At 41.1% G+C, this 72,089-nt stretch overlaps 2 protein-coding genes across 5 annotated transcripts; one reads left to right on the top strand and one right to left on the bottom strand.

Moving 5' to 3' along the window:
• Window positions 1-45,699: 45,699 nt before the first annotated feature.
• tac1 (tachykinin precursor 1) lies at window positions 45,700-49,464 on the top strand. 2 transcript variants are annotated; one of them, XM_047384119.1, is made up of 5 exons: window positions 45,700-46,089; window positions 47,118-47,220; window positions 47,312-47,335; window positions 48,764-48,820; window positions 48,921-49,464. In XM_047384119.1, exons 1-5 carry the CDS (start codon window positions 45,973-45,975, stop codon window positions 48,965-48,967), a joined length of 348 nt encoding a protein of 115 aa, XP_047240075.1. In that variant the 5' UTR covers window positions 45,700-45,972; the 3' UTR covers window positions 48,968-49,464. The 2 variants fall into 2 exon arrangements, with proteins under 2 accessions (XP_047240075.1, XP_047240076.1); XM_047384120.1 differs by lacking the exon at window positions 47,312-47,335.
• A 3,567-nt stretch (window positions 49,465-53,031) lies between these two features.
• On the bottom strand, window positions 53,032-71,684 carry asns (asparagine synthetase). 3 transcript variants are annotated; one of them, XM_047382864.1, is made up of 12 exons: window positions 71,567-71,684; window positions 67,455-67,710; window positions 66,030-66,267; window positions 65,753-65,938; window positions 65,573-65,674; window positions 62,261-62,388; window positions 61,920-62,046; window positions 59,958-60,064; window positions 59,378-59,478; window positions 55,458-55,539; window positions 55,222-55,377; window positions 53,032-53,695 (listed from the first exon to the last, which is right to left on the bottom strand). In XM_047382864.1, exons 2-12 carry the CDS (start codon window positions 67,701-67,703, stop codon window positions 53,486-53,488), a joined length of 1,686 nt encoding a protein of 561 aa, XP_047238820.1. In that variant the 5' UTR covers window positions 67,704-67,710; window positions 71,567-71,684; the 3' UTR covers window positions 53,032-53,485. The 3 variants fall into 3 exon arrangements, with proteins under 3 accessions (XP_047238820.1, XP_047238819.1, XP_047238821.1); XM_047382863.1 differs by lacking the exon at window positions 71,567-71,684 and adding an exon at window positions 71,255-71,539; XM_047382865.1 differs by lacking the exon at window positions 71,567-71,684 and adding an exon at window positions 70,870-70,890.
• Between the last annotated feature and the right edge of the window lie 405 nt (window positions 71,685-72,089).

Below are 72,089 nucleotides of genomic sequence, written 5' to 3'. Positions count from 1 at the left end.
CGAGCAACCTTTTTGGGTAAATGATCTTAACAGATTAGTTGTAAGCACACGTGTTCTTAGCTGTTAGCAGTTAAAGCTAACAAAAAAAGCTGATAGCTTAGCACCAGAATCAAACACACACCTTTAAAAATACCGTCAATAAAAGGGTTAAAATGCATAAGCGCGGACGGCACGTTATGATCAATCTTCTGTGTTTAAAATCACCCTTCAAGTAAAGTTTGTCTTAACTTTAAAAACACACAAACACAGAATACAAAACTGAGCACTTGCTGAATAGATAGCCTGCTAGCACTAAGATAGCTGAGTTCAACACAAACAAAACCAAACTTCATAAAATGAAAAACGTTTAGATTATTTCATTCTAAAGTACTTCTACCACTCTGCCCAAACCTAACCTCGTATGTGAACTGTGCTGAGGAGAAATTGTCCGGGCAATGAAGTTTGAAGAAAGCTTCTACAGTGAACAAAAGGGTTAGCTTCCAGTTAACCTCCGTAGCTGTTGGGTGGGGCGGCTCGCTCTGTCCGCTGACCAAACTGCACAGTTACTGCCGTAACCACAGTGATGCGTCCCGTTGTCCTTCCTTTGGGAAACTGCTTCACTCGGCTTGCGGGGAACTCTCTGGAAACAGTTCGCTTCTGTAGATCTCAGAGTGAAAGTCAAGCAACGCTTGTACCTTAATTACCCCTTTTCATGAATGAATACCGGATACACAAACAGCAATTTATTCGTACTTAACTTAGTGCATATGACCGCATGATCTTTTGACACTCTTGGATCCAGTTTGAAGAGTTATGTCTGTTTGCCTGCAAAGAGACATTAGCGTGCTGTGTCTCTCCTGTCCCAATCCTCTAGAGACCGGCGTGGAAGAGATCGATTCATTGGAAAGGGGGTGTTTTTATACAGCCAGTGAAATCACGGGAAGTCCGCTGTTATCCCCTTTCTTGGCTGGCTGAAAGTAGGTTAATGCGCTTTATTTTGAAAGTTCCAGAAAAGTTTGTACCGCATGTTGTAATCCATGGCTGTGGGTCTCAACAACACATTACATTTGAACTGGTTGTTTGTCTCCAAAAACCTCCTCTTTCTGCCGGTTTTGCTGTTTACCCAACAAATAGCCAAGACTGTAACTGTTTTTTGCATGCTTGTTATGCTGTTAATGGGGTTCATTACATAAAAAAATAGATTTGAACGAGAAACAACTAACAGTGTAAAGTATTGTCTTATTCCAAATATACATTTGTTATTACACTAAAGGGAAATGTACTTGCAGTCAGGGTATATTAAATTGAAAAGAGGCAAGGTATTTAGTATTTTCAAAAAGAAATAATATGTATTTGAAACTGCTGAGAAATGTATGATTAAAGTGCTTATTTAATGCACAGTTAAGTTTCAAGAAAAGATCTCTAGTTCTAGGTGTGCATTGACTGCTTAATCTTACTGAAAACTGGCAAAACACTTAGACCTGTGTTCAACAACATTATGAAAACATCTGTAAATGATTATGCATTACTATCTTAAATATTATTTTAGAAGTATTCAAATGTTCCAGTGAATAAGCCACTGAGATATGTTCCGCAAATCAAAGAAAAAGTAAATGGTGGGCTGGAATCTTTGGAGTTCACAGCATTGCTTTGTTCTTCTGTAAATTGAATTTTTTCGTTTGATTTTATTATGAGGCCTTCATGGGAAGTGTCTAAAGAAGAAGAATTTAGGAAAATTTAAAAAGAATCCTTCTGTTTACAGAATATCTTCCAAAAATCTCAGTCAATGCCATGCTGAAGATTCACCATTGAAAGGCAAGGTTGTGATCTTTGTTTTCATCTTTGCTTTTGTTGACCTTGTTTTTGGGTTGCAATTCGACTACTCATCTGCCATCATCTGTTAACTGGTCCAGGTGAAGCCAGGAGATATCTGGAATGTTTCAGTTTGTTTATTTTTGTTTTCGTGTTTGCTCACGTTTTAGTCAGTGATTAGTTGATTCAGCCCACCTGGGCTTGATATTCCTCTGCTGCCTCTCAGCTGTGTTCTGCTCTATTTAGGCTCCCTCCAGCCACAGACACCTTGCAAGATTATTGATAGCAGTTCTGTGTATAGATGTCAAACATTACTTTCTTGCCAGTTTTTGATCTACCAGTTATGACCTTGTTTCTGCCCTCTGGATTTTCTTGTTCTGTCTCATCCCTAATGGACTCTACACTTATCTGCTTCTGGACACACACCATGGACACGGATTTTGACCCTCAACATCAGCTTGCCCCCTGCCTGATTATCTCAACACTTGCCTCTGTGTTTCTGACCCCTACCTGCCTTCATATCAGATCAGATTCAGATTGTAGTGCATCTGACTTGAACAAGGAAACATCTTTCAGGACTCCTGCTTCTTGGTGTGACGTCACACACACAGGGACCTTCACCTTCAACTCACCCTCTGCCCGATCATCTCACTACGTATCTGCATACTGGACTTGTCATCAGATTCAGATTATAGTACATTTGACTTAGACCAGACAGGTTTGTGCTTGGTTGAATGATTTGATCCTCTCTTGACTTTCCAGTATAATCTGGCCAGAATGGACCTGTCACCAGCGCATGAACAGCCTTTTCGTTTGGAAGAATTCAATAGTTAAACTAAAAAATATCGCCTCAGAAAAGATTAATAGACTACGTGCTATGTCTGTCTTTCCTTATCCTCAACCAGCAGCCTCTACCACACAGTTCAAGTTTGTCTGGTCCTCACGTAACCACACCTGAAGTCTTCAAGGGAGATTGTAGGCAGTGCAGACCTTTCCTAATGCACTGTCAGAACCATTTTGAATTACAGCCTTCCTCTTTTTCCACTAAAAGGTCCAAGGTGGCCTATGCTGTTTTTAAATATATAATTGAGATTCTGAGATCTGCTATTCAGTTTAAACATTTTCCAAAGAATTTACTCCTGTTTTTGACCCTTTGCTACCTGATGGGAAGGTGCAAGAGTGCTACAATCTTGAAAGAAAAGCAGGAGAAGGGCGAAAGTGTCAATCAGACGTTCACACTGTTGAGGATGATAGCCATTCTACCAAGCTCTGGCTGAAGAGATGAAGGATGAAATTGAACCAGATATGCTCCATAGACACTAAAGGAGTTGGGAGCTTTAGTGACAAGAACTGATCTCAGACTGATGGAGAGAAGGGGAGAGAAAGTCAGGACCAGACCCGAACCAGATTCACATGCTTTGGAGAAACAGCAACCTAACATTGAACCACCTCTGGGCCCTGAAGAGCCCATGCTGGAAAGAGTGAGATGAATGCTTTTCCTGGGTAGCAAAGGATCATGCTACTAATACATGTCCGTTTAAAAGGCGAGCTCAACAGGAGATTACTAAGTCAATCTATTGTTGCTAAATCCTCCACCCTTGTGTCTGTTCTGCCAAAATTTTATATAATGGTCAAATCCATGTAATATAATTTTTATTGATCCTGAGGCCAAGATTGACTCTCTCAAGAGTTTAGTCTTTTCTTACTTTAAAAGTTCCAAGGTGCTAGCTATTGATGACCACAAGACTCAGTACGTTCACTCAAGAAACTGAGTTGCTAGAAATGAAACTAAGTGGTAACCATAAGGAGGGCCTCATGTTTTAACTCATTAAGTCACCAGATCTACCAGTTATTTGTGGGAATTCTTGGTTAAAGACTCACAACCCACATTTTGTCTGGTGTAACGGTGAGATTCTGAGTTGGTCTCAACAATCTTTATCTGCATGTCCATGTAACACCTCCATTCCTGTCCTGGGAGCAGAAGTGTTTTTACATTTTGTAAGTGTGTATGAGCTACATGTGTATCTTTTGAGCCGGGTCTCAGCTAAATTTCATTATGGTGACATAATGACAATAAAGAATCTTGAATCTTATGTCAACAAATCCATTTCACATCTCCAGTCCAATTCATTCTAACATAATCCAATAACAAAACAGTCCAGTAAGGTCAGATTCAGTCGGTCAGTAAATAAAAGGTAATGTATGTAGTGGACTGCATCAATTGTCCTCCCAGTAGTTTCATGTACATCTACACAGAAAGCAAGAAGCTAGCTTTAATATGATTTGATTAAAAGCTTTCTACAGCCAAAGAGCTTTTCTAAAAGATCCCTATTCCCTCCAGGAGTGATTGGAGATGCTGTTGGTCTTACATTATAAAATAAGCTGATATGATGCATTAGATTATTACTGAATTTTCTTATGTCCTAATTTCGTTGTCCAATGAGCTAATCCCTCCCTCCTACTTCCCTATGTCTAAGGGGAATGCTCAATCCAGCTCTCCATCCAATGGGTCCGGACTTCCCTAAACCTGAAAGGTCTTACTAAGCAGGTTTAATGAAAGTTCTGTTTAAGATGGTGTCGGGAAATAACTCGCCTAGCCTCTGACAGCCTTCATACAAAAGTCTTGCCCTTCTTCAACTGGAGGTCTGGATGACTGAGTAGCCTATCGCAGTCATTTACATGTCAACAATCACTTTTGTTCATGGCTGCTCATTCCCTAATATTACAACTGGCTCTTGGTATATGGGCTAGGTTAATTTTAGTGGCTCGGCACGAGCCCCAGGGCGCTGTTTTAACAAACTTGGCAAAGGCAACCTATAAAAACCTCCTACAATTTCTTAGAAACAGGCAACAAGACTTTTTACCACCAATGAAAAACCAAAAACAAGGTGACTCAATTAATTGAATGTCCACAATTTTACTAGAATTTTATATGCTTTCTTTAATTAGTGAGTGGTTTCTTGAAGGGAATACAATTTAATCTTCAGTTTTCTTCCTTTAAGTGGCAGGCACTGATGCTCCAGGCTTCGATGGTTAAACAGGAAATTGTTGTCATATGTCTCCAAAGACAGTAGTTTCCAGAGGCTGAAGAGTTGAAGGAAACCCGGAGACATAAATGAGGTTGATTCAGGACTTCCAGAAGCCTGAAACTTAGAGCAATCAGCTGTTCACCAATCAAGTTCCCTTCTGTTGTCTGGATAAAAAGGCTTTAGATGAAATCAGATTCTTAATCTTGAGGCACAGTCCTTCTAAGGCAAACGGGTTGATCCTCTTTTTGATGCAGTCGATCAGCTGGGCTGTGTCTCTGGTCCTCTGATTCATCTGTAACGTCTCTCCGATCTTGTTCGCTGGTCTTCTGCGAGGAAACAACCAACTAGTTCCTCTATTCTTTCCCATTTTATAGAGCATTTCCACCAAACTCTTTGTGCTCATTGGACAGTGGTTGTTGCCATGGCTGTCCCATTGGTCACCCGTGACATAAGGTGATCTTTTTCTGGAATTTCCTGAGTCGTGTCCATATCAGACATGCCATCATCACCTCAGTCCTGAGCTGTCTGCTGGCCTCTTCTTTGACCTGACCGGATATTTATTGTAATTTTTATGGATTTAACTGTGAGCAGGTAATGAATGTTGCATGGATTACATGGAAAGATGTCACCTTATTTTGACACTAAATCAATACCATTAAAATTGATACAAGTGTATTTTTTTAATCCTCCAGCAAAAACAGGCAAAACAGAACCAAAGGTGAGTAAATAACAGTGTTAAAGCTGGATTGTAAGTGATAAAAGCATCACTGGGCAAATGTCTGTGAGGAGGAAAGAAAAGCCTAATGTACTGATTTATTTATGGACCTCATCCCCCAATCTGAAACTCCAAGGCCATTTGAGGTCTCATGTCATTCCCTCCACCACCCACATAACTATTCTTACACCACTTAAGCACATTGAACTTCCTGCATGAGTAATGTAACCTAATGACCTGCTTTAAACATAATGGCCCTTTGGGCACATATCAGATAGTGTTTCTACACATTTTAAGTTTTTTTTTTTAACAAACTGCATCCAAGAATTAAGAGAAAAGAGTTTGAAATAAAAAGCAAATGTTCGGCGCAGAATGTCCTTCTTGAAAGCAGCATGCCCACAAACAAACAAAATACCCAGAAATGATGCAACATTATTTGCACTGTTGCTAATATGCTATTCCATCACACCGGACTGAAAATAACATATTATTATTTTTAACGAGACAGAAACCAGATGCTGTTCTGACTTGGTTCTACTACTCTCTCGACAAACAATCTAACATTTTGCTCATGTTGTAACTGTTATCAATGACATTGATATTTTACCCATGTATTGTATTTCTAATACCTGCTCTTTGCAGTCTTAAACACTTAGTATTGCCTATGTTTTCTTCAAAAATTGCTCCTGTTTAAACTCTTGCGGTTTGTACATATTAAAGCCTGGGAGGTAGAATGTTCTAGTACCTTTGCATGATGAGCATGTTTAATTCATACCTATTATTCACTACTGTGAACTGAAGCTGCAATCTTCTTCATTACAAGAAGTACAGGTCCTTCTCAAAATATTAGCATATTGTGATAAAGTTAATTATTTTCCATAATGTCATGATGAAAATTTAACATTCATATATTTTAGATTCATTGCACACTAACTGAAATATTTCAGGTCTTTTATTGTCTTAATACGGATGATTTTGGCATACAAAATTCCTATCTCACAAAATTAGCATATCATTAAAAGGGTCTCTAAACGAGCTATGAACCTAATCATCTGAATCAACGAGTTAACTCTAAACACCTGCAAAAGATTCCTGAGGCCTTTCAAACTCCCAGCCTGGTTCATCACTCAAAACCCCAATCATGGGTAAGACTGCCGACCTGACTGCTGTCCAGAAGGCCACTATTGACACCCTCAAGCAAGAGGGTAAGACACAGAAAGAAATTTCTGAACGAATAGGCTGTTCCCAGAGCGCCGTATCAAGGCACCTCAGTGGGAAGTCTGTGGGAAGGAAAAAGTGTGGCAGAAAACGCTGCACAACGAGAAGAGGTGACCGGACCCTGAGGAAGATTGTGGAGAAGGGCCGATTCCAGACTTTGGGGGACCTGCGGAAGCAGTGGACTGAGTCTGGAGTAGAAACATCCAGAGCCACCGTGCACAGGCGTGTGCAGGAAATGGGCTACAGGTTGCTGCATTCCCCAGGTCAAGCCACTTTTGAACCAGAAACAGCCGCAGAAGCGCCTGACCCGGGCTACAGAGAAGCAGCACTGGACTGTTGCTCAGTGGTCCAAAGTACTTTTTTCGGATGAAAGCAAATTCTGCATGTCATTCGGAAATCAAGGTGCCAGAGTCTGGAGGAAGACTGGGGAGAAGGAAATGCCAAAATGCCAGAAGTCCAGTGTCAAGTACCCACAGTCAGTGATGGTCTGGGGTGCCGTGTCAGCTGCTGGTGTTGGTCCACTGTGTTTTATCAAGGGCAGGGTCAATGCAGCTAGCTATCAGGAGATCTTGGAGCACTTCATGCTTCCATCTGCTGAAAAGCTTTATGGAGATGAAGATTTCATTTTTCAGCACGACCTGGCACCTGCTCACAGTGCCAAAACCACTGGTAAATGGTTTACTGACCATGGTATCACTGTGCTCAATTGGCCTGCCAACTCTCCATACCTGAACCCCATAGAGAATCTGTGGGATATTGTGAAGAGAACGTTGAGAGACTCAAGACCCAACACTCTGGATGAGCTAAAGGCCGCTATCGAAGCATCCTGGGCCTCCATAAGACCTCAGCAGTGCCACAGGCTGATTACCTCCATGCCACGCCGCATTGAAACAGTCATTTCTGCAAAAGGATTCCCGACCAAGTATTGAGTGCATAACTGTACATGATTATTTGAAGGTTGACGTTTTTTGTATTAAAAACACTTTTCTTTTATTGGTCGGATGAAATATGCTAATTTTGTGAGATAGGAATTTTGGGTTTTCATGAGGTGTATGCCACAATCATCCGTATTAAGACAATAAAAGACCTGAAATATTTCAGTTAGTGTGCAATGAATCTAAAATATATGAATGTTAAATTTTCATCATTACATTATGAAAAATAATGAACTTTATCACAATATGCTAATTCTTTGAGAAGGACCTGTACTTCGAAAACTACCCAGTAATAATAATAATAATAATCCTTCTTTTCTCTATTTAAATGTATACAAAAAATTATATTTTAAGAAATTGGAAATGCCACTCTTTCAAAATTCTAATTCAAAATACTTTATTAATCCCAAAGAGAAATTCAATGTTGTTGTAGCTCATATTATGCAGGTTTCTTCAAAGAGCCGTTGTAGATGCTGATGATTGTGGCAGGAAGGATCTCCTGTAGCCCTCCGTCTTACAGCAGATCTGAAGAAGACTCTGATTGAAGACACTCTGTTGTTGTAGGACAGTCTCATGAAGAGGATGCTCAGGATTGTCCGTAAAGTTCTTCATTTTATCAAGCGACCTTTGGAAAATGATTTCCAGAGGCTCCAGAGGAGTCCCCAGAACACAGCCAGCCTTCTTTATCAGCTTGTTGAGCTTTTGAAGTCAATGGCTGTGATGCTGCTTCCCCAGCAGATGATGACAGAAGAGATCACACTTTCCACAACAGACTTATAGAAGATATGCAGTGTCTTGCTGGAAACACTGAAGGAGCTAAGCTTCCTGAAGAAGTACATTCTGCTCCGTCACCTCCTTTGTTTTATTCACGTTCAAGATGAGATGATTGTTTCCACACCATGCCACAAAACAGTCCACCAGCTCCCTGCACTTAGCTTCTTGTCCATCTCTGATCCACCCCATGACTGCAGAATCATCTGAGTATTTCTGCAGATGACAGGAGTCTGACATGATCTGGACCTGCAGCCTTATTCTGGTTCAGTCTCTCCAGTTGCCTCTTCACCTGACTTCTTGAGACACACAGGTGGAAGGGAGAGGCAAAGGCAGCATCTGATTTGGTTGAAGACAAGCATGTAGAAGCAGAACGGTCCATGGCTGGGTGGAAGGTAAAATGTTTGAGGTGTGACAGGAAAGCTGTGGGTCAAAGGCAGGTAGGATGCTGCATTTACTCGAGCCTAAATGCAGCCAAGCATCTTTTAACTAACACCACCCGACGTGCGTATCTTACCCATGTTACCTATTCTTTCCACTGGCTTCCTTTTCATTTTAGAATTGATTTTAAGCTTTTGCTGCTTGTTTTTAAAGCTCTTAACAGCCTCACACTTACTTATCTATCTGAACCTTTAAGTGTTTGTGTGTATGGCAGGTCCTCGAGATCATCCAGTCAACCTTTATTGAATGTTCCAAGAACTAAGATTAAATACTGGCTTGACTGGACATTTTTGGTGGTGTCACCAATGCTCTGGAAAAAGCTTCATTTAGATCTTTGTGTCATCACCGAACCAGGCCTTTTAAAAGCCAACCGAAGAAGCATTTGTTCAGAAATTCTTCTAATGTTCCTTAGCACATTTCTTTTTAACAGAGTTATTTAGTTTTCTGTAATTGTGTGGGGGGGGGTTTAATGGTCTTGTTGTTATGCACTTTGCTCTCCTTTTTAAGATGTTTTAACGTGCTTTATGAATGAATGAATGAATGAATGAATGAATGAATGAGTGAATGAAATTAAGAATGAAAGGTAGTTTTGACTCCAATAAATACTGTCTCTAAGCAGAAGGTCTCTTTGTGTTATTTTGGCTTAAGTCATAAAAGTCAGCTGGACCAAATACGGAACAGAGCCAAGATAAAAACAATCACTTACTCCTTGTGCTGGGTGCCTTTTTTGAACAAATATCAGCACGTCTGTACTTAAAGATATTGGTTGCTCTTTGTTTTCCCCTACTATTCAGGACAGCTCAGATTGATTTGCCTTTGCTGCCAATCCATTTTGCATTTCATGTCCTCTAGGGGGTCAAGGCCAACCCTGCTCCGTTAACTACAGCTGCTGAGAGGGTTTTACTTTTCCTTCTGCTCCAGGTCCTGCTGTCAAGGGAGTCAGGCCTGATCAGCCTCTATCGGTCCATACTTGGAGTGCCCTTATAAGTGTCTACAGGTATATGCACCTTTTGTTGCATCAGTACAGCCTTCAGACCATCCATCTAAACCTTCTCACCTGCGTAGACATTTTATCATCCTTTCAAATTATATTTTGTTTGTGTTAGGGTGGGTTTCATCCCTAGGAGAGAGGATACTAGTTTGGCTGCACAGTTTAGGCAAATAAAAGCCTTTTGGTTCCACAACATCCAGTCTGCAATGTCCTACATTTGGCTCCACTCTCATACATCATCCTTCAGTTTGGGACAGTGTTGGACCCAACCATGGGAGGAAATAAGAAGTAAATAAAGTCTTAACTACACACAGAGAACAAATGAGACACGTAAAAATACCCAGAATCCCAGAATTTACAGCATTATTGTGACCATTTTTATGACAGCTCCCAGAAACAAGGAGTTCTACAGCTGGAATGCCCATCACGTCATAGAGCTACAAAATTCTCACAGCATTACTTTCTTTTTGCCTGCAGCTCTCCACAGGTTGCATTGGAGGGGACACGCACATGAACGTATTGATCCCAATGGTTGTGTAAAGACTGGATCTTCGAAGAAACCATGGATCCAGAGTAAAGTATGTTCTGCTGTCTGTGTAGCCGGTGACATTACCCCAGCCGAAGAAGAGACGGTGTCTCTGATTATGAAAAGGTTTTCCTTCCGCTGCCCTAAAGGAGACAGCATTTAAAATCACAGATCCTCACGATGCCCATGTGTGCTGGTGTTTTTCTTTATTCTTTTGATTTTACTTGTTAGTTTAGTTGAACAATACTAGCCTAGTTGGATATTGTTTCTTGACTAAAATATTTTGTTAATAAATTCCTGTATTTTGGAGAGAAGTTGTTTGTGTTAATTATATGTTGTATGGTGTTTGAGAACATCAGTGTGTGAATTCACTCCATCCATTGTGCTATGATACCATACCTCACCAGGCAGGTATTCATAAAACAATAACTGACGGAGACTGAGAAATATTTGGCTATTAATTGCTGATAATCGGGTGGTGCCTCGACTTTGTTAATAATTGTCTTTGACAGCTATTATGTTATTCATAAGCTAAACCAAACCTATTGTTGGTTTGGCTTATGAATTGCTGGAAACATTTTTAAGGTACTGTTAGAAAAGAGCTTTTCGAAACAAAGGTTGGTAAATGAAATTGTTGAAAAGCTTAAACGGAATGATTGTTAAAAGTCCAAGTTACCCCATGTAAAAATAACATCTGAAAAATTATTTAGACCTACAATACAAATTTGCTAATTAACACACTGTAATCCACTCTCTGTCCTCTCCCTACCCTCCATAGGTTCTGCCTCTAAACAGCCATGAGGGACAAGACGCACAAGAAAGTTTACAAACATGAATGAATGTTAAAACAAATACAATCTAATTAAGCTCTACCAGATATGTAAGCATACCGAAGGAGCGCTCTGAATAACAATTGTAGAAGACTCAGTGGCAACACAAAGGGAATCTATTTATCTCAGTAAAACTCCTGCCAAAAGCAGAAGTCCTACTGAATTCATTATCTGGATTGGTCACAGCCTCCTGCTGTATTTCATTCTGACTTGACAGGATAAAACCCTGGAGGCTCTCTTAAAAAGGGGCTTACACACAAAAAGTGCTTATCGAATACAGTTACAGGAACAGACACGCCCACCCCTCTCCCTACTGTGGTGCACGATGCCAGGAGAGCTCCTGCGTATTTCCCCGTCTCACTGTGATTGATTGTGTCTGGGATTTGTCCTTTACGTCATTGCTTTAAAAGAAAAGGAGTGATTTCACCCTGTTGTATATTCATTCAGACTGGCTTTGAATGAGGTGGAGGGGGTGGATTAAAATGCTAAATAAACTGAAGAACTGAACTGTCTAATAAGCTTGCATCAGAATGGTCAAAGAAGCCAATTTTTTGCTCAATGATTGTTTGGCAGCATCTTTGTCCCCTTTGCATGGCCATCATCTGGAATAGCTACAGTTATTAGGCAAACATAGATTAAGATTTGACATTTAACAGATTTGAACAAGCCACCTGTGAGATAACAGTGCTAACCACCGGACCCTGTCATTTTTTTGTGTTTATTCTTAAAATATGTTTTTCTTATGTTCAGAAGGGCTTTCGCTGCCTTGCAAAAGTATTTCTACTTTAACATAGTGGGAAGAAAACGATCTTCAGAAAGTTTGGCAAATAAAAATCTGAAAGGTTTGTGGAGCATATGAATTCATGTGTTGCATTTACAGAATCAAGAATCTTTATTGTCATTATTGACCCATAATGAAATTTTTGTCGAGACACTCGGCTCAGAATGCACATAGATAAAAGAAACACAAATATAAATTATAAGGCATGTCAGGAGGAGAATTGGAGCACTTATAGCAGCTGAAAACATCTCTAAAGAGAAGTATAAAATATGTACCCATGGGCATGTAGCATCTGCATATTTACATAAAGTGCAGCACGTGGAAGGGCAGCCTGTGAACTAACATTGGTCAACCCTCGCCGCACATTCTCAGTTGGATTTAAGTCTGTACTTTGACTAGGCCGTTCTAACAAATGAATACACTTTAATCCAGACCATCCCACTGTAGCTCTGTATGTATAGGGTTGATATCTTGCTGAAAGGTGAACTTCCATCCCAGTCTCAATCCAAGTTTTCTTCGACGGGAGTTCTGTATTTGGCTCCATTGTTCTTCCCATCAACCCATCCCTGAGAGAAGCGTCTTCACAGAATAATGCTGCCACCACCATGTCTCACAGTGGGGACTATTCAGGGGGCTCTGTAATGTTAGTTTTCTGCCACCCAGAACATTTTCCATGTAAGCTAAAACATTCATGGTCAGTCTCATCGGAGCAGAGCACCTTCCATGTTTGCTGTGTCTTCATGCCTTGTGGCTAGCCTGCAAAGCTTCTTATGGCTTTCTTTTAACAATGTTTTTTTTTTGCCACTATTCCATAATGGATACTGGATGTTTCAAATACACTGCCTGTTTAACAGTTATGTTGTTCTTTAAGTTATTTAAGTTGAAGCTGTTATTTAAGTTGAAGCTGTTATTTAAGTTTACAGTAAAAATGTTCCTGCCAACAAATATTGGAAAACACTGAAAACCAGATCCTGTAATACAGGTCCTACTCAAAATATTAGCATATTGTGATAAAGTTAATTATTTTCCATAATGTCATGATGAAAATTTAACATTCATATATTTTAGATTCATTGCACACTAACTGAAATATTTCAGGTCTTTTATTGTCTTAATACGGATGATTTTGGCATACAGCTCATGAAAACCCAAAATTCCTATCTCACAAAATTAGCATATCATTAAAAGGGTCTCTAAACGAGCTATGAACCTAATCATCTGAATCAACGAGTTAACTCTAAACACCTGCAAAAGATTCCTGAGGCCTTTAAAACTCCCAGCCTGGTTCATCACTCAAAACCCCAATCATGGGTAAGACTGCCGACCTGACTGCTGTCCAGAAGGCCACTATTGACGCCCTCAAGCAAGAGGGTAAGACACAGAAAGAAATTTCTGAATGAATAGGCTGTTCCCAGAGTGCCATATCAAGGCACCTCAGTGGGAAGTCTGTGGGAAGGAAAAAGTGTGGCAGAAAACGCTGCACAACGAGAAGAGGTGACCGGACCCTGAGGAAGATTGTGGAGAAGGGCCGATTCCAGACCTTGGGGGACCTGCGGAAGCAGTGGACTGAGTCTGGAGTAGAAACATCCAGAGCCACCGTGCAGAAGCGCCTGACCTGGGCTACAGAGAAGCAGCACTGGACTGTTGCTCAGTGGTCCAAAGTACTTTTTTCGGATGAAAGCAAATTCTGCATGTAGTTCGGAAATCAAGGTGCCAGAGTCTGGAGGAAGATTGGGTAGAAGGAAATGCCAAAATGCCAGAAGTCCAGTGTCAAGTACCCACAGTCAGTGATGGTCTGGGGTGCCGTGTCAGCTGCTGGTGTGGGTCCACTGTGTTTTATCAAGGGCAGGGTCAATGCAGCTAGCTATCAGGAGATTTTGGAGCACTTCATGCTTCCATCTGCTGAAAAGCTTTATGGAGATGAAGATTTCATTTTTCAGCACGACCTGGCACCTGCTCACAGTGCCAAAACCACTGGTAAATGGTTTACTGACCATGGTATCACTGTGCTCAATTGGCCTGCCAACTCTCCTGACCTGAACCCCATAGAGAATCTGTGGGATATTGTGAAGAGAACGTTGAGAGACTCAAGACCCAACACTCTGGATGAGCTAAAGGCCGCTATCGAAGCATCCTGGGCCTTGAAGGTTGACGTTTTTTGTATTAAAAACACTTTTCTTTTATTGGTCGGATGAAATATGCTAATTTTGTGAGAAAGGAATTTTGGGTTTTCATGAGCTGTATGCCAAAATCATCCGTATTAAGACAATAAAAGACCTGAAATATTTCAGTTAGTGTGCAATGAATCTAAAATATATGAATGTTAAATTTTCATCATGACATTATGGAAAATAATGAACTTTATCACAATATGCTAATATTTTGAGAAGGACCTGTACAATATTGCGGAGGTATCAGTACAAAACGTTTTTGAGTCATAGACTGATGATCCCAGGAAAGCGTTGCTTATACTATATTGGAAAACTGTGCAACAAAGCTTGAGGTCCTCCTCGTGTCGTATTGACTGGTCGAGGCGGTTACATAGTGGGGGAGGCACTGACTCGGAGAGTTTCATTCTCCCACACTTCTTACCCGCCCCAGCAGGTGAACAAAACAGACTGCTGGTCCCTTGTGCCATTAGTCTGTCTACAGAGGTACCTGCACTACACTGAGAATGTGGAGCTACAAACTAGTTTCTAAAGAGGCACCAGTTTTAGCTAGAAATAACAAAACATATGTTTTTCCTATGTAGTGTGAACCTCTGCTCTTTCAACATGAGTTTTGTTTTAAATTTCTTCCTTATATGCTTAGAGAAGCTTAATGTGAGGTGAGAACTGCAAATTAGTGCCAATAAGTGAGTATTCCATGGATTTGCCATTTACAGCTGACGTGTCCCATCTGGACTATCCTGATTAAAATTCCTGTAATTTGAGCTTCGTTATGAGTGAACACAGTCACTCCTAAGCTACTTGCCAAAGGTGATTCACTCTTTTGTTCTTGTTAGGGTGTTAAATGTGTGTGTGTGTGTGTGTGTGTGTGTGTGTGTGTGTGTGTGTGTGTGTGTGTGTGTGTGTGTGTGTGTGTGTGTGTGTTCTGTTGAAGGGCAGATAAGACATGCAACTTTTGTGAAAAACTGAATTCTTGTAGATGTCATTTTGTGTGATTCATTCTGACAGCAACAACTATCAACGGTGAAGTGATATCTCATCCTCTGTGTGTTTATGTGTGCGTTTGCATAAATAAAGTTATTGTTTCCCCCTCCACTGCTATTCTCGTGTGCCCTTTCCTCTGTGCTGCATTCAGCCGGCCACTCTATAGGTCCACTTGACTTTTAACAGATAACAATAGCTAACTGAAGTTGATGGTGTGAAGTACTGATGACAACTATGTACAGATTTATTTAAACACCTCTCACATTTGGAAATAAAACCCTACACCTGGTTGTTTTGGTTAAGCACAGCCACTTCACCGTGCACCGCCTCATTCTGCTGAAGTTGTGGTTTGTGGGTGTTGGAGGGCCACAGGAAAATAAAGGGGTAGAATTTTAATGGTATCGTTTATAAGCTTACTGTGTGATGTTTAGTGTTCTGTAAAGTCTCTTCTTGTCTCCAAGTTCTTGAAGGTCATATATTTATAAACAAAGTACTTTCTTTCAATAAGCAACCAGGGACTCTACCATTGTTTACTTACTGTGATAACTACATCCATCCAACCTGTTTTTAATGATCAGGTTACTGAAGAACAAATCCATTAGCGAAACCACAAGGAACAATACAAATCAAAAATTCTTTATAGAAAGAAAATCATTTTGTGTATTATAAAAGGATCCCAATACTGACACTTCAGTTAAAACTGAATGACTATAGTGGAACTAGTCACTTATAGAATTAGTAATAAGCTTGATGTTTTCGAATGATTAAATAAGAAAAAATAAAAACAAAAAATAATCAAACATAAAACTAAACTACTAAAAAAGACATGCTGATTGGGAATAGAAAAAAACGTTTGGAGCATCCATATTGCCACACTAGACATATACTTTATTGCCACGCACCATTACATTTGGTTTTTCCAATACCTTGAATGGCTGATCCATCCTTCGCCTATACCTGGTTAATCCAAACAGGGTCTGTAGAGGAACTAGTGCCAATCTCTAACGTAAAATAGACGACAGGTAGGGTACATGTGACCAGGGCACAAGTTCATCACAAAGAATGATGCTACAGATAATTTAGGTGGCCAGTTAACCTACGATTAATGTTTTGGACTGTGGATAAATGTTGGAGTACCTGGTGAGAATTCACAAATACAGAGGGAGAACAATAAAATTATATGCAGAAAGGGCCCAGATGGGATTTAAGCCCAGGAATTTAAATGCTGTGAGGCAAAAGTTATAACTGAACCACAGTGCAGACCAGAATAAAGATACGTTTCTGTGACTTATACTTGTGTCTTTGACAATAAAAGGATATTCCATTCTATTCTATTCTATTCTAATGACACAATAAAGACAAAATGTCTAATAAGACATGTTTTAATAAATAATCAATAGTGCTGCATGACAAAATCTCATACAGCACTATACAAAGGGTTGCAAACAAGAAAAATACAACCCCAATTCCTATGAAGTTGGGACATTGTGTAAAGTGTACAGAAAACAATGATTTAAATAAAACCCTGTTCAACCTATATGCAACTCAATACACTACAAAGCCAAGATATTTAATGTTCAAACTGATTAACGTTTTTGTTTTTTGCAAATATTCACTGATTTTGAAGGTAGAGGAATGCTTAAAAAACACATTGTTTAGAACATGTTACAGGTGAACAGGTTTTGGAGCAAAATATGCTGCCATTCAAGCAATGTCTTTTTTTTAGCAAGACAATGCTAAGCCACATTCTGCATGTGTTACAACAGCATGGTGCAGGTCCTAGTCTGGCCTGCCTGCAGTCCAGACCTGTCTCCCACTGAAAATGTGTGCAGCATTATGAAGCACAAAATACAACAGCGGAGACCCCGGACTGTTGAGTAACTGAAGTTGTACATCAAGCAAGAATGGGAAAGAATTTCACCAACAAAGCTTCAACAATTAGTGTCCTTAGTTCCCAAACGCTTATTGAGTGTCGTTAAAAGGAAAGTTTATGTAACAGTGATAAACATGATCCTGTCCCAGCTTTTTTGGTAACATGTTACAAGCATAAAATTCAAAATGAGTGAATATTTCTGAAAAACAAAACATTATGACTTTGAACATTAAATATCTTGTCTTTGGAGTGGATTCAATCGCATAGGTTGAAGATTTACATATCATTGTATTCTGTTTTTATTTGTGTTTTACATGTCATAAGTTCATTGGAATTAGAGTTGTACAACTGTACAAAATCTTTAGAAGAAAAAAATACACAGGCCCATGTGTTAGACTTAAATTGAGTCAGATTTGTATTTGGGGGTATTAGATTATTGTTAAAAGGTTTATTATTGGCTTAGCAAAATGTTAATATGGACTTTATAACCAAATGTTTGCACAAATTGTGAAGCTGAATATAGCTAGCCCTAGCTTGTGCTAACAACTAGCTTACATCTAAAAAGCTAATGTTAACGCTAATGAGTGAAAAAACTTGCTCTTCATAAAAAACTAAAGTCATTACATACACAACCTACTGACATTAACATTGTGTCACATAATAGCTTACCATATCTCATTTTATAGTGTGAAGGAGATTAAATTAGTTCAAAATGGAATAAAAAATTATCTAAAATCTCCATCAAACTGAAGTTAACAGGTAAGTTGCTGTATAAAGTAGGTCATGGAGAATGATGAGTTTCCTTCCAGTCTTTTCTCTAACCCAACACACTGGCTCACAATGTTTGGCCCAATGTTTGGTTAAAATAATAACCAGGTATGTCCCACAGCATAAACCTGGTATTTGGGTTAAAGATAAGATCAGACAGTTTTTACAGTTTAGCAGTTAGTAAGGTTTGTACAGTACAGACCAAAGGTTTGAACACACCTTCTCATTCAAAGAGTTTTCTTTATTTTCATGACTATGAATATTGTAGCTTCACACTGAAGGCATCAAAACCATGAATTAACACATGTGGAATTATATACTGAACAAAAAAGTGTGAAACAACTGAAAATATGTCTTATATTCAAGGTTCTTCAAAGTAGTCACCTTTTGCTTTGATTACTGCTACGCACACTCTTGGCATTCTGTTGATGAGCTTCAAGAGATAGTCACCTGAAATGGTTTTCCAACAGTCTTGAAGGAGTTCCCAGAGATGCTTACCACTTGTTGGCCCTTTTGCCTTCACTCTGCAGTCCAGCTCACCCCAAACCATCTTGATTGGGTTCAGGTCCGGTGACTGTGGAGGCCAGGTCATCTGGCGCAGCACCCCATCACTCTCCTTCTTGGTCAAATAGCCCTTACACAGCCTGGAGGTGTGTTTGGGGTCATTGTCCTGTTGAAAAATAAATGATGGTCCAACTAAACGCAAACCGGATGGAATAGCATGCCGCTGCAAGATGCTGTGGTAGCTATGCTGGTTCATTATGTCTTCAATTTTGAATAAATCCCCAACAGTGTCACCAGCAAAGCACCCCCGCACCATCACACCTCCTCCTCCATGCTTCACGGTGGGAACCAGGCATGTAGAGTCCAGTCCATCCATTCACCTCTTCTGCGCCACACAAAGACACGGTAGTTGGAACCAAAGATCTCAAACTTGGACTCATCAGACCAAAGCACAGATTTCCACTGGTCTAATGTCCATTCCTTGTGTTCTTTAGCCCAAACAAGTCTCTTCTGCTTGTTGCCTGTCCTCAGCAGTGGTTTCCAAGCAGCTATTTTACCCTGAAGGCCTGATTCACACAGTCTCCTCTTAACAGTTGTTCTAGAGATGTGTCTGCTGCTAGAACTCTGTGTGGCATTGACCTGTTCTCTAATCTGAGCTGTTGTTAACCTGCGATTTCTTAGGCTGGTGACTCAGATGAATTTATCCTCCGCAGCAGAGGTGACTCTTGGTCTTCCTTTCCTGGGGTGGACCTCATGTGAGATAGTTTCTTTATAGCGCTTGATGGTTTTTGCGACTGCACTTGGGGACACTTTCAAAGTTTTCCCAATTGTTCGGACTGACTGACCTTAATTTCTTAAAGTAATGATGTCCACTCGTTTTTCTTTACTTAGCTGCTTTTTTCTTGCCATAATACAAATTCTTACAGTCTATTCAGTAGGACTATCAGCTGTGTACTGTATCCACCTCCTGCACAACAAAACTGATGGTCCCAACCCCATTTATAAGGCTTGAAATCCCACTTATTAAACCTGACAGGGCACACCTGTGAAGTGAAAACCATTACAGGTGACTACCTCTTGAAGCTCATCAACAGAATGCGATATTACTCAAGTAACAGCAAAAAAAGAGCTAGATGAAAACTACCAGGGGTGAAAAGTGAGCCGGTACAGTCCGGTACTGCGTACCACTAAAAGATTCTGCGCCGGTACGCAGTACCGGGAAGAGGGAAGATCGGCTGTCTGCTATGAAGCCATCATCCAGAACCAGTTACCGCTGCAAAAATTCACGAGCACACAAAGAAGAACAGATCCGCTACAAATAGACAGTCTAAAACACAACTTAATCTGCTTAAAAATATAGCTTTTTCCCCTCATTCCAAATTGTTTCTGAACTGTTCTGCTATGATGGCGCCTCAGTGCTCTTGCTTTGCTTCCTCTCCCCTCGAGGGAAGCTTGAGGCTTTTGTGAACTGCCAGCCTTTAAAACGAGCACCGCTACGTTTAATGTCTGTCTGTTCGCTGCTTAATACCCGCGTTAAAAGCAAAGGGAGAGTGACTAGTTGCGTTTCATGCTATTTTGCTGAATTACAACAACACAATACAGCTCGAAAACAGCTCTTACGACCAGATATTTCACATATGATACACGAAAGCGCATATGCGCTTACCTCCAAAACATAACGGTTGCCAAGGAGATTGGTGCGTTCGATTTAATGGGCTGGGAGATTTTACACAGGTGGTGCACGGACATAAAAAACCGGCGCTTGCAGTAGGCCAGGACAAAAAATAAATCACTTTCCATCTACAAACTTTTAAATAAAAACCGCGAAAAACAACCAAAATGTCAAATTTTTAGTTTAAATGAAATCAAAACCACAATGCAGAGAACAATAACAGCATCAATAACTTATTTGTTCAAAAGAAAAGACGGAAACTGAAGATGAAAAGTTATGCATCAGAAAATGGTTTATCATTGTTTCATACATGGCAGTTCTTTAACAATTGAAATATATATATATAGATATAGATATATGTATATATCTATATATATATTGTACATTGTATATATATTGTACATTGTCAAGTGATTCTAATTTCTGCCTTATACAGACAGCCTAGAGTAAAGTAAAATATTGATACATTTTCATTAGATTGAGTTTGGACTTTGCTGAGAGAGAGAGAGATCTCGAGGTGGCCACAGATGAGAGTAACAATTAACATTAGTCAGTTTTCAGACCTTGTATCTGATTTAGTGTTAAATACAGATAAGGTTATTATAGTGGGGGATTTTAACATTCATGTTGACACTGAAAGTGATAGCTTAAATATAGCCTTTAATGCTATCTTAGACTCAATTGGCTTTGCTCAAAACATTAACAAACCTACCCACATTTGTCTTCATTCTCTGGACCTTGTGCTCACATGTGGCATTGAGTGTAAAGACATAGCAATATTTTCCCATAACCCACTCCTCTCTCACCATTTTTTAATAACCTTTGAGTTTGATTTAACCGAGTACTCCACACCTGAAAGAAAATTTCATTATAGTACATCATTATCAGACAATGCTGTAACAACCTTTAAATAATCTGTTCCACTTTTGATTTTCACATTATCACAGAAAAACACAGTGGAGGGCAATAATTTTGTTTTTGCCCCTTAACAAATTGATTCTCTTGTTCAGTGTTACTTCATCATTGCGTGATGCATTAGACAATGCAGCCCCCTTGAAAAAGAAGGTAATCATTCATAGGAGGCAGGCTCCTTGGTTTAATTCAGAGCTACGTACTTTAAAGCACAATGTTAGAAAATTGGAGAGAAAATGGTGCGCTACACACCTAGAGGATTTCTACTTAATCTGGAAAAATAGCCTACTGTTGTATAAAAAGACACTTCGCCAAGCCAGAACAGCCTATTTCTCATCATTAATAGAAGAGAACAAGAATAATCCTAGGTTTCTCTTTAGTACAGTTGTTAAACTTACACAGAGTCATAGCTCTGTTGAGCCATCCATTCCCTTAGCTCTCAGCAGTCATGACTTTATGGGATTCTTCTTAAATAAAATAGATTCTAATAAAAATAAAATATTTGACATACTCCCGAAGATGATTACTCCACTTGCCTGTGGAGCTTCCTGAGTTATCTGAAATATTTTATCTAAACTTTCAACTTGTATGTTAGACCCAATCCCAACTAAATTATTTAAGGAAGTGTTCCCTCTGATTACCAGCCCCATTTTAGTTATGATTAACCTATCCTTAGTAAATGGATATGTACCACAAGCTTTTAAGGTAGCTGTAATTAACCCTTTGCTTAAGAAACCTTCACTTGATCGAGATGACTTAATAAATTACAGACCTATATCCAATCTTCCATTCTTATCAAAAATTCTTGAGAAAATAGTTGCTAATCAAATGTGTGAGCATTTACACAGCAATGACCTGTTTGAAGAGTTTCAGTCAGGCTTCCGAACTCATCATAGCACTGAAACATCTCTGCTGAAAGTCACTAATGATATTCTTATGGCCTCAGATAATGGACTTGTGTCTGTACTTGTCCTCTTAGATCTCAGTGCTACATTTGATACAGTCAATCACAATATTCTCTTAGAAAGGCTGGAATATGCTGTGGGGATCAGGGGAACAGCGCTAGGCTGGTTTAAATCTTATTTGTCTGACAGATTCCAGTTTGCTCATGTAAATGATAAATCATCTTTTAACTCCAGGGTTAATTGTGGAGTACCACAGGGTTCAGTACAAGGGCCAATTCTCTTTACTATATATATGCTTCCAATAAGTACAATTATCAGGCAGCAGAGAATAAATTTTCACTGTTACGCTGATGACACTCAGCTTTACTTATCCATGAATCCTGATTAGCCCAACCAGTTAGATAGACTACAAGCATGCCTTGAAGACATAAAAACTTGGATGATTTAAAATTTTCTGCTTCTAAATTCAGACAAGACGGAAGTTGTCGTCTTTGGCCCGGAGTCTTTAAAAAAAAAACTGCTTAGTCAATCACTTAACCTGGAAGGCATTAAATTGACCTCCGGTAACAAAGTAAAAAACCTTCGTGTTATTTTTGACCAGGACATGTCATTTAAATCCCATATTAAACAGGTTTCTAGGATTTCCTTCTTTCATCTCCGGAACATTGCCAAAATTAGAAATATCCTGTTCAGGAGTGATGCTGAAAAACTAGTCCGTGCATTTGTTACTTCAAGGCTGGACTATTGTAATTCGGATGTCCACAAAATGCAGTTAAAAGCCTTCAGCTGATTCAAAATGCTGCAGCAAGAATTCTGATGAAAATTAAAAAGAGAGATCATATTTCCCCTACTTTAGCTTCCCTTCATTGGCTCCCTGTTAAATCCAGAATAGAATTTAAAATTCTCCTCCTCACATATAAAGCCCTTAATGATCTAGCTCCATCATACATCAGAGATCTGATTGTTCCATACGTTCCTAACAGAGCACTTCGTTCTCAGTCTGCAGGTTTACTGGTGGTTCCTAGAGTCTCTAGAAGTAGAATGGGAGTCAGATCTTTTAGTTATCAGGCTCCTCTCCTGTGGAACCAGCTCCCAGTTTTAGTCCATGAGGCAGACACCCTGTCTACTTTTAAGGCTAGGCTTAAAACTTTCCTTTTTGATAAAGCTTATAATTAGAGTGGCTTAGGTTATCCTGAGCTATCTTCCTTATTTTTTTACCTCTGTCTTCTTCCCTCCCTGTTGGATGGAGTAAGGGGGAGTCAGGTTTAGCCTAAACCAGCTTAGTTATGGTTGAGGTGCAAACACACCCTCCATTTCTGCTACCTGTATGACCCCCTCTCTTTTCCAATGGTTATGGTCAATCTGACAGAGAGTGGTATCCCAATCATTGTGGTTTTTAGTATAACAATGGTCATCAGTGGGCTCTAGATGGACAAACTGTCTACTTTTAAGGCTATGCTTAAAAGTTTCCTTTTAGATAAAGCTTATAGTTGCCTAGGTTATCCTGAGCTATCTCTGTAGTTATGCTGCTATAGGCTTAGGCTGCTGGAGGACATAACAACCACTTTCACCCTCTTCGCTACATTCTCACACTACTCTCCAATTTTGCATTATTTGCTGTTATTTCAGCTTTTAACTTTGTTCTCTCTTTTCTCTTCCTAGAAGCTACACCTTGCCTGGCTCTGTGTCTACCTGTGACACCTTTCTGGAGAGGGGCATCGTCCAAGCTTCTGCTGCCAACAGCTTGATGCTCACTCTCTACCGATGATCCACATGGCCCTGTCTTTCAGTGTTTAACACTTTCTCTCTCCTAGACATGGCAATTGACTGAGCTTTTACTGTAACTAACTCTATGTGCTCTCTTTCAGACTCTAACCTTGAAAACTGGCTCATAGTTTATCTGTTCTTTCTTTCTAGGTGAAACGACTAAAGGAGCTACATCCATTAACATTTACTTTTCCTTCCCTTAGAAAGGACTCCTGGATCAGTGCTTCTTTGTTCTCTTTGTGTCTCTGCTCTGTTCTCTCAAAGCCCCAGTCGGTCATGGCAGATGGCCGCTCACACTGAGCCTGGTTCTGCTGGAGGTTTCTTCCTGTTAAAAGGGAGTTTTTCCTCTCCACTGTTGCCACATGCATGCTCAGTATGAGGGATTGCTTCAAAGTCAACGCCAGTGACTGTCCACTGTCTCTACATGCTCATCTGGGAGGAGGGAATGCTGCAAGTCACTGACTGGATGCAATCTGGTGGGTTTCCTCAGATAGAAACACTTTTTATCCAATTTGAATAAATAACCGCATCTGATTGCACTGTTCAATGATTAGGATTAATTGGAATGTATGTACTTGACTTTTGTGAAGTGCCTTGAGACAACATGTGTTGTGAATTGGCGCTATATAAATAAACTGAATTTAATTGAATTGAATTGATTTGAAATCCACTGGTCCCCAAACCAGACCCCCTCCGGCCCTTGGCTGCACTTAGAAATCCTGTCCATAAAAGTTATGGACAGGACTAGTGACAAAGGCCAGCCCTGCCGAAGTACAACAAGCACCGGGAACAGGTCCAACTTAGTGCCGGCAATGCGGACCAAACTCCTGCGCCGCATGTACAAAGACCGGATGGCCCCTAATAAAGGGCCCCCAACTCCATACTCCTGGAGCACCCCCCACAGGGCACCACGAGGGAAGCAGTCAAATGCCTTGTCCATTCCACATGTGGATCAATTGGGCAAACTCCCATGAACCCTAGAATACCCTGCAGAGGGTGTAGAGCTGGTCCAGTGTTCCATAGCTGGGACGAAAACCACACTGCTCCTCCTGAAGCGGAGGTTCGACTATCGGCCGGACTCTCCTCTCCAATACCCTGGCATAGGCCTTACCAGGGAAGCTGAGGAGTGTGATTCCCTAGAATACACCCTCCCACCACCCCGGTCTGCCAGTCCAGAGGCACTGTTCCCACCACCACACAATTTTGAAGAGGCGTGTCAACCATTACAGCCCCACAACATCCAGAGACTTGAGGTACTCAGGGCGGATCTCATCCACCCCCGAAGCCCTGCCACTGTGGAGCTTTTTAACCACCTCGTTGACTTCAGCCTGGGTGATGAAAGAGACCAACCCAAAGTCCCCAGCCTCTGCTTCCACCAGGGAATGTGTGATGGCAGGATTGAGGAGATCCTATAAGTACTCCTTCCACTGCCCGATAATGTCCCCAGTCAAGGTCAGCAACCCCCCCACCCCCACTGTAGACAGTGTTGGCGAAGCACTGCTTCCCCCTCCTGAGGCACCGGATGGTTTGCCAGAATTGCTTCGAGGCCAAGCAGTGGTCCTTCTCCATGGCCTCACCGAACTCCTCCCAGGCCCTAGTTTTTGCCTCTGCCACAGCCCGGGCCGCGGCACGCTTGGCCTCACGGTACCCGTCAGCTGCCTCAGGAGTCACACAAGCCAACCACAGGCGATAGGACTCCTTCTTCAGCATGACAGCATCCCTTACTACCGGTGTCCCCCACTGGGTTCGGGGATTGCCACCGCAGATCTTACGGCCACAGCAATGGGCAGCCGCATCAACAATAGATGCGAAGAACATGGTCCACTCGGACTCTATGTCTCCAACCTCCCATAGAATCTGGTCCAAGCTCTCCCGGAGGTGGAAGTTGAATACACTCCTGGCCAAGGGCTCCGCCAGGCGTTCCCGGCAGACCCTCAATATCCGCTTGGGCCTGCCAAGTCTGTCCGGCTTTCTCCTCTTCCACTGGATCCAACTCACCACCAGGTGGTGATCAGTGGACAGCTCAGCCCATTTTACACCTGAGTGTCCAAAGCATGCGGCCGACGATCTGAAGACATGACAACAAAGTCGATCATCAACCTCCTGCCTAGGGTGTCCTGGTGCCAAGTGCACTGATGAACACCCTTATGCTTGAACATGAACATGTTCATTATGGACAATCTGTGACTAGCACAGAAGTCCAATAACAAAACATCACTCGGATTCAGATCGGGGAGGCCATTCCTCCCAATCACATCTCTCCAGGTATCACTGTCGTTTCCCACGTGGCCGTTGAAGTCTCCCAGCAGAATAATGGAGTCCCCGCGAGGGACACTATGCAGCACCCCCGACAGGGACGCCAAGAAGGTCGGGTACTCAGCACTACTGCTCTGCCCATAGGCCGAAACAACAGTCAGAGACCTGTCCCCAACCCGAAGGCACAGAGACGCGACCCTCTCATCTACTGGTGTAAACACCAACATGAGACGGCTGAGCTGGGGGGCAAAAAGCAAACCCACCCAGGCTCCTTCCCCCCCAGCGAGGTGACATTCCACGTTTTGATTTACGTGAAGGTGTTGGTGTATGTGATGGTGTTGCCGTGGGTGTACGTGATGGCGTTGGCGTGGGTGTACGTGATGATATTGGTGTGGCTGCTGCGTAACTGTTTATGTAAGATGAAGCTATTTGCAATGGCAATGTCAACAAAGATAGTCTTATACCACTTCATTGTTTTGTGATGTACAGAGTAATAGCCTATAATTGCATCAGGCAGGTCAACTCCACCCATGTTTTTATTGTAGTTCAGAACAGCAACAGGGACAAGTACTGCCCTGGTTTTCCACACCCCTGCCTCCTTCACTTTGTGCTGAAGTTTTTGCAGAGAACACCTTGTGCACTGTAGAGCATATAGTCACCTCCTGAGTGTCAATCCACTTCACCAAGAGTAAGTTATCTTTCCGAATCCAGCACACATCTCCCCTCTCAGCCTTCTTTTTTTCTGATGGTGCCGCAACATCCAATGTGCTTTGTGTAGAGATGTTCAAATAGACCAGGGGTGGTGTAAAAATTGTGCAAATACAATGTGAACCTGGAAAATAAGCGAGGACAAGACTGATAAGTCAAAACTTAGAACAAACATGGGTATCATAAACTTGGCCAGTTGAATGTACCACAGAGGCAAAACACTGTGGCGTCGAAGTGCTGGCACCATGCTCCTTATAAACCTCCCAGCTTGATCAAGGAGATGGAGAACACCTGTCCAAACCCAACAGCACACAAGCGACACCTAGAGGCGAAGCAAAGTAAATAGCAGGCACAAAAATACAAACAGAATCTCCCAGAGCCCGACATGTAGAGTGATTAAAGTTTGCATAGGCGATCGTAGTCTGGTGTGCCTTTTTACTTTTCATTCTCTTTATCGTCTTTTGGATTGCTGATGTGCAATGACCATAAAATAGTCTCAAACCTGTTCCTAGACATGCTCTCAGTGGGAAATTGGAAGTTGTACGGCCAATCTTGCTTCCAATAATCAGCCCTATGGTGTACAGATACAAGGCCAGTGAAAATAATTATTGCCAGGAACACATAAAAGTCTTTCTCTGTTAGAGCTGTCCATTGAAACCTCTGGCTAGCCTCTTTATTTGGCAGCAATGGCACTTGTATTGTCAATAAGTGTATGCATCATTGACACAAAAAAGATGAAAAAGAGAGAGTGGAGACCATAACGCTGTTCGGTCAAATGTGGGGCCCAGTTCCCTTGATGCGGTAAATCTGAGTCTGGATCACTGTCCTCCTCATCTTTGCTATGTAAAAACCATTGCCTCCTTATTAGGGGAACTACGCTGCTGAACCATGGAAGTTGCCTTTCGTTTCTTCTATGGTGTCTCCCTGAAAAAGCTGAAATGAAAAATAAATACTTATTCAAGTACCAAGACAACAATCAATCATAAGCAACTTTATATTACTATATATATATATATATATATACATACATATATATATATATATATATATATATATATATCTATATATATTTATATATATATATATATATATATCTATATATATATATATATATATATATATATATATATATATATCGTACTCGTACTCGTACTCGTACTCGTACTCGTCGTCTTCCGCTTTATCCGGGACCGGGTCGCGGGGGCAGCAGACTCAACAGAGACGCCCAGACATCCCTCTCTCCAGACACCTCCTCCAGTTCCTCCAGGGGGAGCCCAAGGCGTTCCCAGGCCAGCCGAGAGACATAGTCCCTCCAGCGTGTCCTGGGCCGTCCCCTGGGCCTCCTCCCGGTGGGACATGCCTGAAACACCTCCCAAGGAAGGCGTCCAGGAGGCATCCGGTATATATATATATATATATATATATATATATATATATATATATATACTATATTGTGTCTAGGTTAGTCTGGGTTAGTCCCACTTTATGCTTGCTTGTTCACCTCCAGTAATAGATTTTGTACTTGCGTTACATATTTTCTAATGTGGTACTTGTGTAAGAAAAAATATCTATGTATTTGATTATGGCTAGTTATTTTCTGTATTGTCTGTATTAAAGGTGTAGTCTTTAACTTTTCTAAAACGATGAGCGAAAGCGATTTAGCTCCCTCCCCTGCTGGAATGAGCTAACAGCCACGGCTGGCATAGAGAGCACACGCACAGCAGTAATTTCAGCTCTAATAGCATTAACAAGGTGGTAGTTGGATTTTAGATCGATCGACAGTCCCCCACGAGGCAAGATGCCTGAGAGAGTCTTTGCATTTCAGTGCCTCTCCATGCTCTCAGGTTAGCTGCATATCCCAGAGCGACCACATACTGTTGGGGGGGGGAGTATAGTCAAAAAGCTATAATGACAGATCAGATTACCTACTTTGTGTCAAAGAACAGGCTCAGATAGTCAAATTTAAGCATTTTTAAAATATTGTGAGCAATTAAAAGTTAGGGACTACACGAGAAGTAATAATGCTACCTTTTCTAGGGAAAGACTGATACTTTTCTCACTTTTGTGGCTGGGACTCCACTCACTGGACTCCACAGATATCTAATCAGCTGATGAACTCAAAACACCTGCAAAGGCTTTTAAACGGTCTCTCAGTCTAGTTCTGTAGGCTACACAATTATGGGAAACACTGCTGACTTGACAGTTGTCCAAATGACGACCATTGACACCTTGCACAAGGAGGGCAAATAAACAAATAGGTCATTGCTAAGGAGGCTGACTGTTCACAGAGCTCTGTGTCCAAGCAAATTAATAGAGAAGCGAAGGAAAAGATGTGGTGGAAAAAAGTGTACAAGCAATAGGGAAAACCACACCCTGAAGAGGATTGTGAAACAAAACCCATTAAAAAATGTAAGGAAGATTCACAGCTGGAGTCAGTGCTTCAAGAACCACCACGCACAGACGTATGTAAGACATGGGTTCCAGCTGTCGCATTCCTTGTGTCAAGCCACTCTTGAACAACCTGGGCTAAACACAAAAAGGACTGGGCTGCTGCTGAGTGATCAAAAGTTATGTTAAGTAAATTGTGCATTTCCTTTTGAAATCAAGGTCCCAGAGTCTGGAGGAAGAGAGGAGAGGCACAGAATCCACGTCGCTTGAGGTCCAGTGTAAAGTTTCCACAGTCAGTAATGGTTTGGGGTACCATGTCATCTGCTGGTCTTGGTCCAATGTGTTTTCTAAGGTCCAAGGTCAACACAGCTGTCAACCAAGAAGTTTTAGAGTTCTTCATGCTTCCTGCTGCTGACCAACTTTATGGAGATGCAGATTTCATTTTCCAACAGGACTTGACACCTGCACACAGTGCCAAAGCTACCAGTACCTGGTTCAAGGACCATGGTATCCCTGTTCTTAATTGGCCAACGAACTCGCCTGACCTTAATCCCATAGAAAATCTACGGGGTATTGTGAAGAGGAAGATGTAATACGCCAGACCCAACAATTTAGGAGACTTAAAGGCCACTATCAGAGCAACCTGGGCTCTCACAACACCTGAGCAGTGCCACGGATTGATCGACTTCATGCCACGTTCACGTGGTGAACGGAAGGAACCAGCGAAGAACAAACAAAACCAGAGAGCTTATGAACAGAGGGAAGTGGAGTATGGACCAATGAGAATGAGAGGTAGGAAATCAGGGGAGATGGAATTCAGGTGTGGACCAGGCTGTAGAGAACTGAGGGAATGTGAATAGTTGCTAAGGTGATCAAAACTAGAAAAGGGAACGAGAGAGGAACTAGACTTAGAAAACAAAACTAAAAGTAAACACTGCATAGAAAAAACTCAGGTAAACTAAGCGACTCTATGGACATAGATAGATAACTAAAGAAACATAGGAACCTAAAATAGTCATGAATGAAAGTAAACTGAGAACTAGAGGAAATAGAAGGAATACCACAAACTAATAAGTAACAAAGAACCCATAACGAAAACCTTGATCGTAAAATAAAAACTAAACCAACATTGACTGAGATAACTGGAAAGGAAACAGAGAACATGAGAACTAGCATATGTGCAAAGCAAAAGTAAACAATAACTAAAGTTAACCTATCAGGAGGGAGAACTAGAACTATAGAAATTAAACATAAGGAACATAAACTAGTAAACTAGAAGAGTGCAAAGTAAACAAAATACCAAACCATAAATAAACACAGAGATACTAAATGAGAAAACTAACTTAGAGAATACAAGGAGGACAAGGGAACTAGAAGAACAACAACAAATATAATAATAATCATAAGAAAACTATAACAAGTAATAGGAAAGCAACCACTAAAGAAACTAGACAAAAACCCAAACTAAATGAAAAGTCAAAAACACAAGACCACAACAAAGTCCAAAATGTCGTACCACAACACTTTCTGTGATTCTCCACTCAGTTTTCCCAATGTTTTTTTAGTATGGCCAGATCAGTTACGAAGGTGGACAAAAGAATGAAAGAAATTCAACCTCCATTTTTCATCTGATTTCCTCAATCTGTGTCCTCTCACTGTTCTTTAAGGCAACCACGTATTGGCCCATTTTGTTATTTTTGGGCCAGTTGTGTTCTGGGGAATTCTTGCAGACTACAACCATTATTTGCTATAACCATTTCCTTATGCTTAGTGATGCAGTCTTTATTCTTATAATGGAGTCAATAACGCCTGCACAAATAGACCACGCTGAAAAACTGTTGTGGAATTTGTGTTGCCAGTTCAGTGGCCGTTATGGTGAACGATATATGACGGAAAATTGTGGCCCTCTGTGGACACACACATGCTTTCACTTTGAAGACAAAAACGGTCACTTGAACTTATTTATGGAACATAGAATGTTCCGGTTCAAATGGTGAATGCGGTAAAAAAATACATCTTCTTTGTATCACACAAAAGATTAAGCTGAAGACTATAGCTGCCGATTTCCAGCACTTTCCAGCACTGTGAAAACTATGAAATAAACATAAATGGATGTTCTTACAGAATTTGATAAGCAAGGTTCTAAACATAACTGAATGCACTATCTGTAATGGTGATTTCTAAGATTAATGACCAGTTTACTATGCTGGTGACCATAGAGCGTGCACTCGTTATGCTTGTATGACCCCCAAGTCAAAAGACTAGGCCAGATGATACTGTAGTGTTTTTTTTTTTATAAGCAGATTCAAGTGTACATGTACAAAAGTGTCTGTGGTTGACTGCACTCATACTGCTATAAGGGCCCCATCTGTACGTAAATATACTTTTGTGAATAAAAGACAGTGTCATTCAATATATGTGCAACATATTTGTGATCCAAATGTTTTATTTCCAGTCAGGTTTGAGTCATTGATGTCATTCAAGTTGTTGGTTTGTAATTCACTACAAACATCCCTCATGGTGTGAAGACACAAGTCTTTCTTAGCGCTTTTCCACCAAAAGAAACTGGTTCGGACTGTCACAGAATTGTTGCCATGGTTATTTGGACACCCGGTGGGTGCTTTCTGGTTATTTATACTACTTTGTATATGTATTTAGGGCCAAGGACCGGGCAATCCAAGCGCCACGTGCAGCTACGAAGAATGTACCGCAAGTTGGGATGTATGAAGGCTACGTGTGAGGTGACATGGTTTGTACATCTGAATTTTGTTGTGCGGTGCAAGTTTCAGAATTTCTCCTGACTGCAAACTTTTAGTATGAAAGCTGTGCACTCTTTTGTACATGAGGCCCCATGTATGATATCAGGTATGTTTCCTGTAGTTCGGTCGGATCGAGACTGGTTCATATTCACACCCAAAGTAAACCTCACCAGAGTCCCTTTGGAAGTGGACCAAGACCACTCAAAAAAATGTGTCTCGATAGGGTTGTTTGATCCAGACCTGGCTTTGCTTGATTGTATTCACACATGCATAATAGGTCAGGACCAAGCAGAAAAAGAACTCTGGTCTATTTAAAGTGGACCAAACGTGGCAGGTGTGAATACAATTCAATTCAATTCAATTAAAAAATACTTTATTAATCCCAAAGGGAAATTAAATGTTGTTGTAGCCAGCTTTCTTTATCAGCTTGTTGAGATGATAGGAATACATCCTATAACTCAAACCAGTGCTGTACCAGAAAAGCTGACCCAGTTTTCCAAGCGTTCAATTGAATTCAATTCAATTTAGTTTTATTTATATTGCGCCATTCAACAACACGTCGTCTTAAGGCACTTTACAAAGTCAATTTAATCGAATCATGCAGATTTCAAGTCAAGTATATACTTTACATTCCAATTAATCCTAACTATCAAACAGTGCAGTCAGATTCGGTTTATTATTCAAATTATTTAAAATGTTTTTCTATCTAAGGAAACCCAACAGATTGCATCGAGTCAGTGACTTGCAGCATTCACTCCTCCTGGATGAGCATGTAGAGACAGTGGACAGTCACTGGCGTAGACTTTGCAGCAATCCCTCATACTGAGCATGCATGTAGCGACAGTGGAGAGGAAAAACTCCCTTTTAACAAGAAGAAACCTCCAGCAGAACCAGGCTCAGTGTGACCGGCCATCTGCCACGACCGACTGGGGGTTTGAGAGAACAGAGCAGAGACACAAAAAGAACACAGAAGCACTGATCCAGGAGTACTTACTATAGGAAGGAAAAGTAACACATTGTGGTAATAGCTCCTTTAGTGGCTTCATCTTGGAGAGAAAGGCAGCTAAGCAGGTGAACTCTGCGCCAGTTTTCATGTCTAGAGTATGAAAGAGAGCACATACAGTTAGTCACAGTAAAAGCTCAGTCAGTAGCTATGTCTAGGAGAGATAGGGTTAAACACTCAAAAACAGGGCCAAGTGTATCCTCTGTATAAGGTGAGCATTAAGTTGTTGGCAGCAGCTTGGACAATGTCCCCCTCCAGGAAGGTGCCACAGCTAACAAACCTAATTAACAAATTATTCTTATAGAACAGTATACACAACTCACCAGTCTTATGGACGCACACTCAAAGATACTACATAAATTTTATGTAAACCCTGTCCAAAACTTGACTTCTGGTGAAGATCACCTTTTACTTACACACCATTTTTTTACATCTGTTCTTAACATTACTCATAAACCGGCTCCACCCCTAGTGGTGAGCTGCCTGCTGCAAAATAAAGGTAAATAAACCAGATAATGTGTGTCATGGTTGCATTCCAAGACATAAAACTAAACTCTTTTCTAAAGAATAACATGAATTATTCCTCACTAGCAGGGGCGGAGCCAGGGTGTGGCCAGGGGTGGCCCTGGCACCTCGGAACAAGCAGTTCCCTTCCAAAACAGATGGTGGCAGCAATAATACTATCAAATAGAATGTCAACCCCTAACACACTTAATTAGTTTTGGTTCACAGTCACAAAATCAGTCAAGGCACCAACTACAGCAGGACTTCAATTTCCCTCTCATTTTCTCCGTACCTCAGGTTAGACAGACTGAGGTAAGTTGAAAAGGGAGTGACATTTATTTATTTTGTTTGAAAAGTTTCCTATCTTGGAGCACTTCGGTGATGTAATGCTGACAGGATTGTAAAATGTTGCTGCAGTTCTTAAATTTTTTGTAGTTTAAGTAGCTTTTTGTGATATAAGCTTAAATTATGTGTTGCTACCTACTGAGCACCAACTGTGAACTTTGGTATGGGAGCCTCAAGGAGTTGCGTATCAGTCTGGGGGGGATATTTTGAATTTAAGGTTGTTATGGCTTTAGTGCTCAATATTATAATGTGATTTGTAAAATTATTTAAAAAAAGGTTGTGCATCACAATTAAAAAGATACATTTTTAACTATTTTAACTATTTCAGATATTTTTTATTTTGTTTATGAATGTATTAAGAAGCTTATTATGCAGGTCTTTGGCAGTCTTTGCCTGTATAAAGGCTGTGCAGGTTTTGTCACACAAGCTGAGCATGCCAAAAGTTTTGTTATCAATTATAGGGGAGAAGGCAACATTAGTCATGTGTGCAAATCATCTATGAGTCTTCTATGTAATGAGAGAGCGACTGAGAACCACTGCTCAATCGACACAAAGAAACCTAAAATCAGTTTCAGCCACCCCTCAGTGAGCAATGGTTTTGTTCTGGCCACCCCTATGAAAGTTTTCTGGCTCCGCCGCCGCTCACTAGTAAAATTAAGGATAATATAAATCTATAAAATGAGATACAATAGTGGGTCTCTCACAGGTGGAATGCAGGTAGTCAACATGAGAGCTAAATTTCCACATGTATACAAGGTGTACAGGTCCTTCTCAAAATATTAGCATATTGTGATAAAGTTCATTATTTTCCATAATGTCATGATGGAAATTTGACATTCATATATTTTAGATTCATTGCACACTAACTGAAATATTTCAGGTCTTTTATTGTCTTAATACGGATGATTTTGGCATACAGCTCATGAAAACCCAAAATTTCTATCTCACAAAATTAGCATATTTCATCCGACCAATAAAAGAAAAGTGTTTTTAATACAAAAAACGTCAACCTTCAAATAATCATGTACAGTTATGCACTCAATACTTGGTCAGGAATCCTTTTGCAGAAATGACTGCTTCAATGCGGCGTGGCATGGAGGCAATCAGCCTGTGGCACTGCTGAGGTCTTATGGAGGCCCAGGATGCTTCGATAGCGGCCTTTAGCTCATCCAGAGTGTTGGGTCTTGAGTCTCTCAACGTTCTCTTCACAATATCCCACAGATTCTCTATGGGGTTCAGGTCAGGAGAGTTGGCAGGCCAATTGAGCACAGTGATACCATGGTCAGTAAACCATTTACCAGTGGTTTTGGCACTGTGAGCAGGTGCCAGGTCGTGCTGAAAAATGAAATCTTCATCTCCATAAAGCTTTTCAGCAGATGGAAGCATGAAGTGCTCCAAAATCTCCTGATAGCTAGCTGCATTGACCCTGCCCTTGATAAAACACAGTGGACCAACACCAGCAGCTGACACGGCACCCCAGACCATCACTGACTGTGGGTACTTGACACTGGACTTCTGGCATTTTGGCATTTCCTTCTCCCCAGTCTTCCTCCAGACTCTGGCACCTTGATTTCCAAATGACATGCAGAATTTGCTTTCATCCGAAAAAAGTACTTTGGACCACTGAGCAACAGTCCAGTGCTGCTTCTCTGTAGCCCAGGTCAGGCGCTTCTGCATGGTGGCTCTGGATGTTTCTACTCCAGACTCAGTCCACTGATTCCGCTGGTCCCCCAAGGTCTGGAAACGGCCCTTCTCCACAATCTTCCTCAGGGTCCGGTCACCTCTTCTCGTTGTGCAGCCTTTTCTGCCACACTTTTTCCTTCCCACAGACTTCCCACTGAGGTGCCTTGATATGGCACTCTGGGAACAGCCTATTCATTCAGAAATTTCTTTCTGTGTCTTACCCTCTTGCTTGAGGGCGTCAATAGTGGCCTTCTGAACAGCAGTCAGGTCGGCAGTCTTACCCATGATTGGGGTTTTGAGTGATGAACCAGGCTGGGAGTTTTAAAGGCCTCAGGAATCTTTTGCAGGTGTTTAGAGTTAACTCGTTGATTCAGATGATTAGCTTCATAGCTCGTTTAGATACCCTTTTAATGATATGCTAATTTTGTGAGATAGGAATTTTGGATTTTCATGAGCTGTATGCCAAAATCATCCATATTAAGACAATAAAAGAACTGAAATATTTCAGTTAGTGTGCAATGAATCTAAAATATATGAATGTTAAATTTTCATTATGACATTATGGAAAATAATGAACTTTATCACAATATGCTAATATTTTGAGAAGGACCTGTAAATATACATATAGACAGTCTGCATCTGTTTCAAAGCAAACATATTAGACCCAGAAACATAACAGACACTGTGTGGCCTTCAGAAAACCGAGTGGACAAAACACCAGCATATGACATGGGGCCCCAAATCATCACTGAATGTGTAACTTTTTTACTGGAATTTCAAGCATCGTGGCATCTGTGCCTCTGCACTCTTCCTCCAAACTCTGGGACCTTGATTTCCAAATCCAAATGAAATGCTAACTTCACTTTAATCTGAAAAGAAGACATTGGACCACTAGTCAACATCCAGTTATTTTTCCTCTTAGCCCAGGTAAGATGATTGTAGTCTATATATGTGCAACATATTTGTGATCCAAATGTTTTATTTCCAGTCAGGTTTGAGTCATTGATGTCATTCAAGTTGTTGGTTTGTAATTCACTACAAACATCCCTCATGGTGTAAAGACACAGTCTTTCTTAGCGCTTTTCCACCAAAAGAAACTGGTTCGGACTGTCACAGAATTGTTGCCATGGTTATTTGGACACCTGGTGGGTGCTTTCTGGTTATTTATATTACTTTGCATATGTATTTAGGGCCAAGGACCGGGCAATCCAAGCGATACGTGCAGCTACAAAGAATGTACCGCAAGTTGGGATGTATGAAGGCTACGTGTGAGGTGACATGGTTTGTACATCTGAATTTTGTTGTGCGGCGCAAGTTTCAGAATTTCTCCTGACCGCAAACTTTTAGTATGAAAGCTGGGCACTCTTTTGTACATGAGGCCCCATGTATGATATCAGGTATGTTTCCTGTAGTTCGGTCGGATCGAGACTGGTTCATATTCACACCCGAAGCAAACCTCACAAGAGTCCCTTTGGAAGCGGACCAAGACCACTCAAAAAAATTTGTCTCGATAGGGTTGTTTGGTCCAGACCTGACTTTGCTTGATTGTATTCACACATGCATAATAGGTCAGGACCAAGTAGAAAAAGAACTCTGATCCATTTAAAGTGGACCAAACGTGGCAGGTGTGAATACAATTCAATTCAATTCAATTAAAAAATACTTTATTAATCCCAAAGGGAAATTAAATGTTGTTGTAGCCAGCATTCTTTATCAGCTTGTTGAGATGATAGGAATACATCCTATAACTCAAACCAGTGCTGTACCAGAAAAGCCGACCCAGTTTTCCAAGCGTTCAATTGAATTCAATTCAATTTAGTTTTATTTATATTGCGCCATTCAACAACACGTCGTCTTAAGGCACTTTACAAAGTCAATTCAATCGAATCATGCAGATTTCAAGTCAAGTATATACTGTACATTCCAATTAATCCTAACTATCAAACAGTGCAGTCAGATTCGGTTTATTATTCAAATTATTTAAAATGTTTTTCTATCTAAGGAAACTCAACAGATTGCATCGAGTCAGTGACTTGCAGCATTCACTCCTCCTGGATGAGCATGTAGAGACAGTCGCTGACATTGACTTTGCAGCAATCCCTCATACTGAGCATGAATCTAGCGACAGTGGAGAGGAAAACTCCCTTTTAACAGGAAGAAACCTCCAGCAGAACCAGGCTCAGTGTGAGCGGCCATCTGCCACGACCGACTGGGGGTTTGAGAGAACAGAGCAGAGACAGAAAGAGAACAAAGAAGCACTGATCCAGTACTTTCTTTGTGAAAGAAAAGTGAAACATTAACGGTTGTAGCTCCTTTAGTGTCTTCATAAGTAATATACCCTGATCAACAGTGTTGAATGCTGTGCGGATTTCCAATAATACCAACACTGTGGTTCTTTCACAGTCCACATTTATGTGGATGTCATTGAGGACAGTCTGGGTACTGTGGCGAGCATGGGAACCTGACTGGAAGGCATCAAAGTGGCTGGTCTTTGTAAAAAGGTATTTACCTGATGAAACACTGCTTTTTCAATAACCTTACTGATAAATGGGAAATTTAAGATGGGCCTGTAATTTTTCAACAGCAGCCTATCCGGATTATTCTTTTTTAAGAGTGTTTTGATAGTTGCTGGTTTCAAGACCTAGGCATTACACCTGACAAAGGGGATGAGTTAATTATTTGAATCAAATCAGATGCAAATCAGACATTTTGTAGTTCATTGAACAGAATTGTGTCATTTTCACCAAATCTGACTGGACACAACATTGGTGCTGGACTCGATAGTGATGTACATACTACTCTTCTAATCTTCTGAATTTTCTCAGTAAAGAAGTTAGCAAATTCATTGTAGGCCCTGGTAGAGAGGAGTCCAGATGTTACAGACACAGGATGGTTTGTTAACCTGTCGATCATGGCATACGAGGCATGAGCATTATTAAAGTTTTTGTTGATGTTTTCAGAAACAAATCATTCTTCATTTTTAAGTTTAAGTCATCTGTAAAGTCTCTTTATAGATATCCCATTGAACCTGGAGTCCAGTTTTTCACCAGATCTGTTTGGCTTTTGACATTCCCCTTTTTCGTTCTTAAACTTTGTTCAGCACATGAATGAATGAATAAAATCCTCTTTCAAGAGCGCAGTCTTTTTTCATACCTCTCTCAGTTGTCTGAAGATGGGCTCTTTCTTTGTGGAGTCAGAGTCTTGTACAAGTGGAGCACCTTTGTTTTCTTGTGGGATTACAGTGCTTTAAGTCGGTTTGCTCTTATCATTTGTTGTGAGCGCAGTCCACTGCTGTATTCTCCATGGAGCTGGGGTTAAAGAGATGTTTGGCCTTCATCTAGGTGCAGGCTTCTTCCTGTAAGCAGTCTTCCCAGATCTGAAAGAATGGATTTATCCTTTGGCTTTGAACCACAAGAGTTCCAAGGAGGCCTGTTGGCCCGTTTATCTCATTTGCATTAGCATCTTGTTTCTTGGTGGTGCTAGCTTGCTGTCAGACAGTCTTATCACTGTTTAGAGTCATCAGTCGGGTTGTAACATTTCCATACCCACCATTTACCACCACATTAACGATGTGCAGACAGATTGTTGTCCTGCAGTTAGATTTGCAGAACAGCTTTTGCAACGCACTGTGCAATCAGGCCAGCAAGACAACCAGATTCAACAGGCTACTGATCCTAAACAAAAACATAAAACAGGTGTCTCACTCAGCACAGATACACTGAGGACTGACAGCCTCAGTACCGTGTATAAAGTGGCAATAACAAACAACCTGGGATGTTGCTTTTGTGATTAAGCAACTCTCGCATACCTAATAAAAACAAAGAGGCAAATCCCATGTTTTAATATATTTAATATATTTTTGAGATATCACACCTAACATGAGACTAGAATATGAAAGCAATGCTCAAAGATCCATGTGAGGACACACACCCCCAACACAGAAAGATGCAGGCTGGAACTAGAACAAGCAACCTTCTTGCTGCAAGGCACCAGAATTAATTTGGCATCTTCAAGGCTGTTTTTGCACAGATATCAGCACAATGTGTGTTTTCTTTGGGGATTTTATATTCTGTTTCTCATGCATTCAATTTGGCCACAGACCCATTCATATACTCTAATGAAATGATGCATCATATCAGATCCCCCATTTATTGCTGGATCAAAGTTAGAGAAAGCTTCATATTAACCATTCAGTCCGGCAAACAGGTGTTCACATTTCCTCACATGTACAAAGATGTCAAGTTGCATCCCTCAACTTGGCCCCAGGTTTCTTGACCTTCTACATCTTGATTCTTAATCCTCCTCCACACTGGTGGAAGTAACAGCACCATGTCACCTATCACCCCACCTCCCCCTTCCATCTCTTAATTAGATGAGCTGTCATAGGTGTGAAGATGATTAAATTCTGGAGCAGAGTGGCTCTGTGGCGAATGAATACAAGCAGTAAACCAATCTACAGTTACTCTAAACTAATCTGGGAAGTTCAGCAGGAATTATGGCTGTGGGAAACAAAGTCTCGTGACAAATCTCATCAGGTTTATGGCTTCAAGGTTAATTCTTCGCAGTAAAAAGAAAAAAAACCAGCAACATCAAGCTTAACTGACCAAATGACTGAAAACATCCTTCACTAATCCTTGCCTATTAGGAACCTACATAGGTTTGAGTCTAGCAGTGGCATACTTCACCGATCTTTAAAATGTAACACAAAATTCTCCTCAAGTATATCATATTAACTCAGCCTCCCCTTTTTGGAAGGCCAAAAAGGGAAAGCTGAATTTTTTTTGGAACATGACCTTCTGTTATTCCCTTTGATGACAATTTCTTTGATTTTGCTTTCCATCTAAAAATGTTTAAACATGAGTTTAAGGTTAAGGTAAGGGTGAGTTTAAGCCTGGGTTTCAACACTTTTGTTTAGGATAAAATTGGTTCAGGACATATGAAAAAGGCTAATTCCAATAACGTTGTCTAGGCTAAACAAGAACAATGAATGGTTATCTTGAAATATATATAAAAATCAGGTTTTTGGAAAGTGGTGGTAGAATCATGCTTTTGGGTAGGTTTCCTGACAAAAGCATCTATTTCACCAAGGAAGCAAGAACCAGAATGTCTTTGAAACTCACTGGGGTTGAGACTATTTTGAAGAGTCCTTAGCTCCAAAGTTGATTAAGATCTGGCATTTGTGTACCCAACATTTGAAGAACAACCAAAAGGTAAGTTATGATCCGTTGTATGTGCATCCAGCAAACCATAGGGTAATTCAGACAAGCTGTCTCAAACTTTTCTTTTTGATATTCTGCAGAAAGGAAATCTGAGCCAGAGGTTTTCCCAGAAGAGATGGCTTCCTTCTTCCAATGCCCTGAGAGAGGACAGCGAAGGAACCACCTTCCTTCCTTCTGGTCCAGGGAGCAGAAGCTATCCCAAGCTGCTGTTGAGAGCAGTTTTCTTTGTTTGTCCCCTTTGCCACGCAACTCAACGCCCTTTAGACCTTCTTCACGAGACAGTGTCTGGGCAGAGTAAATTAGTTTAGACTAAAACAAGTTAAATATTGTTTACTTCATGGTGTTTTCCTTATGTTTGTGGTGGTAAAGGGTCAACCCTCTAAGCCTTGAGGCTAGTTTATTTGTTCTCTGTTGGGAAACTTTATCTCAATAAGTTGTTGATGTTCTATTATTTTATCTGTTTATGTTGTATTCTCTAGTTGCTACATTAGCTTGGATTTAATTTCTATAATTTTATTGGTTTTAAAATCTCATGTTTTTGGTCATTTATTTTATCATTCTTGTTCAGAACTTTGTTCAGTACCTGCTGATTTAAATGTGCTTTTTGAATAAAGTTGGCTTGGCTTGGCTTTTGGCTTGTCTTCAAGTCATATCATATTTTCACAATTCATCTAGGAATTAGTAGAGTATTTGATAGGTAAAAAAGTAAACCTGAAACGTTTTACTGATGTTTGAGCCCGCTTCTTTTTTCCTGAGTGCAGCTGAGCCCGATTCATGTCTCTTCAGTGCACATGAGCCCGCTCTACATCTCCAACATAGAGCAAATTCTAAGTCCTCATCAGCAGCTGTAGCAGCTCCTCCATTGTCAGTAGAAGCTGTCGGAGCTACTGCACCCTGTTGGCGGTCAGACGCCTCGGAGCCCCTCTGGTCCTTGGAAACCCGGAAGCGATCACACACTCTATCTAACTTTGACTCTTAAAGGAACGACTCTCAAACAGTTTCTAACTTTTAGCTCCATTAATCTAAATTAAGGCAGAGGAATGATTACAGAGATCAGCGCTGAGGCTCCCGTCTCGGACCGTCGCCGTCTGTTAGAGGATGATGAAGAGCCTCGATAGAAGGTCACATATAGTTTTATATCTGGCACTCCAATGCAATGGATGTTTCCTCCCTCAGTGATTATCAGTAGACTATGTGTCACTATTGTGGTGTCTATCTGTTAGATTGTGTAGTAGCGGGTGTCCATCCTTAATCTAAGTGTTCTGTAGCTTTCTAATCAACCCAGTTATACCGGCTGCTCCACTATCAACCCCAGTACCCCAGCTTCAGGTCATTTTATGACAAACCTTGGGCCATTTATCCTTGTACTGTATGTCTCTGAGCATTGTTATTCTATTGTAACAAAAGGGAAACATTAGAACTTATACTTTACTTCACTATGGTATAAATGGGAAAAAACAGCTATAAGCATATTAATAAAAGTTATTCCTAACAAAGCAATGTTTCTCACATCAATAACTGCAGCAGTACCCGCCATGGCCTCTGCTGGCTTCATCGAGGGTTCTTCTGTCTTTAACACCACTCTCCAGAGCGCCATTGAGGGTTCTTCTGGCTTTCAGTGGCTCTCCAATGTTCCTCTGAGGGATCCAGTGACTTCACCATTGTTCTTCAGGGTTCCTCCAAGGGTTCAACAGTCTCCACCACCATTTTCCAAGATTCTTCTGAGGGTTCCAGCAATTTCACCATCGTTTTCCAAAGTTCCTTAGATCATTCCAGTCTGCCGAGCTCCACCATGGGTTCGATTTTCATAAGCTCCCTGCAGGTCCCAGTCTCCCAAGCTCCAAAGCGGGTTTCAGTCTCCCGAGCTCCACCGTGGGTTCCATTTTCATAAGCTACTGATTCCAGAGCTCCACTGTGGGTTCCAGGGTGTATTCACACTGCTGGTCCAGTTCAGGAGAGATTTCCAACCAGTCGTAGCATTTTGATTTCACGTACAGATTTTTAAGCCAAACCAAAAAACGTCATGTAGTTGCAATGGATTGATTCAGGGGCATTATTGCACTGGTCAAGAAGAAAAAAAGCATGTAGAAGAGTGTCCGTCTCATCAGGGTTTTTGTTCCAACTATGGTGTTCGAATGTAGTTGTGCGCCTGCACCTCTTCACTACTCCACATAACCTAACGAGACTCTTTTCTGTCACATGGAATGGTACAATGGGAACCGTCCACACAGGCAAACTGCTCCAGGGTCAGGATAAACCGTGCTGAGGCTGTCAGTTGTAATTGTGAAAGGGTACAGTTCTCTGGTCCAATTCAGGGTCTGGGATGGATTCACACCGGCGTGATCCATTCCAGAAACCTGTCTCTAGTTTGGTAAAAAGCATTCCAAGGGTTTGGTGTGAGACCATTGCAAGTTTTTGTCGGTCCTTTGTTGGTCCCAGTCTTCAGAGGTCCTTTGAAGGTTCCGTTGTTCAGAGCTTTTTCATGTGTTCCAGTGTCCTGTGCGCCACTCTGCTGGATTCCAGCGTCCTACGGATCAGCTCGCTGAGTTCCAACATCCTGTGCACCAGTCTCCTAGGCATCTCCTTGAGTTCTCCGAGTCTCCTGGCCAAGGGTCATCCACGCCTCCAGGCCGGCCTCGAGACAAGATTCTCTGTGTGTTCTTCAAGTTTCCTAGACAATCTCCAGACGAAATTCTCCATGGCTTCTCCCATCTCCCTGATCAACCTCCAGACAAGGCTCTTCGCCGCTGCCGGCCTCTAGAGCTTAGTACTCCCTCGGGACAACCTCCTAATCGCCTCCATGAACTCAGTGTCTCCTCGAGATGACTTCCTGATCGCCTCCCTGAACCCTCTGCCACCTCAGGATGACCTTCTGATTGCCAACCTGAACCCTGGTGTTTTTTCTTTTATTTTTCATTTTGTTTCTACACTTTGACCTTCTCCCAACCCACACATCATGACAGACTGGAAGATTAATTATGTTTTATGGATACTGTGTATGACTAGTTACTCATCCTTTTAAATCAAATAATGTTTGGCTCATTTTGGTAGCAACCCAGACCTCTAAACATTTCCATTCAAATAAGACCATACAACAAAAATGAAGTTTGTCCCTAAGCACAAGGCTGAAACTCATTATGGCACACCATTGGTTGTTTTGGATGAGTGACACCTCTATCAACCAGTATGAATCAGTAGAATCAAAAGGTAACACTCGTGTATGCCTTGGACAAATCAATGTCTATCCAGCGGTATAAAAGCCCCAGATCCTATATCTTTGGCCTCTACAACCCCTTTAGTCTTTATTTAAACAACCTGGACCTTTGTGATCCTTTTCAGCCTGACACACAGTCATAGCAGGAAATATTAACAGTGTTTCTTAGAGCTGGAAGAAAACTTCCTGATCACAAAACAAGTGTAAGGCATGCTTTATGATTTTGTGTTTTTTGTTTTGCTACTTTTTGACTGCTAACTTACTGGGTTTTTGTTGCATAGGGAAGGGAGAAACATTTGTGCAAAGATCAGACTCCGTTTAAATGACATTGGGCTTGTGGGGTTTGCTCAAAGTGGTGACGCTAGCTGGAGCAGAAGAGTAAGCATCTGCTGTCCTATGGTGATAAAAAGGTTAGTAAACTTTTATGAGTTTGAATTAAATTTAGATTTTATTGCACCTCCCCCAGATGACATTCTTTGCTGAAGTTCTCCAGCAGTGAACTACAGATGTATATTTTTTATTATCTTCCTTACCATCCTGCTTTCTATGTGAGGTCCTTGACCAGGCCAGCATTCACTCCTCCTGGATGAGCATGTAGAGACAGTGGACAGTCACTGGTGCTGACTTTGCAGCAATCCCTCATACTGAGCATGCATGTAGCGACAGTGGAGAGGAAAAACTCCCTTTTAACAGGAAGAAACCTCCAGCAGAACCAGAACCAGGCTCAGTGTGAGCGGCCATCTGCCACGACCGACTGGAGGTTAGAGAGAACAGAGCAGAGACACAAAGAGAACAAAGAATCACTGATCCAGGAGTCCTTTCTATGGGAAGGAAAAGTAAATGTTAATGGATGTAGCTCCTTTAGTCGTTTCACCTAGAAAGAAAGAACAGATAAACTCTGAGTCAGTTTTCAAAGTTAGTCTGAAAAAGAGCACATATGATTAGTTATAGTAAAAGCTCAGTCAGTAGCTATATCTAGGAGAGAGAAAGGGTTAAACACTAAAAGACAGGGCCATGTGGATCATTGGTAGAGGGTGAGCATTAAGTTGTTGCCAGCATCCATCCATCCATCCATCCAAGTCATGGAAAAACTAATTCAAAGTTTCTAAGCTTTAGTTTTAAAGTGTACAGTAAAAAAATGCTTCAGTTACATTTATTTATTTAAAATTTCTCACTGGAACTGAAGACATTAAAGTTTTTAAGCAACACAACAGATCAAGTGAGGAAACCTTAGGAAGCACTGAAATGCACAGTGGACTAATAGACTTTTTCTAGGGGAGCTCAAAGTGTACTTTTATTGAACATAGCTTTTAGGCGTAACTGAATTGTATCAAGTTATGTGCGTCATCCAGTGCTTACGTGACTGCTATGTTAAAGAGAGGCACTTTTTCTGCATTTAGCATTCATAACAGAATATTTAAAAAGTTTGAGAAATATAATTCTGCAAATCATATTTTCATTCAAAATGACACAAAGATAAGACAAATTAGATCAGACAGATACTTCATTAATCCCACAAGGGAAATTAGTTGGTTAAGGTAACATATGACAACAAAAACAATTTACAGCGTTTAAAACTGTTTGTACCTTATAAACGACCAGACCACAATGAACTTAAAAATCCAAGTCACATCTACTTCTCACATGTGAAGATTACAGCTGGCCTCAGGCTCCATCCGTAACCACAGTGGTTAAATCTGTAATTAAGCAACAGCCTCTCTGCTGACTGCATGAACTCAAACAATTTCAAAGAAACGAGAACAGGTGCAGACCAGGACGTGAAATCAGGCTTTTCTTTCTGAATGAAAAAAGTAGTTTAGCAGAAACCATATCAGAGGGTTAGAGTAGAAAATCAGCAAAATCCGATACCGTTTCATAATCACTCAGTATATTTATGATATAAATAGTCGTGACATTCGGAACACCAAGGAACTGTAATATTATGATGCACAACATGAACTCCATAGCGAGTAATCACACTACTAAAACAGCGTTACTAAGCAACGCTGCTGGACCTGCTATAAAGAGGAGCCCGCGAGGCTGTCTTGACAGGAGGGCGCATGAGACAAAGAAGTTGGCACAGAAGCCGAGCGCGCGGAGAGCTTTGGGGAAACAGGATCTGGAAACCAGCGTTCTGACTCGCGAACGCGCGCGCTATGGACTAAACTGTGTTGAGCTGAGGAGAGCAGCGCGCGCAGCAAGTCTCTGTTATAGTTACATTTCACTTAGTTCTGTTCTACTTTCTGTCTGCTATTCCTTAAACTTACCGTGACTGGAAACAAGAGCAGAAATTAAAAAACAGCGTCGGCATCATGAAGCTTTTGTTTTTGCCACTTTTAATGACCCTTATTGCCGTTGCTCAAGTTTTTTGCGAAGATGGTGATCCAAAAGAAGGAGCTGACTACTGGACGAGCAGTAACCAGATTCAGGTAGCACCGCTGAAGCTTTAGTTTTCTGATCCAAATTTATTACTGGATTACATGCTTTCTACTCGGTTATGTTTAAGCTTTTTAATTTGAATAACAAAACATTGGCATCAATATAAAATGGGGTCAAATAAGTCTTATATATATTTTTATGCCATATGTCGCAAAAGAAGCTCTTCTAATGACAGTTGTGGATTCCTTTACATCGCCTGCAATATATTATAGAAGAAAGCAGCCTATCCGATCTGTTTTCCTTCTGAGTTATTTTTGATGTTTAGCCTGATTTATCAGTATTAGTGAAATACAGCAGATTTAAACCGGCCTTAAATGAATTTTATGAGCCTAACGGCCATAGAAATGAACTGATCTGTATTTCTCGACTGGGGGAAAAAATCTGTTCTGCAGAAAAAAGATTTCATCAGATCCTAGTTTTTGGGACACAGAATGCAACATAATAAAAACAATTGATTTTTCGAAAACCCAATGGTCCCCGAAATGAAATAAAATAACTCAGTTCAGATTAATTCAGAGTGATCATGATTGATCAACCATCCAGATTTGGAAATGACCTAAAGTCCAGCTGTTCATGTTTTAAGATTAAACCTGAACCAGCTTCATCTTCACAAAACGCATGTCCTGAGTTTGACATTGTGAATTGGAAATGTGCCAAGCTACTATTCCCTCAGCCTTAACTGCAGACTGGGGCCATTTTGCAGATGAACGAGCACAAAATAAATCATTACAACTTAGTGTACAGCCAATTACTTGCCCCTGGGTCCAGCTCTCAGTCAGACTAATGTATATTAGACACATAGATCTTGAGACAAAAATAGAAACAACTGCTGACATTTACAATTTCTAATCTACAAAGAGGGGATGAAGGCATCCTTAATCTCTCATATCTTTTGGATAATTGCAGTTACACACTCAGAGTCAAGGCAATTTGTTGGTATGTCACTTAACCCCACTCTTGGGAACCAACTGATATCAATGGGCCTGATTATTTATTGACTTTTTTTCCATCTTCTCAGGATGACTGGCTCTCCAATGACCCATTCAGAGAAATCCTCCTGAGGATGACGAGGAAGCCGCGGCCGCATCAGTTCATTGGTCTGATGGGGAAGCGTTCTATGGGTGAGTATAGTTTGTTTCATTGACCACAAGCGCCATGTCCTGATCCTAATCATGCTTTTTTATTCTGTCTTCTCAATTTGACCTTCCTTAGCAAACGCACAGATCACCAGGAAAAGTAAGTTACATCTGTGTTGCAATTGCTACTTTAATAGTGTTCTTGTTTCTTTTAATTCTTCTGTGAACAGAGTAGTGAGGTGAAACACGTAAACTTCCACCAGGTCAAAATACACGTCTGTGTTCTCAGAGGCAGATTTCTCTGCTGTCATTGAAAGCTTCAACAACTGCAAAATCACATCACATAAAGACAGGGTCACAAATGCAAAATGCGGCTTTTTTATGTTTAAATCTCTTTAAGAGCGGTATTAACGTTTTTATGGAGGTAGCTGATTTCCATTGTATTAAATGAACCATGGAAGACAGCACACCCTCTCTAAAACTGCAGTGGCTCACCTTTTCAGATTTGCACAGCAGGAGTTAAAGGAATTTCCACCCACAGCATTTCAACTTTAACTGAATTTTTATTGCTGTTGTTTAGACGGAGTGGGTGCAAACAATTTCAGGGTTTAATTAACTGACAGCAGCCACAGATTGCTCTACAGAAGGGTCCTTTTCAACACTTCATTACAGTTTTTTTGAACACATTAATTGGTCAGTTAGGAGGGTGGTCCTGAGCGGACGCCTGTAGGACAAAACACAAGAGATAAAAGGTTCAGACACAAAAGGCAGGTGGGGAGTTCCCTGTTATGGAATGACTCACCCACTCACTGATGCAACAGAGCGAGCAGAAGAGACTATACCTCTAATTTATTCCACTTACGTAGACGTGACCATGTCAGTCATCATTACAGAGGAGTCTGCCAGGATCTATGTCTCCAAGGACATGTTGGAGTTTGGTAGTTCTCCACATGAGGCAACACAGCTTTTTAGTTATTTCTTTACCTCTGAGTGATGTGTCAGTTTTAAAGTCAATTCATCAGCTTAATGCAAATATTGATCTTTCTTTTGGAGCATAAAGAATTCCCTGAAGGCTTTCTGTGGTTTTACAACAGTGCTCAATCCAATCCAACCCACAGCACCATGGTACTGTTTGTATTACAACCCATTACTGTGACTGACAGACCCACATCTGGCTTCGACACAATTGTCCAGCATATTTACATCCCTGTAAAACAGACATGTTTTCATATGGATTTCAGTTTGGGTTCCGGTCTACATGGACTTCACGCTGACCAGACTCTGACACTACATAAATCATCTCCAAATAAAATCTGTTGTAGAAAGAACTCTTTCTAAAAGGGAAGAAGTTTGCATCCTGCGGTTGCTAATTAAGATTAAACAAGTAACCCAACGCAGGTTTATGTTATATTAGATTTACTTTGATGAGTAAACGGCCAGCCTTGGTTAGAAGACATTACATGCCAAACAAAGACATGAGGAAAACCTACCATCCAAGACATGCTGGGTTCAATCCAAGCCTGTAGTCTCAGTATTCTAAAACTAATGAGCTCAAATCATTTAAATTCTAAATTATTTTTGTTCAAAGGACATAAACTCAACTCGTTTGTCGGCCTGATGGGAAAAAGAAGCCAAGAAGAACCAGGTCAGCTAAGTTCTGGTCATCTTTGAAGTGTATTATGTTTCAGTTGTTTCTGCATAATAAATATGTTCTAAAGCCAGATCTCCTCCTCTTCCTCCTGCAGAGTCCTACGAATGGAGCACAATACAGATGAATGATCAGCGGCGCTAAGCTAAGCAGCCGTCCCCTGCCTGTGTCTCATCTCGTCATACCTCACCCACTGGAAGAGTACCCGATGCCGGTTTTGTTTTCTTCAAAATGTGTATAGCTGTTAGTCAAATAAAATGATTGTTTCCACATTGTAGTGATGTAGCAGTGCTCTGCCTGTGCCAGTTTCATCTGTCCCAGCAGAAGGTACATGGGGGGACGTAAGGAGGGGGGAAAGCTGTCATTATCGATGTTCTAAGTGGTCTCTGAGAGAGTTTACCTCCATCTGCCATGCCACAAATGTTATATGTTGTAGTGGACCATCCAATCAAAGCTATACCCCCCGGGGTACACTGATAATTGCACTGCCAACTCCTCTTCATTGTGCCTCATAGCTGTTTATTTGCAACTGTTTGCTCTAGAAACACATCAAACAGAAGTTCTTCTATTTGTTTTCATGTTCTCCACCTGCACACCTGGTGCGAAAGGACAAAATAAACGTGTTACAGTGAATTAACATATATTAAAATTATTTTCTGTAATTGTTGAGTTACAGCTTTCAAGGTGTGTAACTGTTATATGCAAGTGGGAAAAACGTTTGAGTATAGGGAGGGCGGGCTCTGGTGGCCATCAGAGGTACTGCACTAAAGATGAAAATCCACTGTTAATTTAGTGACAGTGAATGTGAAACATGGTGGGAGATACATTAAGGAAAAAACACCTAACGTAGTAAAGGTAGCATACAACATCTATAAAACATATGGAATGATTCCAGACCTTAATTAGTTCTGAGGGTAGAAGTGTAGATCTGCAAAAGAAACTCAAGTCTGGGACTAAAGCTGTCAAAATATAAATAAACTCTGGATTATAGTAAATGCATGGGCTTCCAAGCTGCAAAGCTTATTGTACTGCTGGTAAAACATAAAAAGCTAAGAATATCTATTCTGAAACTGGCATGTTTTGAGGACCCCCTCCCATCCCCCTCTGCTGGGGAGCTGCTAAGTCAAGAAATGGATCTTATAGACTGCAGACAAATTACGTCTATGGTGTGACGTAGTAAACTGTAAAACCAGGGAATACCTGGTTGGTAGTAACAGATTATCTGGCAAACTGTCCTTATTTCTCTGAGAAATGGTTCATATCCAGCTGGAATATTTAACATATCAACATTTTTCTCAAACACATTTGTAATGAGGCTATTGACAGAAAATTCAAACCAGATGTTGGTGATAAAATTAATTCACAAACATAAGAAAATCAAAACAAATAAATCCATAAATCATGTGAGCACATTTATTGAAATTCACTCAATACTAGATGGTTCCATTTGAAACAACTGTACCAGCTGACTTTCAGGTCTTTCTATAGCTCTATGCTAATGGTTTTGTTGGTAAGGACAGTTTCAGAACATCTCTTATATAAAGAAACTAGCTGCATATATTGGCCCAGCTGTGATTTTGGCCCATTTATCTCTAAAAACTGCCTTCAAATCTGAAAAATTCGGAGGGTTCCTTCTATGCACTCTGTTGGAAGTTCTTTCCATAGATTTTAAATCAGATTCAAGTCAGGTAACTGACTGGCACATTCTTGCAGCTTTTATTTCTTCCTCTGAAGACAGGTGTGAGTGTCCTTGGCTGTGTTTAGAGCTTTGTCTTGCTGAGAAACCCACCCCTATTTTCCTGCCAAGAATGTTTCTGTAAACGTCTCCGTCAGTGACACAAGGTCTGCCAGAAGTTGCTGCCCATATCATAATGTTTCCTCCAAATTGCTTGGGAAGAAAATTGCACATGCAATAAGTGGTGTTGCTGGTGAGTTACAAAGATTACATGTGCAATGGATAGCATGTGCAAAAGCAGTTTGAACCGCCCTATTTAAATGAGGATTTTGTGTGTGCCAATGGCTGTCACCATGGACAGTTTTGGAGAGCAGAGTGGTTCTATAAGAAAAATGAAGCCATGGGAGTTGGAGCAGGAGCGATTGCTCTAAGACTGCACTAAAATGTCAAAAAATAAGTGATCAAATATATACTGTTGTGTGTACATATCATTGACTAAATATGCGCTACAACGCGCTCAACTTTTGTTCTGAATCAGCTTCTTATCACTGGTAACGACGTGGCTTTCCTCTCACTCATCCCGCAGCTTCACAGCTTTAAACAGTGAGTTCAATAGTGAAGCAAAGATGCTGGGTTTTTTCCCGCCCATCAGCGTCTCTGGGGGTCTATGGGGCAGTGGGCTGGCCCGGACGCTCAGCTTCTGCATGATGATTGGATGATCTGTCTGAGGCTGAATCCCTTTTTGATTGACAGCGAAATGAGCGAATCAGCGATCTTGAAATTCTTCCCCTCCTTGAAAGACCAGCATCCGCCACTGAGTTGGAGGTAACAATGACAACAAGAAATAAAGCCCTTCTCAAAATAATTTGAAAAAATAAAAATAATAAAAGCTAAAGTAAAAAGATTAAATATCAATCATAAAACCTGGAAAAGCTGAATCTGTCAAACTTTTTTTTGTGCCAGTTTGCACCTGCATTTCAAACGTGCTTAATGTAGCACCAGAAACTCCACCCACAATCTGTGTCAGGTTTAATCAATCGGACGCGGGTGGTAAATAATTATATTTGCATATCCCATAAATTTGCACGTTCTGGTGATCAGCATGTTTTGCATGTTCATGAAGGCGAACGCGGTAAAAAGTTTGCGCCCGATGTTCGTTGATTTTACACACACGCAATTCCATTTGCACCTAGTTTGTAGATCAGCTTTGCACACCCAAGCATACCAGTTAGACTGACTTATAGCTGCCTTTTTTGTCCAAAATTATTTTGGCCAACATAAAAATCCTCCTCAAGGTCTGTACTGAATAGCTAAGCAGGAAGACCGAACCGGAAAGGATGTGCAGCAGGTTAGTGGGTCGGGGCAGAAATGGAAATGTAGTAAAGAGAGAAGATAAGAGTAGGAATGACTGAAGAAAATGAGAGAAGATGGAGGAACAAAACAAGGAAGTGCAAAAATTGGTAAGCTGAGTGACGGCATCTATAAAGGGTGCAAAGGCAGTAGGTCCAGATGCCACAATTCTGGAGGTATGGAGATGTGTGGAGCGGGCAATGGACTGTTTAACCCAATCCTTGAGAAGATTCCTGAGCAACAGAGAAGAAGTGTAATAATAAGGATGTGCTGAGCTGTGGTAACTACAGAGTGGGGATGTTGTAAGTGAGCAGCGGTGTGGTACCATGGTGAAAAAATGCACTCCAGATAAAATGTTTGCTTTCATAATACAGATGGAGATCTGGAGAAGGTCAGGAGTTGGATTTACAGCTTCCAGAAGTCAGAGTGGCCTGATGCTAAACCCAAAAACAGATCATCCCACACTGATGTAGAGAGTACCACTGACCGCTGGATGCTGTAGCTCAACTAAAAGGATACTCATGCCCCCTGCTGTACATTCTTGACATACCAGCTCCATTAAAACCAATCATAATTTATTCTGGGGCCTAAACTTGGGGCTTAACTGTTTTGGCCCATGGCTGTAGACAGATCTGCTGTATTTGATCAACATATGCTTGAGAACACTTCCATACGCTACGTTACATATGACTCATGAGGTTTCCTTCAAAAGACTAATTCAGCCTGGAGAAAAGTGAGAAATATAACCTCTGTGCACTGATGCACGGGTTCTGTAGGGGCCAGTGTTTGGTTAGCTGTGATGAAGGACACGGAGGAACCGAAGCCAAACAAATGGACTCCACAGGAGTTTGTTGTATATTAAAAAGAACACACTGAACACCTTGTGTGTTTTTGATTAGGAAACATGAAAGCACATTTAGAAAACTGCTCCTAATAATCAACTTTCACTCATTTCTTGTTTTGATTCTCTCATAAACCCTTTTCCCCATCGGTTTTATTTTGTCATACAGTTTCTTCACTATTATTCTCAAAATCTATATTTTTAGTGATAATTCATGTCTGATTTCTTCTGTATGCCATTCCTTCCTAAACACCGTGTTGGGAGAAATGCTCTGTAAATCAACCTACTTTGGCTTTTCAACAGAATTCACTAAGAAACAAAGCTTCACAAAAGACCATTAGGTTGTTTCATGGACTTTGCCTTTATTTAACTGAGCTTCCAGGATGCATAGGTGTTAGCCAAGCTGTCAAGTTCAGTTTCTTGTGGGAGAATCAGTGGAGAAGCCAAACGCTGCAGGGATGCTGGTGGACGTTTGATGGACTACAGGAGATCATCATGGTGTTCCCTCTGAAAGAGCTAACAGCAAGTTAAAAAAAATAAACCAAATTTGAAGCTGAACACCTAAGCTGTCTTGATGATTTGACATTTGTCCAGCTGTGGACTAAAGGAAAATATAAGTGCTATTCCATAATGAATGAAAAGAGTCCCACAGTCCAGCTCAAACACCAGCAAACCCCTGACAGTCAATCACAACATGACATCCTCACATACAACTAGCTCAGTTTCAGAAGCTCCAAAGGATTTTAATACAACGGCAGAAACAAACCCAAAAATCACAAACAGAAGCTGCAGCCAATCACTGGTCTTTGTCAGGTTTGTAGAATGACAGGGTCCTCGCTGATGGGTCAGTGGCGCTGATCCAACGAGGCATCCAGTAATGGGACAGCCACTTGGCCTGGCCTGGGTAAAACTTCTCAAACACCTGCCTGTAGTAGTAGGCCTCTTTGGTTTTTGGTGGGATGTGGGGGAAAGTCTTCTCAGCCTTCTCCATCTGGTCATCATTCACCTGGGGGACCACACAGGACAGGTTAGACCCATCTGACCAAGCAGAGAGAACTGCTGCTGTGTTGCGCCAGACAGCATGTTTTCACATGACTGATGGTGTTTCATCCTCCATGAGGACAGAGGAAACTCCTGCCTTTACAGTCAGTGGATGAGCTCGTCCAGACTCAGGCTGCCAGACCAAAGTAAAAGAGATGAATTCATTCGGTTCTCTCCAGCTGAAACAAGCATGGCTTAATAAAGCCTCTTTTCAGTCAAACTTTCAGGTGTTTTCTGGAATCTGACAATAAAACAGAAAAATGTGTAGGCAAAATCAACAAGAAAGGATTCCACAGATGGAGATGAGCTCTCAGAGAACAGACACAGAAATACTACATGTTGTGATCATGCTAACTAACACAAATTACAGCAGAAAACTTGTGAAAAAAAACGATAAATATATGGCAGCTAGCTCATGTCGGAAGCTGTCAGTTTAGAACATACAGTACTGTGCAAAGGTTTTAGGCAGGTATGAAAAAAATGCTGTAAACAAAGAATGCTTTCAGAAATATAAATGATGATTGTTTAATTTTATCAATTTACAAAATGTTAAGTGAGTGAACCCAAACATACCGCCAAAATCTTCAGCGTAAAGCAGAACTAGACTTACTGGAAGTGATGGTGTGGTCCCACAGAGCCCTGATCTCAACATCATGGAGTGTGTCTGGGATTACATGAAGAGACTGAAGGATGTGAGGAAGCCTACATCCACTGAAGATCTGTGGTTAATTCTCCAAAATGTCAGGAACAACCTACCAGCCGAGTTCCTTCAATAATTGTGAGCAAGTGTAACAAGAAGAATTGATGCTGTTTTGAAGGTAAAGGGTGGTCACACCAAATATTGATATGATTTAGGTTTCTCTTCTGTTCATTCACTGCATTTTGTTGATTGATGAAAATAAATGATGAACACTTCCATTTCTGAAAGAATTCTTTCTTTATAGCATTTTTTCACACCTGCCTAAACCTTTTACTGTACATGGACTACTTCAGTTTCAACTGTCTGAACTGGTTCTTTACCAGGGTGCCATCGCTAAACTTTTCAGCCAGTAATATGAAATAAAAATCCATATAACTGAAACATGCATCAGTAGAATCTGCAAATGTCTCTGTTCAGAGGCAGGGTTCCAGAACATGTTCCATACCCAAATCCTTTTCCTGGAATGTATATGAATCTTATCCTTTTTATTCTTTCAAAAGGATCTGAAGCATTTGTGCAATTATAGCATGTGACAAAATTGTGTTACATGTATGAAAAATAAAAGAAATCAAACCAAACAATCTTGAGTTAGACTGGATTTAAACACATCCAGTCTCTGCATGCATGATGGACCAGCACCACAGAAACTTTACAGTGACTCAAACTGATCTGGGAACCAAACTGGCTCTAAGCTTATTCTGCAAATTCTCTTTTTGTATTTATAAAAGTGACCGTAACAAATGTTGTTTATCACCCTGGTTTACTGTTCATGTTGCTAGATTAATCCATACCAAAGAGTAGAGATGTTCCTGCAGGCAGGTGTACCAGGACTTCTTCTCAGACATCACACCATCACTGAAGGCTTCTTTCCGTCTCCACAGGATCTCATCAGGAATCAAGTTTTGGCCTTTGAAAGAGTCCCTGAGAAGGTGTTTCTCCACTCCATCCTGTGTGCACAGGTCAAAGTGCATTGTTAATATAACAAAGTGCTCTAGCACTGACACAAAAAAGCATCTGAGGAATTAACCTTAGGAGTTCTCATCTTCTCAGGAAGAGAAAGGTAGTACGCTGTGAATCTGTGGTCCAAGAAAGGTACTCTGAGCTCCAAACTGAAAAACAAAACAGGTCAGCAGAAATTGTTATGGTATTTATCATTATTAGGGGTTTTACTTCAAATAGTTTGAATTACAACATGATTCCAACTTTCACTTTTTTTATAAATGCAGATAGTAGCAGTAGAGACCCATCAAGAAGTTGTTTGGTGAGGGGGAATTATTTCATTCTACGCCTCGACAGGCCTTAAATGGTGATTGGTGATCCAATCTTTCTGCTGATCAGTAAATGGACCATACCCAAGAACCAAGAGGTCACACCAAAAACACTCTTCTGTGTTTAAATTGTTAGTGAGTGAAAAAGACTGTAAGCCATTGTCAGTATCACTGACGTGTTTAAAAATGAAGTAGTAAAAAGCTTCTAGAGAGGGAACTTTATTTTCAACAGAAACATGTTGGCTGTTGATTCAGGCTGCCACTTTTGAACAGAGGGGGAGACTTCAGCAGATAACAGTAAGGCTAAATGTATTAAAGATGCTCTGCTTCATCCCTTTTAGGGGTCCAATTCTGAATAGCATGAGATATCTTGGATTAGGGAAGGTTGACTTTTGGAAATATCACAGTTAAAGTACAGTGAATACAGAGAGAGAGAGATGTTTACAGTTAGCAATGCTATCCATGCTTATATCACTAATATCGATGGATGCAACAAGCTGCATTTTTTTGAAAATGGGTTTGCAGTTTAGCTATGCATTTATTTTTGTCTGTTTTGATTATGTCCCACTTATGGGGCCTTTTGAATCTAGGACATCTGGAACCTCACTACGTGTTGAACTGTTTGCTGCTCGACTTGGATGGAGAACAACCACTGAACTACACAAACTAAAGAGACTAGTAAAAACACTCAATCCCAGAATGCACAGCATTAACCTAATTTTCAAGAAAACTCCCAGCAAGGAGGAGACGCTGCTGGAATCCCCATGACAGAGTGCAAAACTCTGGTGTGCAGCATCATTTGTCCTCTGTTCACTAGAGCACCATCGGGGAGAAACGCATATGTATGTCTTGACTTTGCTGGCCAACTAGACTACTTCTTCGAAGAACCTTGGATCCAAAAAGTTAGTAGCGGTATGTTGTTTGTGCATCAGACGACCGGCCAGAATTAAGACTAGCTGTCTTAAACCTTTCCTTCTGAGCTTCTGCAGAAAAAGAATCTGAGCAAGAGATTCCCCAAGAAGAGACGGTGTATCTAATCACTTTGGCTTTCCACCTCCCTGCCTGATAAAAGACGGCACAGAAACTGTGTGTGTCAGTCCAAGCAGACGCTCATCCCAGCCCAGCATGCTGCTTGCATGTTGGTCCCCCCTAGGTGGCTGAACCCAGAGCAGCTGCCCACCACACAGCTCATCACCCTTTGCACCTCCTGTCTTCTGTTAACCTGAATGGTTCATGTAAGAGGTTGTGTCTTGGCAGAGAAAATTAATTTAGGGTAAAACAATTTAAAAGTTGTGTGGCAAAAGGATGTTAACTTCTATGCGTTCCTGCCAGTATCTCTGTTCAGGTTGGGCGATTGGACGAATTTATTGACCACAGACTGAGCCCTTCAACAGTTGTTGTTTTAAAAGCGATATTTTGGGGGCATTTTGTTGCCTACGGGTTAAGGGCAAAACATAGTCGGGCGTAGCCTACTTGACTGCACGTACTCAAAGCAGACGTCTGCCGGACTTTTGCGGCCGCGTACTAGGTGTCACACAATAAACTGCTCGGCGGGAAAAAATCTCCACATCAAACTGTTTTATAGGTGACACATTGATCCAATCAGCCGGTCGCGAGTATGCAAGTGATATCGTAGTATACTCAGCCAGATGGTGCACACATAACTATCCATGCAAGATCACGGTGTTTAAGGTCTTTGCTGGCGCTATATGTCTGCACAAGCGGCACACCGCTTTAGTTACATCCTGTGGTTTACCTCGCTCATCCGGTTTAAAGCCAAACGATTAGTATAGACTTTGTATTTTCATTGATAACTAGTTCCTCCATTTTTTGGACATTTGTGTTCTAAATTGGCAAATCAGTCAACGGCTATTTACATTGCTCGGCCCACAAAAAAGTCCAAACGTCACCTGCACTAAAATATCGCCCATCGTCCTTTTTTGGACAGACGAATATCGGTTGGAAAAATGTTACATGTCGCCCAACCTTAACCTCTGTAACAACCTGCTGATGACACTCTGTGACACTCTAAGCTCAGTGGCCACTTCCATCTGAGAACATCCTATTTGAAGCCTTGCAATGGCGATGTACTGTTAATCAGACGTCTTGGTCTCATGACGGCAAAATGCCAATGCCCAACAGTGGTGCTCTGATTTGTTAGTCTGGCTGAAAATGTAATATTGTAACTTTGTTAAAAATGTTGTTAATAATTGTTTATTCATAGGACCTGAAGAGAAATTGGAGTTAGCTAAAATATGTAAAAATTGAAGATCAACCACAAAATCTGTGATCAGTGCATCTCTGACTGGCAGGTACTATGTTAATGCATTATTAAAGGAATTATTGTACTAGATTTCTGTGTAAGCATCTTGTTGTCCTGTTAAATACACCAAGCGTTTCCCCTTATTCCCTTTGCCCACAAGCATAAAGTGTTTAATTAAAATAATAATAATAATAATGATAATAATAATATAGACTTTATTGATCTCACAATGGAGACATTTTGCTCTGGTACAGAAACCTTCATTTGCAATTACAGATATCAGACGTTTCTTGTAGTTCTTGACGAGGTTTGCACACACTGCAGCAGGGATTCTGGACCACTCCTCCATACAGATCTTCTCCAGATCCTTCAGGTTTCAGGGCTGTCACTGGACAATACAGACTTTCAGCTCCCTCCAAAGATTTTTGATTGGGTTCAGGTCTGGAGACTGGCTAGGCCACTCCAGGACCTTGAGATGCTTCTTATGGAGCCACTCCTTTGTTGCCCTGGCTGTGTGCTTCGCTGGAAGACCCAGCCATGACCCATCTTCAGTGGCCTTTCTGAGGGAAGGAGGTTGATGGCTAAGATCTTCTGATACATGACCATCTAACCTCCCCTCAATAGGGTGCAGTCGTCCTGTCCCCTTTGCAGAAAAGCATCCCCAAAGGATGATGTTTCCACCTCCATGCTTCACGGTAGGGATGGTGTTCTTGGGGTTGTACTCATCCTTCTTCTTCCTCCAAACACGGCGAGTGGAGTTTGGACCAAAAAACTCTATTTTGGTCTCATTACACCACTTGACCTTCTCCCATTCTGGATCATCCAGATGGTCACTGACAGACTTCAGGTGGACATGCGATGGCTTGATCAGAGGGACCTTGCGTGCGCTGCAGGATTTTAATCCATGGTGGCGTAGTGTGTTGCTAATGGTCTTCTGTGAGACTGTGGTCCCAGCTCTCTTCAGATCATTGACTAGGTCCTGCCATGTAGTTCTGGGCTGATCCCTCACGTTCCTCATGATCATTGATGCCCCACGAGGTGAGATCTTGCATGGACCAGACTGAGGGAGATTGACCATCATCTTGAACTTCTTCCATTTTCTTAGAATTGCGCCAACAGTTGTTACCTTCTCACCAAGCTGCTTGGCTATTTTCCTGTAGCCCATCCCAGCCTTGTGCAGTTCTACTATTTTATCCCTGATGTTCTTCCACAGCTCTCTGGTCTTGGCCATTGTGGAGAGGTTGGAGTTTGAGTGTGTGGACAGGTGTGTTTTATACAGTAATACACCTACAGTAAGTTCAATTAGCCCAAATTCAGCTCATTAAATTGTTAAATGGCACAAAGTAATTCAGGCGTTCCATACAGTCGTATCCAGACTGAGTTCTGTGAGTTCTGCAGGTGTCTGTGAGAACTTACCCGTGGGCAGCAGTAGTCCGATCAGCACGAAGAACATCAAACAAGAAGAGCTCCTTTAAGAGACGAACGCTGTCCTCTGCTCCTGCTTTGGCACTTGGAGCCTGGAGGAGAAAAGCAGCTCAGTCAGGAAAGAATTCCCTGGATTTAACAATCTCTTCACAGCTCTACAATTTCTCTCAGATGGCCAGTGTTCACTGTAAATAGAAATGTCCCCACAGAGTCACTGATTATACTTCTGATTATTAGCAATAACGAGACTGTTGATTGGATTGTGATGATGATTATTTACATCCAGTAGAAATGAACTTACTGGGAATTTGGTACAGAAGGGCTTCAGTCCAAATAAATCCCCTTTTTTGCCTTTTCTTCAAACATGAAGCACCTGTTCAGCATATCTGAGCTCCCAAAGTGAGGCTTATTGATAATTACTAAAAAGGTTATTAAATTATGCAAACTTAGTATACCACTGTTATACTGCAGTAAAAATTAATCTATGAATAATCCATAGCTTTATAAAAGAGGAAGCAGAGGTCATAGCTCGGTTTGATCCTGTAATATGACTGCTTCTTAGAGTACTTGCCTTGTGGAAGTAAAGGTATCCCTGAGTCAGCTCATCAGATCCTTCTCCAGAGAAGATCACTACACTGTCTGTCTTCTCCTTGATGTACTTCGATACCAAGTACATCCCTGCAGTGGAGGAAACTGAACTTTATTCTTATTTCTGTGGATGAAGAACGCCCTAATTTGGACAAGTTTACCATCACTGATGGTTGAAGGCATCCATGGAAAAAGCTTTGATACAATATGACGTTAAAGCACCATCAACCCAAACCTTATGTCCATGTTCTGTTTGATTGGTTGGACTGTGGTCCATTCTAACAGAGTTAAATCAGAACAGTGACGCTGGACTGCAGCAGCCAGCACTCAATCTGTCGCTCCCACCGACCTCGTTGACCTTACAGTGTTTCACTGGATTTGAGGTCAATTCAACCAAGTTGCTCAGGTGGAAAGAGGAATGTGGTGATTGTGTACACACATTTATGTCACATCATTGCACTCTTCAGGCTGCAGAGATGTAAAGCCTGCAGTCTGGACGCTGATTCCAACGCTAACTGAAAACTGCTTTAGGCTGTACTGATGTGACTTTGCTAATAGAGCTGCAAAATTCTGGGAATTTTCAAAGTTGTCATATTTCCATGGATAATAATAATAATACATAATAATACATCAAGATACATAAAGAATGAAGGCATTATTATTGGTAGCAATGATACAAAATGAATGAAATGAAAAAGTAGTTTTATGATGGTTTTAAGCGAGGGTAGACCTCAAAACTTGATCTGTGCAGTCAGTTCATCCAGAATGAGCGCATACTGAAATGTTTTTTTTAGAGTTCTCGGAGCAGCGGACTCAGCTTGCAGACCAGTCTGGCTGCTATTAGCTAAACTAAACTAACTGGGCGGCTGGACTGGGACTTCCCCACTAAGGGCTGCCTGATCTCGGCCAGGCACTCTGGGATTTCCCGCTACCTGTTGTCTGTTTGTGGCAGCTGAGAGTGAATATAATGTCTTTAGTAGGTATGTGGTGAATAACCGCAACTACCAGAATATAAAACAGAATATTTTCCGCTGGAAATTTGTGACACTTTAAGTCATTGTTGGCATTAATTATAAACTGTTTTGCTACAGTTCTGTAAGACAAATGTTTTAATGCAGTGCTGATGATGAACTTTCTACGATTGTCTTTTCATGTAAACCTAACTTAGTGGAGTAATGAACTTTTCATTTTTCATAGTTTTATGCAGACGGCTTTGCAGGAGGAGAGACCACAGTTCCAGGTTTGGATGTAGTTCCCCAGAAGCTCCCAGTAACCCTGTCATCCTCTACACCACTGTCTATGCATCTTCTGCTTTACATAAATATTTGCTTATGATTTGACAGTCAAGGTATTAATTCCCTGTACTTCTGGACTGATTATCAGTTTTTTATTCTAATAAATAAACGTTTTACTAAAATAATTTTCTGTAGTTATGTGATATGAATTTACATGATGATAATAAAAGAAAAATAAGTGTGTTAATCAGTGTTTAGTAGATATTATAAATGAATCACGCCGTTGTAAAGCAACAACTTTGGCCAGATGCAGTTGGTAAAAACATTAAAAGTAAAATAATGATTTCCTCCTTATGGATCCAGTATAACTCAATAATGAAAGAAATGAATTAACTGTATAACTCTAAAGCTGCTCATTATTTATAATTTATCTGTTGTAACTAAATAATTACTTATTAGCTAATAGTTTTTTAAACGGAGTAAAGGAGTAACGTCATCTGCTGGACAGAAGGTGTATTGCAGTTCTCTTCACAACTTCCCCATTCGTCGTTATGCTGATTTAAATAAATAAATGATACAGAATTGAGTACAGAATTCCCTGGGATTCCTATTACCCAGGTAAAACAAATCTGGAGGCTTTAAATCCTGGGGCTTTCGGTGGAAAAAGGGCTAACATCACAGGGTTCGTCCTGCTAGCAGCAATTACTCACCAACAGAAGCACGGATGGTGGTGATGTCGTAGGTCTCCAGGTGGAAAATGACGTCCTCCACAGCTTTGATGCCTTCCTCTGCTGTGAATTCCACCTTATGGTGCTCACTGCCAATGTGAGCCGCCACCTGACAGCATAAAAACCAGCTGCTGACCACAGACTGTATGAAAAACTTCTCATTTTATACACCAAACACCAAGTTTCTACCATGAATCAACTGCAAATTATCAAAGTGCATCTATAGGAAAAAATTGAATGACACAAAAAGAAAGAAAAAAACTCCCAGTTTTCTCCCACATGAGTCTCCTCCATGTTACTGCGACCTAATGGGCCAAACTGACCTTTTCAGCAGCTATGACATCAGGACTGTCCTCTGACCCGATGGAAAACGTCTGAATGGAATACGGCAGCTTCTCTTCTTTGGACAGTTTCAGCAGCATGGCTGCCACCAAACTTGAGTCCAGACCACCTGAACATAGAACATGAACGAGCAGAACTGACATCCAGTACCCACCCCTGTCGGATCAATAACAAAGGCTTTTCAAGTCACAAACAAAAGAAATGTTTTAAAGGTTTTCAGATAAATGAATTTGTGACAACTAGCTGAGATACACCTGGGATGTAGAAGATACAGTCAAGGTAAAAAGAAAGTACACCCTCTTTCATTTCAAGGGTTTAAAATATCAGGACATTATTAAACGGATCTGTTCTAAAAATATTTAAATGTAGCTTTCTTGTAAAAAAAAAAATCTCAAAGCCAAAATAGAAGAGATGTAAATGAAAAATAGACTAAGTACTCTTGCTGCTCTATGGCACACAGAGGTGTGTTAACACAACGCGAAGCAGAAAGACATCAGCATTGACCTTTCAGAAGCAGCTGGTTCTGCCTATCCATCTGGAAAATGTTACACAGCCATTTCCAAACTATTTGAAGTCTGTCATTCTACAAGCAGTGTGATTATTTCACAAGTGAAAAACATTCAAGGCAGATACAAATTTTCCCCAAAGTTGACATTCCTTCAAATTCGGCCCAGGGTCAAACTCTGTAATGCTCAGAGAAAATGTAAAAAAACTCCAGAGCAACATCTCAAACTCCACAGGCCTCAGTTTGCATGTTAAATGCTCCAGTTCATAATGGGGCCATCTGAAAGAGAATGACTCGTTTGGAAAGTTTGCCAGAAAAAAGTCCTGTGGAAGGATGTTTTAGGTTTACAAAGCTGCATTTTAACGAACCACAAGATTTCAGGAACATCCTTCGGACATTTAAGGCCGGAGGAGAGAAGTGTGTTCATAAAGCACATCACCACATTAGGAGAAAACCAAACACCTCATACTAACTGTTAAACACGGTGGTGGAGCAGTAATGATTTGAGTTAGTTTTGCAACGGTAGGAACTGGACACCTTGCAGTCATTGAGTGGACCATGACTTCTTCTGTTTAGCAGACTAATCTAGGGTGAAATGTGGGTCCATCTGTCTGACAGCTGAAGCTTGGCCACAGATGGGTCACCAACAGGACAATGATCCCAAACACAGCAGCGGATCTACAACAGGACTGCTAAAAAATGAATAATCAAGGAGCAGCGGCCTATTGAAAGTCCAGATCCCAACTGTGCTACCACACTTAGTTTTCAGATCAAGAAACAATTTTTAATGTAGACAAAGTAACCTGAGTAAACACCTGAGTAGTTTTCAAATGATGATCTTATTTATTAAGGGTCAAAAAGCTATCCAAAGCAAGCTGACCCTATATGAGAAAGTAATTGCCTCCAAGAGCCAGTAACTAACTGGGCCACCCTTAGCAGTGTTAATAACAATAACTGGCAGCGAGTCTTTTAAAACACTGGAGGAATTCTGGAGCACTCCGCTTAGCAGAATTGCTTTAATTCAGCTACATTTTAGATGTTTCCAACCTGTGTACGGTCATGCTGCAGCATCTCAGTCAGATTTCGGTCAAGACTTTGACTAAGCCACTCCAAAGTTTTCATTCCATTTTTTAACCATTCAGAGATGGATTTGCTGGTGTGCTTTTGTTCTGTTGCAGAACCCAAGTGCAGATGAGCTTAAGGTCACAAACTGATGGTCAGACATTCTCCTTTTGGATCTCCTTCCAATTACAGCAGGTCATAAAGTCCATCATACCAGCAAAACCATGTTTAACTGTTGATATGATGTTTCCTCCCTGAAATGCAGTTAGTTTCACACCAGGTGTTACCGATGTTACCAGATGTCATGGGTCGCCACCTTCCAAAAAGTCTCAATTTTTTCTCATCAGTCCACAGAATATTTTATCAAAAGTCTGAAGGATCAGCAAGATGTTTTCTGGTAAATGTGAGATGGGCCTTTATGTTCTAAGGTTCACCACTGTTCCATGTTTTCTTCATTGGTGAATAATGGTTCTCACTGGAGTCCCTTAGCCTTAGCTTTTTAACCCTTTCCAGACTGACAGATGTTTGTGGATTTGCTTTTCAGCTGTTCCTACACTTTTTAATGTCAGGTCTTCTGCTTTTTAAAATATTCTGGCATACTTCATACCGTCAGACATGATCTACTTAAGTGTTTCCTTGAATTAGCTCTGGCAGTAAGCAGGCCTGGGTGTGAAACTGAACCCAAAAATGCAGTGGCGCAGGGGAAAGCGTGTGACCCATATACTGGTCCCGGCCTGTTGACCTTTGATGCTTGTCTTCCGCCCTCTCTCTCTCTCGACCCCAATTCCTGTCGGGCAACTTACAAAATAAAGGCCACTAGTGCCACAAAAAAACATGGGCTGAAACAATAATCACATTTATCACGATTAATCTGATTATTGAAATAATTATCAACTAATTTAGCAATCTAACAATCGTTAGCTGGACAATATAGACCAAACTTGTACTAAAAATATATATATTTTGCCTTTATGTTGAAAAACTTTCTCTAGAACTCCTCAAGTGGCAAAGTTTTAGCTTCATGTGGTTCAAATTCTGTAAAAAAAAACTGCTATTAAGCACTTTTCCCTATCTGATTATTAATCGAAAAAACGTCAGATGAATCGATTATCAAAATAATCGCTAGTTGCAGCCCTACAAAAAAAACAACTTGTTCTATTTACACAGCTTAACTTGTATTAATAATCAGTGATTATCAAACAAGTCTGTTTGATTATCTAAAATATTTAAGTGTAACAAAAAGTCAAAAAACAGCCGAGGGCAAATATTTTTTCACAGTACTATGCATAAAGTGGTGCAGCTGTGCTTCTAAGCAGTAAACAATAAATGTGCTCAATCATATTCTGAAACAAATGCTGCATTCAATGATCTGATTGGAAAAAAAACTGTTTAAGCAGCAAAACTAATAACCCTAATCATAATGGCAAACATCAATCAGTTTATCATTCTTGTCTCCGAGGGCCGAAGAAATGCAGACCATGTACCGTTTGTCACAGGATTTCCCTGTATGTGTTAAAAAAAAGTTTTTCTCCACAACGATGTAGGAGACTGAAAGTCATACAGAAAGGTGGAGGAACTGAAGGAAGACAGACTTTACTTTTTTCCATTACTGCATGTTGCAGCTAGAATTAAACAACTGTGTGTACAGCAAATATTTCCCCAACAGCCCACAAATTATTGCGTGCAGTTAATATTACTGTTTTCTGACTCAAAGGGCAGCAGTTACCTGACAGGAGACAACCAATTCGTCTGTGAGCCATAAGGCGTTTCCTCACAGCGTTTTCAAACAGACTCCTGATGTTACGTTTCACCGTTTCCTTATCGACACCTGGACAGATACATTTGTTTGGTTATAGATGCTATGAAAAAGGCTGACACATAAACTAGGTAGAGGACCGTTTCTCACCTGAAGACAGTCCCTCCACCGTGTCGTAGAGGGCATGAGCCGGCTCTCTGGTACAGCAGTGAAACTGCTCAAACTGAATAGACTGAACTTTGCCGTTTAGCTTCAGGTCAAAGACCTCAAAGTGCCCAGGGAGAAAGGGAACAATGGTGGCAGTGGTTTCTATTGAGTGGGTGATCTGTGTAAGACCTATGATCAGAAGAACAGGTTAACTACTGCTCACCAAGATAACCTCACTAAAGAGTCAGGTTGAAGAAACTGTTTGAAGTTATTCCAGGACCTTTGGCCTCTGAGCAGACTGCAAGGAAGCCATCATCGGCGAGGAACTTGAACAACGGTCGGACACCGTACGTGTCTCTTCCCAGATGGACCTTTCTGTTGGCTGTGTCCAGCAGAATGAAAGCAAAGACTCCATCCAAGAGAGAAGCCATCTTCTTGATTCCAAAGCGATCATACAGATGAAGCAGAACTTCCCCATCCATCTGAGTCTGACAGTCAAAGTCAAACTGCGTCTTCAGCTGAAAGAACAGAAAGCAGCATTAGAATCTTCTTACAACGTTATAATTTTCTTTCAGCCTAACAGCTCTAACAGCTCTAACTGTTCTTGGAAAGCTTTCCACAAGGTTCTGGAGGGTTTATGCAAATTTTTGACCATTTTTTCAGAAGTATATTTGTGAGATCAGACACTAGTGTTGGATGAGAAGGCCTTTCCTTGCAGTATTTGTGTCAATTCTTCACAAATGTGTTCTGTCGGGTTGAGGTCAGGAGTCTGTGCAGGCCAGTTAAGTGCTCTGCACCAAACCCTCTCATCTCATGTCCTTATGGCTGGTGTTTAGTTATGTTTGATCAGGAAGATACTCTCCACTAACTGTTCCCACAAAGTTGGAAGCATGAAATGCTGAAGCTTTAAGTGTTCCTTTCAGTGGAACTAAGGAGATGAGCCCAACTCCTGAAACCAAACCATAATCCTCCCTGCACCAAACGTTATACCAAAGGATCCAAGTAAGTGCTGTTCCCATGGTAACTACCAAACCAAGACTGGTCCACTGGATTACTACACAGAGGCATGATTCTTTACTCCAGACAACATGTCTCTTACGCTCTAGAGTCCATTAATGGTGTACCTTACATCGCTGCATTTCACGCTGTGCAGTGGACGTTGTTGATGTGAGGCTTGGATGCAGCTGCTTGGTAATGGAAACCCATTTCACAAGCCTCTTAACTGTTCTTAAGCTCATACCTGAAGGTCTGTAGCTACTGACTCTGCAGAAAGTTGCAGACCACTGAGCACTATGTGCCACAGCCTCCAGTGACCCCAGTCTCAATCATCTAATTCCATTAACACTAACTGTGGAATATTTAGTAGGGAGGAAATGTAATGACTGGAGTTACTGCACAGGTGGTATTCTCTCATTGTACCATGTTGGGTCGCTCTCACTGAGCTACTGAGAGGGATAGATTTTATAACGTGCTAGTAAAAGCAGTCTGCATGCCAAGGTGCTGGATGTTAGAGACTTGTGGCAATGGAAGGGATGGAACATCTGATGTTCCAAATGATCTGGATGGGTTCATCAACACAGTGTAAAGCTCAGCATTCTGTGGGCATCGTTAGGCATACTGTAGTCTGAGATCAGATTCCAGGATGTTGGCTGGTTTTTTCATTCTTGGCTTTATGGAAACTTGATCAATGTCACAGTGGTCTTACTGTTTGGTGGTTGTAAATCTCTCCGTTGTAGCAGAGCCACAAGTAAGGAAACGTCTTGACGCGTAGCGGCTGCATACCATGCAGCGGATCCACAATGGCCAGCCGGTGGAAGCCAAAGCAGCAGCTGGTGAAGCCGTTGACATTTTCAAAGCGGAAAGCGTCGGGGCCCCTGTGAGCGATCTTCATGGCACACGTGCACTGAACTGACAAGCACTCATCGCTGCCAAACAAAGCCCAGATGCCACACATTTTCAACCTGCAGAAGAAAAGAAGAAAAAACAACAGATGCTGGGAAACATGTTTTTGATTCTTTAAATCTGAACGGTCCAATGTACTGTAACAGAAATCCAACACTGACGAGGAAGAGTTTCATTAGTTCAAATTTTTAAACCCAGAAATTCCCTTACCAGCAGCAGAAGAAATCTCTTCAACCACAACTGCTACAGTGCATTGCACTATTAGGGTTTCACTTATTCATGTTTTGTGACACTGCAATCCAAGACTTTTATGTATTGTAATGGAACTTTATGTGTTGGACCAACACAAAGTAGCAGAGTTGGACCCAAGTCATTGTTTCGTAAAGACATGCAAGTAATAAGCAGGGGCACCTGCAGGATTTTATCGGAGGGTACGCATAAAACCATCACCGCACGTGACCACATTACACCTGATCCACACAAATACATATGGCAAGCTAACAGTGCCACCAAACGAAGGTTTGCTCCACGGAGGCAGTGGACACTGGCATAGTCAGGAGAACTTTTACTATCGTATGTACATTTAGCATCAAACCTGTGAGTCAGAAAACATTCTTGAGTGGATACCCGCCTTGCTCTGAACTCAGCAGCAAATGTTAAGGAGGCGAACAGTGAGTTCATTAGAGAAACACAATGCCAATAAATGTGCTGTGGTCAGAAGACACCAACGTGGAACTTTCTAGCATAGATGAAGAACACTATGGGTAGTTACAAAGTAACACAACACATCACTCTGAACACCATTCCCATGTGAGGCACGGGGGTGGAAGCAGGGCTTTGACATCAACACCCGCCAACCCGCCAAATGCGGGTGAAATTTAGCAGTGGCGGGTAACACAGCCACTCCAACTAGCCACTTTAGGGGGTTGAATTATATATACAGTTCTTAATTGTAGTTTTCCCAAATAGGATCTGAAATAATAAACAAATTGAAATGTGACACTACGACACTACAACTCCCATGAGAACTGCCTGCGTACAGTGTTTGCTCATTGGTCCGTTCATGACCAACATCACTTTTGACAGGCGGTCCCTGTGGAGAACACAGTTGTGAAGCGGTGGGGGCGGTAATGTGGAGGCACATTCAAGGTGTCAGAGAACCCGGAGAGCAGAAAAAAAAAAACCCTGACAATGAAACGAAGGAAAGGGAGACAAAGAAAAAGAAAAGGCCGTTCAACAAAAAGTGGAAGACAGCAGGTCGAGAATGGTTGGTATATGACCCAGGGGAGAACATCATGAATTGCACTGACTGTAGGTCATGTATGGCGGTGAAAAGATGAAGGGGGTCTCAGATAAACAACAGTAAACTAACCAGTTACATTTGAGTTTAAAAAGCACTTGACTAAAGTTTGTGAGGAAGCTAGGTTAGTCATAACATTATTCAATGTGTGTTTTGTCCGGGGTGGATGAGAGAAAAGGGCTAAAAGTTGGAAGTACTTATAGGAACTCAAATCGAGCTAAGGAATTTATATTTTACATTGCTGAGGCAGAAAGAAAAAAACTCAGAGAAGCTCTAGCCACCACAAAGTTCCTGTCAGTAATGAGTGACAGTTCGACAGAGAGGGCAGTGATGGAAGAGGAGCTGGTGTACGTCAGGTGGGCAACAGCAGGGAAGATGGAAGTGCGTTTTTTGGGTATCCAAACGGTGGAAAAGCCAGACACAAACCATGTCGCTGAAGCTATATCCTCAATAATGGAAACCATGTCAGTGAACGAAGATGAGACAGGGCAGTGGCTACAGAAACTAGTAGCGTTTGGGACGGACGGTGCTGCAGTCATGACAGGGGTCAAGAGAGGGGTAGTCAGTCGGCAGCGCGTAGACAAAGCACACATTCTGGGCCTACACTGCATGTCCCATCGGCTGGAGTTTGCCTAATCTGAAGCCGTGTCCCAAAACAATCTGGCAAGGAAAGTTGATGATTTGCTGAGCGGCCTGTATTCTTTCTATCACAAGAGCTGTGTGAACAGGGCAAACTTGATGAGTAGCTTCGAGGAGATTGGCATGAAGACTCTGATGCCTACTAGGGTAGGAGGGACCCGGTGGGTTTCACATTTCCTGTGAGCCCTTGAAAACGTTTTGAGAGGCTGCAAGGGACTTATGCACCACCTAGAGCAGGTAAAGTAGGCTAGTACAGGTAGGAAACAGACAGTTTTGAAGTTAACATTTCCTAAATGTAGAAATTTGTCATGGCTTGGCAGGTTGGAAAGAATACAGATGTTAGTTTAGTGTTGAAATGTTTATTTATACATTGTAAGAATTCCTTGATATTTTAAAATGTGATTGTATGTAATTAATAATTTATTCATTTCATTCTATGCATTATCATGTCAGGCACATTCACCTTAAGGAGCGGGTAATGAAATACAGAAGGCAAAGGCCCGAGGGTTTCTCCATATTATGAAGAATGAGGCCATCGTCAAATTCTCCTGCTTCCTTCATGACTTGCTGACTCAGCTCAGCAGCCTGTCCCTAACCATCCAGCGTTCCTCAGTGACCGTGGACGAAGTTCATGACAGCCTGTCCTCCACCCAGGCTATAATGCTCAAATACAAATCCAGGTACAACCAACAAAATTGACCGTATTTATCATTAAAGACCATTCAAAGACCATCTCATAGATCTGCTGTCAATAACCATGGACAACAGCTTCAGAGATATGAGCCATTGGATCCTACGTGCCATGCGGATTACCAACGTCCGATACTGGCCAGAGGCAAACAGAAATGCTGGTAAATTAGGGGATGTTTTTGTATCCAAAATGACCAGACTTAACAAAACATTTAAGTAACTGATTTTCTATCATTTCGTCCAAAACATCTTCTACATCTTATATCTCTATAAGTGTATATTTTGGTGACTCTGATGTGCAGGAGCTCATCAAACACTCTGAGCCTGTGCTTATGAGAGCAGGGTTGAAAGTGGGAGAAGTGCTGGACCAGTGGACTGTTCTCAAGTCGAGACTGTACCAGAACTCCAACATTTTAAAAAACATCTCCTGGCCAGAGGTTAATCAGCAGCTTGGCCAGGTGTGTCCGGACGTACTGCATCTGGTTGACCTTATCCTTTGCATCCCTGCTTCAACAACTGACTGTGAGCGGGGATTTAGTGCCATGAAGGTGGTCAAAAGTGACTGGCGGGCCAGTCTTAAAAATCAGACCTTGTCAGACCTGCTGACTGTTCAGCTCTCCTCTGATTCAATCACAGACTGTGATCCAGCCCCTGCCATTAAGTTGTGGCATGTTGGAAGCCTCGGTCTCGAAGGCCAGTTTTCATGGAGCACAGAGACAAGCAGAGAAGGGATGACTCTGATGATGAAAGCTGTGATGAAATTTAAATGCATATCGTTCATTTGCACTTTCACATTTCACACAGACATATAACAAGTTAAATGAAGTTGTTTTCTGAAGTTCTCATTCATGCAGATATTTTTTCTGCTGTTTTTGTATTTTCTGCTGTAAATAAATACTGAAACAGTGTTTTATTTTTCCAGTTTAGTCTTTATCTTTTAAATGAATCTTCTACTTCCCAAGCCGAGCACCTACATGCGTAAAAGATCAACCTCTGTCTGTCTCCATGCACCTTCTAGTCTTCATCTTCCTCTTCATAATCTACGTGCTGCCTGTAGAGCAGTAATACGACGCTACTTTTAGTCCACCGATGTTTCGGTTGCACCGAACTAAGCATAAAGTCCAAAACGCTGCTCCAGATGTATCCTTTAGACAGAATCCATTCAAACTGAACCTGAACACCAGTTTCACCTTGCTGCTGAGCTTTCGATCACATGGAGCTCAGTTCTTCTGCTCAGTTCAGCAGAACCTTTACATCCTATATAAGGAAGAGGCGAGGCAACGTACCGTGTTCTTTCTAAAGGTCCAAATTAATGTTCTGACACTTCCTCACACTGATGAAGCAGCTAGAATCCGAGCTGCTAGTGAAGCGACACGAGGCTCCCAGAGCATTGTGGGATGTCTCTTCAAAATAAAAGCACATGAAAGACAAGCGGCAACAAAGACTGAGATTATTATATCTAAAACATACAAACACGTCCAATCAAAATACAGGGAAATACATGAAAACTAAACTGTTGAAAAGCTATGAAGTGGAGACATTTTTCTTTCATTTGTGTTTCAGTTTTCAGAAAGGTCCAGTCCCTGCTCATTTCAACTTTCATGCAGGTCTTTTATTATGAAATCCATTAGGTATTAAAGGCAAATAGAGTTGCAAGCACAGCTCCATGCAATGTTGCATCACCTGCAAAAATTAACTTCTGTAAAAAAATTCTCTCTGAGAGCATGGTGTATGATAGCCGGGGGGAGCAAACCAACATTACAAAATCTAAAACACTTTGTCAAACCTAAAGACAAATTAACATTTCAG

Source organism: Girardinichthys multiradiatus, chromosome 13 (genome assembly GCF_021462225.1).
Source record: "Girardinichthys multiradiatus isolate DD_20200921_A chromosome 13, DD_fGirMul_XY1, whole genome shotgun sequence".
Taxonomy (NCBI): Eukaryota; Metazoa; Chordata; class Actinopteri; order Cyprinodontiformes; family Goodeidae; genus Girardinichthys; species Girardinichthys multiradiatus.
The sequence above is the reverse complement of the archived record's forward strand: the minus strand, read 5'-3'. Positions and strand labels throughout refer to the sequence as shown.

Coding starts and splice junctions, on each gene's coding strand:
- tac1 (XM_047384119.1), top strand. CDS start 45,973: ATGAAGCTTTTGTTTTTGCCACTTTTAATGACCCTTATTGCCGTTGCT. Junction 46,090..47,117: donor CGAGCAGTAACCAGATTCAG/GTAGCACCGCTG, acceptor CCATCTTCTCAG/GATGACTGGCTCTCCAATGA. Junction 47,221..47,311: donor GATGGGGAAGCGTTCTATGG/GTGAGTATAGTT, acceptor GACCTTCCTTAG/CAAACGCACAGATCACCAGG.
- asns (XM_047382863.1), bottom strand. Junction 65,675..65,752: donor GGTGGAGGGACTGTCTTCAG/GTGAGAAACGGT, acceptor GTATCTGTCCAG/GTGTCGATAAGGAAACGGTG. Junction 59,479..59,957: donor GATACCTTTACTTCCACAAG/GCAAGTACTCTA, acceptor TTTCTCCTCCAG/GCTCCAAGTGCCAAAGCAGG.